General features: G+C 36.8%; 3 pseudogenes; all 3 read left to right on the top strand.

Annotated features, from left to right (window-relative positions):
• The first annotated feature begins 30,857 nt into the window (after positions 1-30,857).
• On the top strand, positions 30,858-31,781 carry LOC149233237 (calcium-binding protein PBP1 pseudogene; annotated as a pseudogene).
• Positions 31,782-45,054: 13,273 nt separating this feature from the next.
• On the top strand, positions 45,055-56,485 carry LOC149233236 (nucleobase-ascorbate transporter 6-like; annotated as a pseudogene).
• A 5,389-nt stretch (positions 56,486-61,874) lies between these two features.
• Positions 61,875-62,473, top strand: LOC149233235 (calcium-binding protein PBP1 pseudogene; annotated as a pseudogene).
• The last annotated feature ends 9,616 nt before the right edge of the window (positions 62,474-72,089 follow it).

Raw genomic sequence — 72,089 nt, 5'->3', positions numbered from 1 at the left:
TAGGCCTGTGGATACATGATAACCTCCTCTGACTGCATTTGAGGTGAATTTGGTTAGTGTTTGAGCTCGGTCCTGTTGACATGAGACACCTAACCTAGCACCATGGTGGTCGAATTAGTTTTTGTAACAAAAAACTTAATAAAAACCCAAAAATACATTGGATTAACCATAAAACAATAAATGGTTATTTAACGGCATGCTGGACAGTCGGTTGTCATGTGAACAGGCTCGCGGTCAAACCATGGACTGCCACAGTAACATATGCCCCCGGTGGTTCCAGTGACGATTGCACTAACTGCCGCATGTGACAGCTGCTCCATGGTTCCCGAAGACCTGGCAGTCACTGCTAACCCTGCGGTAACGTTAACTCCGCGGTTTAGCACTGGACTATTCACATGGCCTGGTTGCTCCACCACGGTGAGAACTCTGCAGTTCCGAAGACCCCGATGGTCTGTCACTGCAACATTCACATGTGACTGTTGCGGTTAGGACCTTCGACATGATTACAGTTGGTAGTTAAATCCAAGGCAACTGCGGTTCCAAGACCCCATGGTTATCCATAAACATGGTCACATGTTTTCTCCGACATGGTTAGACTACCCGCACGGTCAACTGTGTTTTACATTTAGTTTATAATTAAACATAGGCCGAGGGTTAATTAAAATGGTTTTATGTGTAGGATTTTAACACATAGAAATATGTGATAGGTTTTTAAGGTTTAGTTTGAATGTGGTAGGTATGGATTATGTAGGTTTAGTTACATGGTTTGTAATACATTGTCATGTATAGAGTTATGATATAACATGTTTGATACATGGATTTAGCTTATGACTTAGGTGTAGATTAGGGTTTACTACATAAAGTTCATCAACCCATTTATAATCATTCCGTCACTAAGAAAAAATAATCACTACATGACGATCCATGAACCAAAACATTGAATCGACACTGGACAACGATCATATCAACCCTTTGCCACGACGACAACCATGTTGACACCAATTTTGCAAAGACAAATGACAAAAACACATGTCGTCGACCACTCCTGGTGGAACTGTCGATGAAAATAAGTTGACAGCCAGGTACAAACACATACCAAATGAACACCATGAAAACTATGAAAATTACCTGAACAACCTAATCCCTAACCAACACTGTCGAAAAGTAGAAGCTGAACTGAAGCGACGACAACACTGAACACTGATGACGACACTTGAACACCTGTATAATTGAATCAACAGAATCCTCCTGGATCATTCCTCTCCACTTAAAATATTTCGGACAACAAAAGTTTGACTAAATAGTTAGTCAATGAGGGTAGAACTCCCTCTCCTTCCACCTTGACCTGACAATGTACCAATACATTCGATCAATCACCTAAAAGTGATGACCCTAATGATGCTGACCATGGCACATTTTAAATCGGTCACCTATTTCATCCATCTACAGCATACACAACTTGCGACGATGGGAAAAAAACCTGTTATCAAAATGGAAATTGAATTCTTTCCACGAAGAATCATGAGTTAGTGATTCACAATATTTGAAAACAATCTCTACTGGATGTTGTTTAATACCATCAACCTGTATAAACAATATATTTTGTGGAATAACAGAGACATTCAAAGATACTTTCGACATCAAACCAGCTACATGATTTAACATGCTTTCCTGCTTACTGATTACTAAGTGAACTTGTTGCACTGAACCTATCCAACTATAAGGTGAAATTTGTTGCAACTTAGTTTCATGCTAAAAGGATTGATTTAGCTGTTGATTTGTTTGAGTCACTTTTCCCTCATTCATTACATGATGTTTCTATTGATTAGCACTTTCCTCTGATGCATATGTTCCCATTAAACATTTTGACACTGCTTTAGAAAAGGCTTTGACATGAAAAAAAATGGGCTTCCTCTCCACTTAAAAAGAGGTTTCCCAACTATTCGAGACATGACATGGCGACACAATACAAGAGAAATTGAACACTGACTTTCCCCAATACTAACCTGTATCCTTGAAACTGAAAATAAACATAACATCTGAAACAAGTCTCTGATTAGACTCACATGTATCATTCCCTACAATACACTGTTGATGATGAAAGTTTCTAGAATTCAATTGAATGAATGAGTTAAGAGTCATTCTGTCTTTAAGAAGATGTTCATAGGACATGAAATGTATCTCATGTTGCTTATCATGTTTATGAATAAGATTTCTTGGAAAAGAATTAACCACCTTGACCAATTGATCTATAAACTAAATCTCGCATTCCGAACAATCATCCTTATGTTGTTCCTTAATAAACATGAATACATATTTACTTGAACTTATTAACTGCTTAACATGATTTGTAACAATTAAATCCCAGTTTACTTTGACTTTATGTGCCCTAACAATAAATTCAACCCCTTCTTTCTTTAGGTGATATTTATGTTCTTTTCTGTAAAACACTGCACCTCTATTATAAAGATAAGGACTTCCTAAGACAACTCTAAATATGTCTATTGGGACCACATCTAACTCCACTTCATCAATGTACTTATATGTAATTACAAATTTCAACCGACACTGCTTTGTAACATGTATCTGAGTTGATTTATTAATCCAACCTAAAGGGTATGGTCTTGGATGATTTTGTGTCTCCAATCCCAATTGATTAACTATATGTTCAGATATTAAATTTGCTTGCGATCCACTGTCAAATATTGTGTCAATCTTTGTATGCTTAGAATTTATCCTTATGTGGAAGAGTTCAACTCTTTTATCTTCATGTGAAGGATTTATGTTTGAAGAAGATACAATAGTTTCCAAACTTGAACCAGTTTCATAAGTTTTACCTATCGTAACCATAACAGTTATCCTACTTTCATCACCTGAATTTGAACCTAGATCTTGCTGGACTGCTGCAATGGCCTTCTTTTCATCCTTCGCCTTAAGGAACTTTTTGGGCTTAAGTTCTGGATGAAGTTTCCAGCACTTCGATTCATCATGACTGATTCTCTGGCAATGAGAACAAGTAGGTCTTTCCTTCTGAACGATCACTGATTTCTTTCTCTTTGAATTGTTCTTCCCCTTACTGTCACTGGAATCTTTGGTTTCCAACTCTTTGGATGACTACAATGAAAAATTGAATGGTCTACCACCTAATTCAATATGTATGGCCTAAACACACACCTCATCAAAATCATCAAGATTAAACATCAGTAAAGTATGCTACAAATATGAATGTAAATTGCCAATGTATTTTAACAAAGTTTCACGTGTATCTAATGAAATACCAAGCACCAATGCTTTCTTTCTGAACTACTGAGTAAACTCCTGAACACTCTGCCCTTTACCTTGCCTTAGATGCTTCTAGTCAATAACGTCTTGCTACATGTATCTTAAAGGATAGAATTGTTTCCTAAGAGCTTTTAAAAACTTAGACCATGAAGAGATGACTTTTCCTTTATGCTTTACATCTAGTTGAGTTTTACTTTCCCACCAGATTAAAGTTGTTCCCCCATTCTAAGTGTAGCTAAATGAATTTTACTTTTATCACTAGAAATATTCTAAATGCGACAATACACTTCTAATCGCTTTATCTAATTATCTAACTTTTTAGGATTCATTTCGCCATCATAAATAGGTAACTCAAATTTAACATCAAGTTTCAAAAGAGATGTTTTCTTAGGTTTCTTTTCCATTTAAGATTCTGCACTGGAAGAAGAAGAAGAAGAAGAGGATGATGGAGGTGAAGGATGTTTATCAGTCTTCCCTTTACCTTTGTCCTTATTCGATGATTTTGAAGAAGAAGCTGCATCTCTCACCGTCTTGTCTTCGTACAATTCTCCCAACATCTGCTACATGTTTAAGAACGCCTGCTGAAACTATTCTTCACTCATCTTAGTTTCAATGTTTTCACCTGCATCAAGTCCTGACATGGTCGATTTCCAATCTCTGGATTGATCTACTCAAGGATTCCTTCTCCTTGTTGAGACTTTAACCTAGTTAACATTCAATGGCAAATTTCTACAAACACAACCTACTCTGATACCAAATTATATGATCTAAAATTATCATAAACTAAATACTGATGTAGAATTGATTAACTATTAATGATTTGAATGTAAGTTGAAGCACACAAATCGAAGAAAAATTGTTTGAAAAGAACACTTTACAACAATTGATTAAACATAAAATCGATGCATAACAGAAGTGCAAACAGTAAAAACACAATGATACCAGACAACAAATTGATGACAGAGTTCGTCCCTGATGGACTACATCTCTGGGTCTGCTTTCAATATGGGTGACCATTTTTATTAGGAATGAGAAGGTGTTGATTACACAGAGAAAAGACTAGAATGGATGTGCACATGGGCACTTATGATCACTATCATCAAACAACCCTCTGAACTAGCTTTCCAACGCTGCTTACGGTTTCCAAAACTGAGCCCGGATGCTCCTGAAACACTGAAAACAAAATTGCCTATGTCCTCGAGAATCTACATACAAAAGTCAAAAACCACTCCTAATTTCCTCCATGGACAAAATTGCCTCTTATAGGCCTGTGGATACATGATAACCTCCTCTGAATGCATTTGAGGTGAATTTGGTTTGTGTTTGAGCTCGGTCCTATTGACATGAGACACCTAGGCTAGCACCATGATGGTCGAATTAATTTTTGTAACAAAAAACTTAATAAAAACCCAAAAATAAATTGGATTAACCATAAAATCGCAAATAGTTATTTAACGGTGCACTAGATAGTCGGTTGTCATGTGAACAGGTTCACGGTCAAACCATGGACTACCATGTTGCCCTTGGCGGTTCCGGAGACGATTGCGCTAACTACCACATGTGACAGCTGCTCTGCGATTCCCGAAGATGCCAAGTCACTGCTAACCCTTCGGTAACATTAACTCTGCGGTTTATCACTAAACTATTCACATGACCTGGTTACTCTGCCATGGTGAGAACTCTGCAGTTTTGAAGACCCTGACGGTCTATCACTGCAGCGTTCACATGTGACTATTGCGGTTAGGACCTCTGACGTGGTTACAGTTGGTAGTTAACTCCAAAGCTACTGCGGTTCCAAGACCCCACGGTTATCCACAAACCTGGTCATATGTTTTCTCCGATGCAGTTAGACTACCTGTGCGGTCAACTGTGTTTTACATTTAGTTTATAATTAAACATAGGCCGAGGGTTAATTAAAATGGTTTTATGTGTAGGATTTTAACACATAGAAATATGTGATAGGTTTTTAGGTTTAGTTTGAATGTGGTAGGTATGGATTAGGTAGGTTTAGTTACATGGTTTGTAATACATTTTCATGTATAGAGTTAGGATATAACTTGTTTGATACATGGATTTAGCTTAGGTTTATGACTTAGGTGTAGATTAGGGTTTACTACATAAAGTTCATCAACCCATTTACAATCATTCTGTCACTAAGCGACATTAATCATTACATGATGATCCATGAACCAAAACACTGAATCGACACTAGATGACGATCATATCAACCCTTTTACACGAAGACACACATGTTGACACCAATCCTGCAAAGATGAATGAAAAAAACACATGTCGTCAACCAATCCTAGTGGAACTATCGATGAACATAAGTCGATAGCCAGGTACAAACCCATACCAATTGAATGCCATGAAAACTATGAACATTACCTGAACAACTTGATCCCTAACAAACATTGTCGATCTGTCGAAGCTGAACTGAAGCGACGTCGACACTGAACACTCATGATGACACTTGAACACCTGTACAAATGAATCAACGGAATCCTCCTGGATCACTCAAGTTGATGGAATGAACATTATTCACGAGTCCATGTTTCCTTCTATACAAATTCCTTCTGACATTTCTTTCTTAGATACTTCAATATTTGTTGACCCCTTCAAAGTTTTTTCATGGCTTTTCGCCCAAATAATGGGATGAGAAACTACTGCAAATTTCTCTAGGTATGTTCTTTACACATTATATTATTTTTTTAAAAGGGATGTTCTTTTCTACTTAGTAGACCTCACCTCTACTGAATTTTCCTTACAACTCACCAATTCGTCCAAAAATCATAAAATTTTCATGATAACCTATTTTATCATAGCCCTAGTCTCATGTCATACGTTCAACGGTCTACCCCATAAGAACAATTTGAATCCAAACATGGAATCAACACAATTTTGTTATTTATTGCAATGGAAGCATAAGGCCCCATTTCATTTTTGTCATATACAAGAATTTTTTGTTGAAGAAGTTAGTTATACATTAACTAGGAAAGAGCCCAACACAATTTTAAATGAAGCACAAGCCTTCCTATGGGGGAAAGGGATACATGTAGAGAGAGAGAGGAAAACTCACTTGTTTGCATCTACAAAATCTAGGAGAAGCCCTGTTGCTTCCAAAGTTTGTATTGGATAGGTAGTTTGTTGTTGAAGTATGTAGACAGGATCATCTGTGGCTCATTTTGCTTGAAAGAAAGAAGAATAAGCATTTTTTTTATTTTCCTTTTACTGTAGCAGCAATTACTATAGAAAACATAGCTCACCTGGCGAAATTTTCTGAATCATTGAAAACTTTCAATTTAGCTAAAGTAGAAGTAATGCAAGGATTCAACCCAGAAGGAATTTTTTAAAGACACCTCGCCATAGTTAGATTTAATAATTTGATTGTGAGAATATTGAAGAAAGTGGAGAAATTCAAAATGGCCCATCAAAGGAGAGAGAAACACCTACACCTATTGAACAAATTGTTGAATAAACCAACATCACTTCGAGAGGGAAAAACAAAGAAAGGGGTAGAAAGCCTATAAATTCTCCTCCAACTTCAAGACCTCAGGTTCACCCAAGTTCATCTCAAGTCATGGAAAAAATGAATCCAATGTTTTTAGAAGAATGAGTAACGATAGTCACTCTAGTGGAGTAGATGGAGAGGAGCCAAAATTGAATCTAATAAAAATCACAACACATGCAAGAGAGGACCGACCTATAGAATAATTCAGTATAGAATGAATGGGAAACACATCAAACTTGCTCCATGTCACAACTTATGAGAGAAGGTGGTAACCATTTTTCCCTTAGTGGATACTTTAGATGATAACAATTATGCCATCATCACCCCTCTCATGTCCATGTTCACCCTATTCAAAGTGAAATGTTTTACAATTTAATGGCAGAAGTGTCCTTAGACACGTAATTTTATTAATCAGAAAAAGAAATTACATATTGATTTTGGCAAGAGTTTACACCCGAACAACAAAACACTCTTGCAATGAGCTATTTATAAGCTCAATATCCTAACTACCTCTAATTGTGGATCACTTATAAAATAACAAGTTTCCACTTACAATAAAAGCTATTCAAACAACTTACTACAATTCTCCTAAATTAGAGCCTAAGATACGACACATTTGTAGAGTCATATCTTGTTACAACAATATACTAATTCTAAATGTCTCCATTAAATAATTAGATATTCTAGATTTATAATTATTAATTTAATATCTTAAATTAATAATTATTTTATTCTAACTTGATAACCTATGATAATATTTATTTTGGATCATATAACATTCCCCCCTATGATCCAAAGATACATTACAACAGATACCAAGTTCATCCCTGAACTTAGTAAATTTTATTCTACCAAGAGGTTTCATGAAAATGTCGGAGATCTGATCTTCTGAAGGACAATAAATTGGCTTGAGGACATCTTTGGGAATGAGAGATCTGATATGATTATACTTGGTGTCCACATGCTTTTTCTTTGAATGAAAATTGGGTTCTTGGCAAGCTTGATGGCTGACTGGCTGTCAATGAATAATGATGTAGCTTCTGCCCAATATGTTGGACTTAACCTTTTGAAAGTTAACATAGATCTCATCATTCCTAACAAGGTGTGATTCATTCTTTCTACTACTCCATTTCGCTGTGGAGTGTAAATATTTGTAAGATGTCTTCTTATGCCATTATCACTGCAATAAGTTTTTAATTTATTTGAAGTGAATTCTCCCCCATTATCTGTCCTGAGAGTGCCTATCTTTTCTTTGACTTCATTTTCAAAAAGTTGGTGAAAAATTTTAAACTTTTCAAATGCTTCTAACTTTTTCTTTAAGAAATAAACCCAAGTCATTCTACTGAAATCATCAATGAATAGTAAGAAATATTTGCAACCATTGAATGAAGTTTGTAGTGGTCCACAAACATCACTATGAACTAGTTGCAGCAGCCTGTTTGCACGCCATGAGCTTGTTGGAAAACTTTCTTGACTTTGTTTTCCATAAATGCAAGCTTCACATTTTTCATTTTCCTTTTTAAAAGTTGGAAGTCCGTTAACCGTCCCTTGTTTCTACAATTGAGAAAGACTATCAAAATTTAAATGTCCATATCTTACATGCCATAATCTTATAGGTGAAATTCCTATAGCCACTAACCCTGCAAAGTCATAATTCCTTGGACTAACTGTCCCTTTCATCCTTAATAATTTCCCATCTTCATAACCTATCATCACAATTTGCAAGCTCTATTTGACTGAATTAATCTTAACTAGGCCATCTTCCATAATTACCTGATGTCCTACTTGTCGAATTATGACTAAAGATAATAATTTTTTCTTAAAGGTTGGTACATACCATACATTTGAAATCATTTTTTCTCCAATGTCAAGGAGAAAAACTTTAATTGCTCCTTTTCCATAAGGAGTATGTTTTGTATCATCTGCAAGAAAAATGGAATTAAGTTGGCAATCTTGAAAATTCCAGAAAAAGTCACGTTGACAAGTCATGTGCTGAGTTGCACCTGAATCCAAGATCCAAGCATCTTCATAATCACTTCTAAGATGGGATCAAAGTTGTAATGTCAACGAATAAGTAAAAACATATTCTGAGTTATCGTCTTCTTAATCATTTGCAAATTGTGCTGAGCGCTAATGAAACTTGGGAATTTTATTAAGAGATGTTCGATAATCTTCAGCATAATGTCCAACTTTGTTACATCTTCGACAAACAATTTGACTTAAGTCTCTTCCTCTTCCTGGAGATTGTCCTCTGCCTCTACTTTGACTTCTGTTTTGAGGTTGTCCTCTACCTTGATTATTATTTCCTCTTCCTTGAAAATAGCTCTTCCTTGATTGTTTCCTCTGCCTTGAAAATTACTCCTGCCTGAACTATTGCCACTGTTAAAGTTGTTTCCTCTGCTTTGGCTTCAACCTCGACTTTGTACATTATGTGCTGCTTGATTTTGATTGAAATTCCCTCTGCCTCTGTTTCTAGAACTGTCAGTTGATGATTTACTAGTGCTAGCCTCTGTGAAAAAGACATCTTCACCAACTTTCTTTTTCTTCCCAAAGGTTTTATCATGTTGGGTCAACATTTCGCAGAGCTCATCAAACTTTAGCTTCTCTAACTTTCCAGTTAATTGTAGAGTTTCCAAAAAATGTGTGTAGGAAGAAGGAAGTCCAAAAATTAAAATTGTGACCATAAAACTATCATCTACTACTTGAAAACCAACATTAATGATTTCCTGCTTTATATTCTTAAGTCTGGAGATGTATTCAAGAACATCACCTCCTTCAGTCAATTTTTGTTGCAACAATTTTAATTGTAGATCAACTTTCTTTGATTCAGGCTGAATATCAAAAAAGTCTTTGAAAATTCACAAAGCAGACCATGCATCTGTAGCATTTTCTATATGGACATACATTTCATCATTAACAGAAGATTTAATGAGAGCTAAGGCTTTGGCATTCTTAACTTCCCATTTTTCTAGTGCAACTGCATCTGTGGGTTTATTTGGCTTAATATCACCATCACATATATCATGTCATAGTTCATTATAAATAAGAGTGCTTTCGATGATGCGTCGCCATGTTTTGTAAGATTTTGTGCCTTCAAGTTTGTCAGAGTCAGAAAACAAATTAATCAACTTTGACATTGTAGTGTTGAAGCTTCACACCAAGAATCAGGCTCAAAAAAAATATTAGGATGGGAAACACAACATGCAACACACTACGCAAAATGAAAAAACAATCTATCTGGGCTGGGCCTTGACCCTCGTATAGTCGTTGAAACAGGAGAAAAATGACTGAGCTTTGCACTTGGCTCTAGTCAATTTCTCAAATATTTACAAGGTAACTTTCGAAATTTGACTTTTACAATGACGCTCTTACAAATCCTGGTAAACAAAAATGTTGCCCCCCTCAAAGTAGAATTACTTTGAGTTACAATGAGATGAACCCAAATTTACAAAAAAATAAAAAGTCACTTCTTTGAGAAATTATTCAATTCTCGTTATTTCTCCATTACAAAAAAGCTTTATTGCCCCATTACAAAAAAAGCTTTTCTCTCCATAAACTTTTCACAGAGGAGTGCGTTAGAGATTGTAAAGCCTATTTGGAGGAAGCCAATTTATCAACGAACATGTTGATGGAATGCAACACTTTTCATCGCAGATCTTGGCTATTCTTCCGGTCCCAATACTCTCTTCACTGGCGAAAATATAACGCAAGCCCGATTTGAAAAAGAATACAACAGATAATGTTAAGTGGTATGAGAAAATTCGTTACATACAGGATTATACAAAGAATTGGCCTTTCTCTGGAGGACACAGAAAACGTGCTGAAGATGTAGAGAGTGGGTTCAGTTCAGATATAGAATCGAAATACAAAAAGATATATGAAGATTACATAAACCCTTTTGTTGCGTTTTCAAAAAAGGAAAAAATAAGAGATAAAATTACGCTTACAAGTGGGTGTTTCCGTTTGTTGTGTTTTCAAAGAAAGAAAAAAGAGTGTAGACAGAATTACGCTTACAAATATGCTCGGACTTTGCAGGCCACACGTTTTGTGCTGCTGAAGTAGGAATACATATCGCGACTAGTACGGCAATAAGAACCAACAAAATCTTCACGAGATTGACCTCTTGGGGTGCAAGCACACTAGGCATGGGCCCTCTATCCATCACCAGAATTTGAACTCGTCCTACCGGGTTAGAAAACCAAATCCAACCATGCTAATTCATTTATAATGTTAAAAAAAATCAAAGAAATGCTAAATGCAAAGCTTTGGTATACTAATTGCTTGTAGTTTCTTACCATTCGAATGATGTTTGGAATATTAATCAGTATCTAATCTGGGCGAGTTTTAATTAATACACTAATTGCCTAGAATCGCAGCATGGACTGGAGAGGCATGTTTTCGAGTGCCTCTGCATTTTCGATATATGGGAAGGCCAACTACGAGACAAAAGATGAGTGCGAATTGGACAGATTATTGCGCGAATATGGTTTACATGTTAAGGGCGATCTCCAGCAGAAGTGTCACTTTGCAATGGGAGCTTTTCTTTGGCCTCACAAGATGCAACTCTGAAATCAACAACAATTTTCTTTACATGGAATTCGTCATCATTTCATCCTTTAGCAATTGCAACCCGCAGTTCCTTTATTTTTATTTATCTATTTTGGCCTGACTCAAACTCAAATTAATGGAGTTTTCCATGTGCTTGTACAGCTGGAATCTCCTCCTCACATCAGTTGCAACATTACTGGAGCTCTGATATCACAATAATGGCAGAAGTGTCCTCAGACACATAATTTTATTAATCAGAAAAAAGAAATTACATATTGATTTTGCCAAGAGTTTACAACCGAACAACAAAACACTCTTGCAATAAGCTATTTATAAGCTCAATGTCCTAACTACCTCTAATTGTGGATCATTTATAAAATAACAAGTGTCCACTTACAATAAAAGCTATTCAAACAACTTACTAACAATTCTCCTAAATTAGAACCTAAAATACTACACATTTGTAGAGTCATATCTTGTTACAACAATATATTAATTCTAAATATCTCCATTAAATAATTAAATATTCTAAATTATTAATTATTAATTTAATATCTTAAATTAATAATTACGCCGTAAGGCGTTCTTATGTGAAAACAACTCCTTTGCTGCCCTCGTGTCCTCTGTTTGCGCCGTTAGATTTCATGTTAGACGATTAGATTCTGATAGGCCGTTGATTTGAATTGCAAACCGCTTTAACTAAGTGGCAACGGATCGACCTTGGTTAGTGGGGCATGAATCCAACCGCCTTCATGCACAAAATTTCGTTATAGGTGGCCGCAGTATTCGACAACTGTTCCATTCTGCTGCGCTGCTGGCCACAGTTTTCGACAACTATTCAAAGAAGATTTATTTCAAGCGACAGGTTCCTTTTACAATTTATTTCAATCGACAGGTTCGTTTACAGTTGCCTGATCATATTTGTTAGTGTTTGGGGGATATCGATAATAAAGTTTGTTGGGGATAGATTTAACTCTCGAATTGTGAATGACTTCAGACTCAAATTTTTTAAATCTCAGGGTTGGATCAGTTCTGGTGTACACACAAGCAAACATTTCTCAACTGATTCCACTTAGTTAGGTTATATGCGTCATTGTTGCAGTTTAGATCTCGTTGTCACTGGTTCACCTGCTACATTGTATTGTTGATTCACTCTGTATTGGGCCCATTAATTTCCAAATTATTTAATGACAATAGAAGCCTGTGATAGGTGTGACAGGCAAGGCCTGGTTGGAATTCATGATATTCTCTGGCAAATAATGGAAGAAGTGCCGCTAGGCTCTATTCGAAAACTCTTCTCCCTTACAGAGCCTATTGGTAGAAATGTTGCAGCTTTCTTTGCTCCTGTTGAAATATTGAACCCCATTTCCATCACCAGTTACAGGTTGGGACAGTTCACCACGGCCAAGTGTGTTGTAGGGGACAGATTGGGTTGATGCCTTCAATATCAATGGTATTATAACTTTGCTCGAGGATGATAATAGTCTTGATGTTTGGTTGGCAATTTACAATGTCGATAATTTGTGTACGGAAATCGGAAAGGTTTACCCAAACAGAGCCAAGGTGTGCATCTCGGATACCTATTTTAAGCGTTCCTTGGACGGTGGCCTTGCCATCCGTGTCCACAACCCTAACAACATCCAGACGTTGACTAATCAGTAAGTTCACTTGTATTCCTATTTTGAATAATGAATCCTATTTTGAATAATGAATATTGAATGTGTTAACCATAAAGCTGTCGTATCATTAATCCCATTCATTTGTTAATTGTATCACCGTTCTAATGAGGTTTCTTCATTTTTGTTAATTCTGACAATTTTCCAGCGAGGGTTCGCTTATGCTCCGATCTGGGATGTCAACAGAAGCAAGTTTGTTGAATTTCCATTAAAATAATTTCATTACTGCTCAAACCAAACGCCCAGCTCGACATTCTCTCGCCCAGCTCCACTACATTCTCTCTGACTCCAAGTTTTCCTACTCAAATCTAAGCAGATCATGTCGTAATCTAACAACAGGTTTCCATGTTTTTTATATTTATTAATATGTTATTAATCTATAGAGGTATTTGAAGTTGAGAAAACAAATATGTTTTTTCCTATACAGGTATTTGAACTTGAGAAAAAAAAATATGTTTTTTCCTATTAAGTTATATGCAAGTTTAGTTCTTCCAAACTGATTACAAATTTAAAAATCATAACTGACCTTGAAAAGGGAAATGTATTTCCTATTAAGTTATGCGCAAGTTAAGTTCTGCGAAACTAATTACAAATTTTAAAATCATAATTGTATTTGAAAAAAGTATATGATTTTCCTATTAATTTATATGCAAGTTTAGGTCTGCGAAATAGATTACAAATGTCAAAATCAAAATTGACTTAGAAAAGGTGAGAATACAGAGTTACAAGCAGTGGGTACAGTTCTTTCAGAAGATGTGAAATGACATCGACGGGATTTCCTTTGAACACGAGAAAACAAGATCCTCTTTGTCTCAAACTACCATCAAGATCAGCAATGCATTGCAATAAAAACCGAATTCTATTGATACCCACATGGGCACAACCAGGAGAAGGTGCATTTGCGTCAGGTTCCAAGAACCATGGATCCAAAAGAAACACAGGAAGCACATGCTTGGCATTCTGGCATGCATATTCCAAAGATGTATTATCATGAATCCTCACACCTTTTCTGAACCATATTAGAGAATTCCCTTCCATTATTTTCTTGTTAGCAATGCTGGTAGCTTTGTAGAGGGCAACGGTATTTTGAAGACGTATTGTGACAATATCATCAAACGAACTTTTTATAACTATAGTTTTACAATATGTTTATTAAATGAGTTTTATTTAATTAAAATGTGTTTGTATGTGATTTTATATATGCATTGAATTTAGATTTTAGAAAATAAGCCTTTTCCATTTAGTTTAAATTAAAGAGTTTAAAACTAAGTAATTGTTTTTAAAAGTGTAAAGGTACACTAAAAGAATAAAAGATTTGGGAAAATTATCTTGCCACTCACTCCAATGCAAGAATTTTTTCTGAAGGCTCATGAGAAGAATGAATTAGGCTCCTATTAGGATGGAAGAAGACATTTTGGGTATTATGTCATTGTGAGTTCCTTCGGTTAGGCTTCTATTAGGATGGAACAAGACATTTTGGGTATTCAAAAAGATGTCATTGTCAGTTCCTTCGGTGCGGTCCACTGTTGGATCAAGAGGAATGGGAATGACAACATACAATTTTGAGCTTCTAGGTTCTAAGTTTTGTAAATACAGAACCGTGATAATATAAAAGCAATATAATTTCGTTTTCTCGTTAAGTTAATTTCTATGCCAATTTTGAGCTTCTAGGTTCTAAGTTTTGTAAATACAGAACCGTGATAATATAAAAGCAATATAATTTCGTTTTCTCGTTAAGTTAATTTCTATGCCAATTTTTCTATGCCAATTTTGAGCTTCTAGGTTCTAAGTTTTGTAAATACAGAACCGTGATAATATAAAAGTCCTTTTAGAAGAAAAATAAGAAATTTAAAACAAATGCGTAGCACATCTCACTTGTGGTGAATGCTATTACATAAAATTTTTTGGAATAGGAGTTATCTTCTAAAGTAGACAATCTTGAATTCACCAACCAATTTCTAGTTCGTGCCTTTCAAATTCTCATCACCATTGTGATTTCATTCTTGGGCTTGCGAATAAAAGTATTAATCCTTGAATGTTTCAAACTATTTCAGGCTTGGTCTTGCCTATAAAACTATCAATCCTTGAATGTTTCAAAACACCCTTGAATGTTTCAAATCACCGTGAAAGTCCCCATAATTTCCCATTTTGGAGTAAAAGCAACACTAATGACATTGATTTTTACCCATGTTTTGATATACACATCTAGTCCATGAGATTGATTAAAATAAGGCAACACAAAAGCAATATTACTCCATGATTAATATACAAGAATTAAATATTTCCTTATATTCAAGGTGAAGCTCCATCACATCTTTGGGTTTCTATTCTCTCTTTTAAAATATTATAATATAGTATAATCATAATAAAAAATACTTACATATTAATAATATATATTGAAATTTTACATAATAGATATTAATTTTTTTATTATAAATTCACTTTAAAACATCTAAATATAATATATATATATATATTATATATATAATTTTCTACTATTTTTATAGATTTATTTTTTAAAACTCAATAAAAATTATTTTTATAATAAATTAATTTAGAAGCCAATGATAAATAAAATTATCTCAAGATTTAAAGGCTAGAATCATTCTTTTTCCATTGAGGATTAGAATCTTTTTTTCACTGCACTTTCTAGCAAATTCCATGAAGTTGCAGTGTGCCACGTGTCAAAAATACTTATATATTAATAATATATATTAAAATCGTGTATAATAAATATCAATTTTTTATTATAAATTGATTTTAAAACATTTAAATATAAAAATATAAATTATTATTCTAATATTTTGATAATTTTATTTTTCGAAACTCAATAAAACTTAATTTTATGATAAATTTATTTAGAAACCAATGAAAAATCAAAATATCTCGAATTTTAGATATTAGAATCTTTATTCTTTCATCTAAAATAAAATTTATAAAACTTTAAAAAACAACACACTTCCTAACTAATTCTATGACAATTACCAATTCTATGACCATTACCGTGCCACAGGTTAATTTTTATTTAAAAAAAGAAAGACTAAAATACACCAACCTTATTGCTAAAATTTAACCAAACACCTCAATACAGTTCTACACGTTTATTGAATAGTATATCTTTACGCCGTAAGGCGTTCTTATGTGAAAACAACTCCTTTGCTGCCCTCGTGTCCTCTGTTTGCGCCGTTCGATTTCATGTTAGACGATTAGATTTTGATAGGCCGTTGATTTGAATTGCAAACCGCTTTAACTAAGTGGCAACGGATCGACCTTGGTTAGTGGGGCATGGCCGCAGTATTCGACAACTGTTCCATTCTGTTGCGCTGCTGGCCACAGTTTTCGACAACTATTCCATTCTGCTGCGCCGCTGTTAGCTTAAATCAAATTCTGGTGCGCCCCCGTTAGTTTAAATCATATTCTAGTGAGACGAATCCCATAACAACGAGCGATGGGATGGACCCTGCTCACTGAGCATGGTTGGTCTTCCAACACTGCAGAGTGGATGGAACCAAAGAATATACGAGGGATTTCAATTCCAATCCGGATGTTCACAGAGTGTGGCAGACTGTGGAAAATGTATCAAGAACAATATTATTGAATTCTTATTTTGGCAAACTCATCGAACCCCAGGGGTGATGCCTGCAACCGATCCTTTGCTTCCAACTGTGGTTCTAAATTCCTCCACAACCTTCCGTGCATATGACGGTCACCCATCGCAGCAAGAATGGCTCTTTTCTATGCCGAATATCAGAATTATGGACCAAGGGCCAAGTTCTCTCGAAAAGCTATTGGCACCCTGGGGAAGACATTCTCTGCTCTCGCTGTACAAAGGTAGTGAGAAAGAAGGCCTATGTTTTGTTGAATAATAATAGTTATTGTCAAAGCTTTTCTGTTTGTCTCCCCTTAACTGTTTTTAAGATTGGATAGATTACACAATTTTGGTAAAATAGCTATTTTAATTGGCTAAATTACTTCGCAACCTATAGTTATGGTTATTTATGAATTTAGTTTAGCATGGTAATTGTTTGAATTCCACCCTTCGCTGGAAAGTTCATTCGACAACTTTCATATTCTCTCTCCTTACTAGCATTGTAAACTGACTGCATGTGCATTGGCTTTGCCCTCGGTGGGCACTTTGTGGTTGACCCCTCTTGTGCTAATTTTCCTGCTCAAGAAGACCCCTTTCACCCCTTGCAGCCTGTTGTATGCAATTTTTCCTATCTATCTTGTGAAAGCATCACTTTTAAGGCAAAAAATGTTAATGCTGGCACGGTTGAGAAAGGGCAGTGCACAGGAAGGGGCTGTGCTGATAAACTTTGCTAGGTGCTAGGGATTGGCTTGACTCAACGACCTGCAAAATTTCTCCCATTAGCATTTAATAAACTGCTGTAACTTGTGGTAGACAGGCATTATGGTAATGAGCTTCCCTTCTTTGATTCTGTATAAACTCGTATTTTCAAGGATTTTCTTTTCTCCTGGTTAACGATAAATTAAACTCAGGTCAATGGAATTGTGGTTCAATGGGCAGGGAAGTGGCTTCTCCAGAAACCCACCAGGGTACCAGTTCGTCTATGCAAGCAGGTCACTATGAGGTTTGCCCCTCATCGCTTTCAGGAAGTTGAAAAAACCTGTTACTCACTGAGCTAGGATTTTTGTTTTTGAAAGTGTTTCTTAATCAAGAGAAGCATTACAATATGTCCAAAGAGGTTGGGCACCACAAACAGCAGCAACACAATCCTGAAGGGGTGAACCATTGAACGGAGGTTCATCTAAGCAGCTGCCACAAGGGGTATTCTTCTGGGAAAATCACCCAAGAATTGCACCTAGCCCTATCCCCTTATCCATTATCCATGCCTCCAGGGAAATGAAACCTTGATGGGTGACCTGACATGCCACCATCTTCGCCTTTACTGAACCATAACCTCATTGATAGGCCTGGACTTTTTGTCTGTTTTTTCATGGTAAAACATTTTGCTCAAGTATAGAAATATGATACAATACCCATACCTTAGCCTTATGTGGGGACTTTGGAATGATGTTATTCTTCTCAGTTCGATCAATTTCATCCAGCTTTTCTCCTATAACGAGATTCTCAAGGAGTTGTGACACCAAATCCCCTGCATGATCATGTCTTGCACCATCTGATAAAGAAATTTTTTCACCTTCCTCGTCCTTTTCCTTATCATCAGCAGATGGAGCCTTTGAACCCTGCTTGCTCTTCTCCTTATCAATAACACATAAAAACTTTACACATTCCTTGTCCTTTGCATCCTCAAGTCTTCCACCACTGGAAACGGGCTCTAGAAGATTAATCACAAAACCTGCACCTGTAATGTTGCCCTTACCATTCCGGCACGTTTTTCCCCTGGCTTTCTTCACTTTACCACCCTTTTTGATTGCACGTTTCTTCTCGAACCGTGGACTGATACACTTGATCTTGGGATTATTTTCAAGACCTGGCATGAATTCGTCCGGTCCCTGGAAAATCAGCTTAGCATCATGAGTGCCAGAACGTTTCATGTCAACCCTGGAGTTGACATTCAAACTAACATTTGCCGCTTTTGAGATAAGCCTGACAGACCTCCTTGGTGGCTCTTCTCTTCAAGAGAGACAAGACCATGCAAGACTTAATAACATATATAAAGTACTCTAGGTCTGATCCATAAGATTTCAAAAGATAATCCCTGCAAGTTATCAGAATCCCTTCCCCCAACTCACAAAAACATATACCTATTAGTTTATGTTCTTGTCACATATAATCTATGCTTGAGTTTATATTTCAAATCATTCTACACTTTTCGGTGTGGGTATTGGCCACCTCAAAATTTTTACAAAGGAATTTATTTAAACTATTTTATTTGTAGTTATTTACATACCTTATAACATGTCCTGGAAAAAAATTCAAACATAAACACGGTTTTCAATTTCATTTTGCATCAGTGATATACAATACATGCCTTCACCTCTTAGTTGGGGTTTAAGGTTCTTTAAGTTATTATGTTTTGGATACCAATCAATATTGAAGTCTTTCAAATTGTTTAATTAATAAGTTATCATGTTTGGATACCAATCAATGATTTTTTAACGCTTGGGATTTATGTACCCAAGTTTTGTTTAATTAATTAAGTTATTATATTTTGGATACCAATCAATCTTGAAATCTTTCAAATTGTTTAATTAATTATCATGTTTGAATACCAATCAATCTTGAAATCTTTCAAATCCGATCTTTCTTATTATTTCTACGCTACATTGTTTTTATAGTTTAGTTTTTACCAAAAGTATTCCTGTTTATCAAAAATTCAGTTGGATGTCATAGATTATTTTCAATGAACATAACACTTTGAATCCTCGTTGATTTTGGTAGGGACATGAATTCAAATTATTTATTAGGAAGTATTCGTCCATCTTTGAGTAATCTTACAAAACTCTACTGGTTCCACCCCCAGTTAAAATGCTTCAGTTGGATGTCATAGATTATTTTCAATGAACATAACACTTTGAATCCTCGTTGATTTTGGTAGGGACATGAATTCGTCCATCTTTGAGTAATCTTACAAAACTCTACTGGTTCCACCTCCAGTTAAAATGCCACTCAGTTCCTGCTGCGTTATCTCTTTTAAGTAATTCTCTTTCCTCTCCATTTTCAATTACAAGCCCACCTTCAATTGCATAAAACACTCATACTCTGTTAGTCAATGTACACCTGATTCAATAACCCACAACTTCAACCCCTTTCAGATCACCTTCAAAAACCTGGGTATTTCTCAGTTGATATATGCACAGCACAAAAACAACATTCTCAAGGATGTGGGTAAGCAAACTCTGTCAATGGCATCCATGCTCTTGTTCACCTTTCTGATTCAGCAAGTGCAGTTCACACCATCTTTAGCAATTACCCCAATCCTAAAGATTTCACAAGAGTTGCAGGCTTTGGAAGACAAGTCAGAGTGGAAAACGAGAATCCTTACAAGGTCTGGGCCATCCCCATCTCCTTCAGATAAATCCTTTAGGGACCTATGGTGCCTTGATGACAGGATTGTGACTATAGTAGAGGACATCTCTTCCCCAAACATCTTGAATTTTGGCATAGGATTAACAGTGGGTTCCAGGCTTCCTCGTCAACTCTTCGGTGGGCGGTAGTCCAGGTATGGGAATCAATTTTTTGTATCGAAAGAGGGCTATCAGGCAGCCCTTTTGAATACAATTGATGCCATCAAGCAATGCATTGTTAGGGAAGACGGATGCAATAACGTGCCTGGTTTGACAGATGACCTGTACTTTTTAACTCTTGCGACATCCATTGCTGGGGGTTGTGTGTTTAGGTTTGCTGCCCGGCTTAGCCCTCAGGGCAGAGTGGAGGGTTCATGGCAGTGGGTTGTTCTTCTTTCTCCTCTGTGGCTATTGTTATTTGCTTCGTTTGGGATACTTCCAATTGTACACCCATCTTTGGAAAATCACCTATTGAGAAAAAATGATTTAACTTTGATATAAAAGTCTGGGAATTTTTTATTTTGCAGAAGTTCAGGGCTCAAATGCAACTCATGTTTATTAGTATCCTCAGGAGGGTTGCAATGGCTTCTTATAATTTTTTTCAATGTAGCCTTATGTTAAGGGTTGTCCCTGTGGCTTAACCTGTCTCTCTTATATGGGACTATTAATCCACTGTTTTCATCGAAGGAAATGGGGATATAACACTGAGAGTGATCATGCAGGACTGCATCGATTAATGGGTCTCCTTCACATATCCACCATGCTTTGTACTGAGATGGAATTGGTTCTCATTGCTGTAATTGACTCTGTGTTTCTCTCGCCAAAACAATACTATAATTAGCTGTAAAGTTCCCAAGTCTGACATTATTTGTGCTCATTAACCTTGTTATTTTGTTATTCTGGTTTTAGTTACATTCAGCAGAGAATAAATTTCGTTTTGATTTGTGTAAAATAAACCTTTTATTGCAGGCATTATTGGAATAAAGAAAATAATTATTTTTGCATGAGATGCCAAGTGTCACTATTGAAAATTTCTATAAAAGAGGGAGAAAGTTAGTGAGAAAGGGACTTTTTGAACAACCTACTATTGGATTAATATCCTAATGACATTGTGTACTTAGGATAACTATCAATATTTGTGGTGATTTTAGTAAAAATGGACGTCATGTTCTTCTATTCATCTCCTCAATGGGTATTGAATTCCCTTCTTCATCATAATGTTTGTAAGATTTATTTCTTTCTTTCGTAGGCTTTGGCGTCCTACTTTTGTAAGATTTATTTCTTTCTTTTGTAGGCTTTTGCTTTTAATTCCTACCTTTCTGAGCTATGGTGCTTTAAAGGAAACTAGTCTTAGCCTTTTTCTCGATCTAGGTGGTTTGTAAGGAATAAAAATAAGATGTGACATACCCTAGTAGATGTTGTTACCTTTTTCTCCAGCTAGGCATACTTATATTTGTTCCTTAATGTTATTGCATCTAGGGTTAAATTAGGAAAAAACTTACTAATCTCTAAAATTTTAAATGCATATATTCCTTAATGTTATTGCATCTAGGGTTAAATTAGAAAAGAACTCACTAATCTCTAAAATTTTAAATGCATACAATTAAGGTTGTGAAAGCATAGTAGTCAAAAAGGGCTCCAGATACAAACATTAAGACCTTAAATTATTTACAAAATGTAGGCCACCATTATACCATTTAATGGGAGAATAATGAGTACCCATCAACATCATTACCATAGGTTTCTCCCATAAAATGGTTTTGGGGTCAATGTCAATAGTGAAAATATCATCTACATAATAGCCAACATTTTTTATATCCGTTTTTCGTGGGATTGAATTTGAAGAGCCACACTTGATTCTTCTTTACCTTCACTATGTTAAGACAATTTAAGTACATATAGGTTATAGTTTTAATGTTATAGTTAACGTGTTAGGTATTAAAGTTTATGTATCCTAACATTTTAGGAGTTACAATGTGTTTATGATGAGAGTGTCAACCCTGGAGTTGACATTCAAACTAACATTTGCCGCTTTTGAGATAAGCCTGGCAGACCTCCTTGGTGGCTCTTCTCTTCAAGAGAGACAAGACCATGCAAGACTTAATAACATATATAAAGTACTCTAGGTCTGATCCATAAGATTTCAAAAGATAATCCCTGCAAGTTATCAGAATCCCTTCCCCCAACTCACAAAAACAGATACCTATCGGCTTCTATTAGTTTATGTTCTTGTCACATATAATCTATGCTTGAGTTTATATTTCAAATCATTCTGCACTTTTCGTTGTGGGTATTGGCCACCTCAAAATTTTTACAAAGGAATTTATTTAAACTATTTTATTTGTAGTTATTTACATACCTTATAACATGTCCTGGAAAAAAATTCAAACATAAACACGGTTTTCAATTTCATTTTGCATCAGTGATATACAATACATGCCTTCACCTCTTAGTTGGGGTTTAAGGTTCTTTAAGTTATTATGTTTTGGATACCAATCAATATTGAAGTCTTTCAAATTGTTTAATTAATAAGTTATCATGTTTGGATACCAATCAATGATTTTTTAATGCTTGGGATTTATGTACCCAAGTTTTGTTTAAGTAATTAAGTTATTATATTTTGGATACCAATCAATCTTGAAATCTTTCGAATCCGATCTTTCTTATTATTTCTACGCTACATCGTTTTTATAGTTTAGTTTTTACCAAAAGTATTCCTGTTTATCAAAAATTCAGTTGGATGTCATAGATTATTTTCAATGAACATAACACTTTGAATCCTCGTTGATTTTGGTAGGGACATGAATTCAAATGATTTATCAGGAAGTATTCGTCCATCTTTGAGTAATCTTACAAAACTCTACTGGTTCCACCCCCAGTTAAAATGCTTCAGTTGGATGTCATACATTATTTTCAATGAACATAACACTTTGAATCCTCGTTGATTTTGGTAGGGACATGAATTCAAATGATTTATTAGGAGGTATTCGTCCATCTTTGAGTAATCTTACAAAACTCTACTGGTTCCACCTCCAGTTAAAATGCCACTCAGTTGCTGCTGCGTTATCTCTTTTAAGTCATTCTCTTTCCTCTCCATTTTCAATTACAAGCCCACCTTCAATTGCATAGAACACTCATACTCTATTAGTCAATGTACCCCTGATTCAATAACCCACAACTTCAACCCCTTTCAGATCACCTTCAAAAACCTGGGTATTTCTCAGTTGATATATGCATAGCACAAAAATAACATTCTCAAGGATGTGGGTAAGGAAACTCTGTCAATGGCATCCATGCTCTTGTTCACCTTTCTGATTCAGCAAGTGCAGTTCACACCATCTTTAGCAATTACCCCAATCCTAAAGATTTCACAAGAGTTGCAGGCTTTGGAAGACAAGTCAGAGTGGAAGACAAGTCAGAGTTGAAAACGAGAATCCTTACAAGGTCTGGGCCATCCCCATCTCCTTCAGATAAATCCTTTAGGGACCTATGGTGCCTTGATGACAGGATTGTGACTATAGTAGAGGACATCTCTTCCCCAAACATCTTGAATTTTGGCATAGGATTAACAGTGGGTTCCAGGCTTCCTCGTCAACTCTTCGGTGGGCGGCAGTCCAGGTATGGGAATCAATTTTTTGTATCGAAAGAGGGCTATCAGGTAGCCCTTTTGAATATAATTGATGCCATCAAGCAATGCATTGTTAGGGAAGACGGATGCAATAACATGCCTGGTTTGACAGATGACCTGTACTTTTTAACTCTTGCGACATCCATTGTTGGGGGTTGTGTGTTTAGGTTTGCTGCCCGGCTTAGCCCTCAGGGCAGAGTGGAGGGTTCATGGCAGTGGGTTGTTCTTCTTTCTCCTCTGTGGCTATTGTTATTTGCTTCGTTTGGGATACTTCCAATTGTACACCCATCTTTGGAAAATCACCTATTGAGAAAAAATGATTTAACTTTGATATAAAAGTCTGGGAATTTTTTATTTTGCAGAAGTTCAGGGCTCAAATGCAACTCATGTTTATTAGTATCCTCAGGAGGGTTGCAATGGCTTCTTATAATTTTTTTCAATGTAGCCTTATGTTAAGGGTTGTCCATGTGGCTTAACCTGTCTCTCTTATATGGGACTATTACTCCATTGTTTTCATCGAAGGAAATGGGGATATAACACTGAGAGTGATCATGCAGGACTGCATCGATTAATGGGTCTCCTTCACATATCCACCATGATTTTTACTGAGATGGAATTGGTTCTCATTGCTGTAATTGACTCTGTGTTTCTCTCGCCAAAACAATACTATAATTAGCTGTAAAGTTCCCAAGTCTGACATTATCTGTGCTCAACAACCCTATTATTTTGTTATTCTGGTTTTAGTTACATTCAGCAGAGAATAAATTTCGTTTTGATTTGTGTAAAATAAACCTTTTATTGCAGGCATTATTGGAATAAAGAAAATAATTATTTTTGCATGAGATGCCAAGTGTCACTATTGAAAATTTCTATAAAAGAGGGAGAAAGTTAGTGAGAAAGGGACTTTTTGAACAGCCTACTATTGGATTAATATCCTAATGACATTGTGTACTTAGGATAACTATAAATATTTGTGGTGATTTTAGTAAAAATGGACATCATGTTCTTCTATTCATCTCCTCAATGGGTATTGAATTCCCTTCTTCATCATATTGTTTGTAAGATTTATTTCTTTGTTTCGTAGGCTTTGGCGTCCTACTTTTGCAAGATTTATTTCTTTCTTTTGTAGGCTTTTACTTTTAATTCCTACCTTTCTGAGCTATGGTGCTTTAAAGGAAACTAGTCTTAGCCTTTTTCTCGATCTAGGTGGTTTGTAAGGAATAAAAATAAGATGTGACATACCCTAGTAGATGTTGTTACCTTTTTCTCCAGCTAGGCATACTTATATTTGTTCCTTAATGTTATTGCATCTAGGGTTAAATTAGGAAAAAACTTACTAATCTCTAAAATTTTAAATGCATATATTCCTTAATGTTATTGCATCTAGGGTTAAATTAGAAAAGAATTCACTAATCTCTAAAATTTTAAATGCATACAATTAAGGTTGTGAAAGCATAGTAGTTAAAAAGGGCTCCAGATACAAACATTAAGACCTTAAATTATTTACAAAATGTAGGCCACCATTATACCATTTAATGGGAGAATAATGAGTACCCATCAACATCATTACCATAGGTTTCTCCCATAAAATGTTTTTGGGGTCAATGTCAATAGTGAAAATATCATCTACATAATAGCCAACATTTTTTATATCCGTTTTTCGTGGGATTGAATTTGAAGAGCCACACTTGATTCTTCTTTACCTTCACTATGTTAAGACAATTTAAGTACATATAGGTTATAGTTTTAAAGTTTATGTATCCTAACATTTTAGGAGTTACAATGTGTTTATGATGAGAGTGTCAACCCTAGAGTTGACATTCAAACTAACATTTGCCGCTTTTGAGATAAGCCTGGCAGGCCTCCTTGGTGGCTCTTCTCTTCAAGAGAGACAAGACCATGCAAGACTTAATAACATATATAAAGTACTCTAGGTCTGATTCATAAGATTTCAAAAGATAATCCCTGCAAGTTATCAGAATCCCTTCCCCCAACTCACAAAAACAGATAACTATCGACTTCTATTAGTTTATGTTCTTGTCACATATAATCTATGCTTGAGTTTATATTTCAAATCATTCTGCACTTTTCGGTGTGGGTATTGGCCACCTCAAAATTTTTACAAAGGAATTTATTTAAACTATTTTATTTGTAGTTATTTACATACCTTATAACATGTCTTGGAAAGAAATTCAAACATAAACACGGTTTTCAATTTCATTTTGCATCAGTGATATACAATACATGCCTTCACCTCTTAGTTGGGGTTTAAGGTTCTTTAAGCTATTATGTTTTGGATACCAATCAATATTGAAGTCTTTCAAATTGTTTAATTAATAAGTTATCATGTTTGGATACCAATCAATGATTTTTTAACGCTTGGGATTTATGTACCCAAGTTTTGTTTAATTAATTAAGTTATTATATTTTGGATACCAATCAATCTTGAAATCTTTCAAATTGTTTAATTAATTATCATGTTTGAATACCAATCAATCTTGAAATCTTTCGAATCCGATCTTTCTTATTATTTTTACGCTACATCGTTTTTATAGTTTAGTTTTATATGATTGCGAAATTTAGCTCAATATGGTGCGGACTATTAAACATTTTACATTTTAAACTTTCATGAAATAGTGAACATTTTAAATTTTAAACTTTCATGAAATAGTGAATGGCTTTTTGCAGGTGGGGGTACCTGAGTACATTTTTGTGATAAGTTGACACATTCTTATGTTTAAATGATGAATGGAGTAAGATTGACATGTAATGCTCTGGTAAATAATTGATTATTTTACCTTAATTACATTATGGAGGTGGTTATCATTAAAGAGAATTAGTTTAGAAATTTAATACTTTGGTAAATAATTGATTATTTTACCTTAATCACATTATGGAGGTGGTTAACATTAAAGAGAATTAGTACAATTGATTATTTTACCTTAATTACATTATGGAGGGGTTATCATTAAAGAGAATTAGTTTAGAAATTTAATACTTTGGTAAATAATTGATTATTTTACCTTAATCACATTATGGAGGTGGTTAACATTAAAGAGAATTAGTACATTATTTACAAAGAGTCTCTCTCTCCCAACAAAAGACGAAGAATTTAATTTTGATTATCAGCCTAATCACATTAAGAAAATAGTTTTCCCTTCAGAATGTCAACTTAATAGTTTAGTTTTCCCTTCAGAATGTCAATTGTTTTGATCCTGGGTAACAGCGTGTATAAAAATTCTCTTTTCTATTAAAATTCAAACACCATCGCACTCTATAAAATCCCACCAAAAATATTCCTGTTTATCAAAAATTCAGTTGGATGTCATAGATTATTTTCAATGAACATAACACTTTGAATCCTCATTGATTTTGGTAGGGACATGAATTCAAATGATTTATCAGGAAGTATTTGTCCATCTTTGAGTAATCTTACAAAACTCTACTGGTTCCACCCCCAGTTAAAATGCTTCAGTTGGATGTCATACATTATTTTCAATGAACATAACACTTTGAATCCTCGTTGATTTTGGTAGGGACATGAATTCAAATGATTTATTAGGAGGTATTCATCCATCTTTGAGTAATCTTACAAAACTCTACTGGTTCCACCCCCAGTTAAAATGCCACTCAGTTCCTGTTGCGTTATCTCTTTTAAGTCATTCTCTTTCCTCTCCATTTTCAATTACAAGCCCACCTTCAATCGCATAAAACACTCATACTCTGTTAGTCAATGTACACCTGATTCAATAACCCACAACTTCAACCCCTTTCAGATCACCTTCAAAAACCTGGGTATTTCTTAGTTGATATATGCATAGCACAAAAACAACATTCTCAAGGATGTCAATAAGCAAACTCTGTCAATGGCATCCATGCTCTTGTTCACCTTTCTGATTCAGCAAGTGCAGTTCACACCATCTTTAGCAATTACCCCAATACTAAAGATTTCACAAGAGTTGCAGGCTTTGGAAGACAAGTCAGAGTGGAAGACAAGTCAGAGTTGAAAACGAGAATCCTTACAAGGTCTGGGCCATCCCCATCTCCTTCAGATAAATCCTTCAGGGACCTATGGTGCCTTGATGACAGGATTGTGACTATAGTAGAGGACATCTCTTCCCCAAACATCTTGAATTTTGGCATAGGATTAATAGTGGGTTCCAGGCTTCCTCGTCAATTCTTCGGTGGGCGGCAGTCCAGGTATGGGAATCAGTTTTTTGTATCGAAAGAGGGCTATAAGGTAGCCCTTTTGAATACAATTGATGCCATCGGGCAATGCATTGTTAGGGAAGACAGATGCAATAACGTGCCTGGTTTGACAGATGACCTGTACTTTTTAACTCTTGCGACATCCATTGCTGGGGGTTGTGTGTTTAGGTTTGCTGCCCGGCTTAGCCCTCAGGGCAGAGTGGAGGGTTCATGGCAGTGGGTTGTTCTTCTTTCTCCTCTGTGGCTATTGTTATTTGCTTCGTTTGGGATACTTCCAATTGTACACCCATCTTTGGAAAATCACCTATTGAGAAAAAATGATTTAACTTTGATATAAAAGTCTGGGAATTTTTTATTTTGCAGAAGTTCAGGGCTCAAATGCAACTCATGTTTATTAGTATCCTCAAGAGGGTTGCAATTGTTGCTTATAATTTTTTTCAATGTAGCCTTATGTTAAGTGTTGTCCCTGTGGCTTAACCTGTCTCTCTTATATGGGACTATTAATCCACTGTTTTCATCGAAGGAAATGGGGATATAACACTGAGAGTGATCATGCAGGACTGCATCGATTAATGGGTCTCCTTCACATATCCACCATGCTTTGTAGTGAGATGGAATTGGTTCTCATTGTTGTAATTGACTCTATGTTTCTCTCGCCAAAACAATACTATAATTAGCTGTAAAGTTCCCAAGTCTGACATTATCTGTGCTCAGCAACCCTGTTATTTTGTTATTCTGGTTTTAGTTACATTCAGCAGAGAATAAATTTCGTTTTGATTTGTGTAAAATAAACCTTTTATTGCAGGCATTATTGGAATAAAGAAAATAATTATTTTTGCATGAGATGCCAAGTGTCACTATTGAAAATTTCTATAAAAGAGGGAGAAAGTTAGTGAGAAAGGGACTTTTTGAATAGCCTACTATTGGATTAATATCCTAATGACATTGTGTACTTAGGATAACTATCAATATTTGTGGTGATTTTAGTAAAAATGGACGTCATGTTCTTCTGTTCATCTCCTCAATGGGTATTGAATTCCCTTCTTCATCATAATGTTTGTAAGATTTATTTCTTTCTTTCGTAGGCTTTGGCGTCCTACTTTTGTAAGAATTATTTCTTTCTTTTGTAGACTTTTGCTTTTAATTCCTACCTTTCTGAGCTATGGTGCTTTAAAGGAAACTAGTCTTAGCCTTTTTCTCGATCTAGGTGGTTTGTAAGGAATAAAAATAAGATGTGACATACCCTATTAGATGTTGTTACCTTTTTCTCCAGCTAGGCATACTTATATTTGTTCCTTAATGTTATTGCATCTAGGGTTAAATTAGAAAAAAACTTACTAATCTCTAAAATTTTAAATGCATATATTCCTTAATGTTATTGCATTTAGGGTTAAATTAGAAGAGAACTCACTAATCTCTAAAATTCTAAATGCATACAATTAAAGTTGTGAAAGCATAGTAGTCAAAAAGGGCTCCAGATACAAACATTAAGACCTTAAATTATTTACAAAATGTAGGCCACCATTATACCATTTAATGGGAGAATAATGAGTACCCATCAACATCATTACCATAGGTTTCTCCCATAAAATGGTTTTGGGGTCAATGTCAATAGTGAAAATATCATCTACATAATAGTCAACATTTTTTATATTCGTTTTTCATGGGATTGAATTTGAAGAGCCACACTTGATTCTTCTTTACCTTCACTATGTTAAGACAATTTAAGTACATATAAGTTATGGTTTTAATGTTATAGTTAACGTGTTAGGTATTAAAGTTTATGTATCCTAACATTTTAGGAGTTACAATGTGTTTATGATGAGAGTGTACTAGGGGTCATAATTTTTAGAATTCATTGTGTTAAAAATCATATTGCACTATGGTTTACTTAATAATAGAGTTATTCCCTTAAGGATTATAAGGTAATAAATGCCACTTTTTCTTAATGGTAATAGTGGCTAGAAGTTGCATTTTGGAAGGGTTTGTAATTCTAAAAGAGTGATCAAAGTATATTATGGTTTATATGGGATATGAGACATATAAGTATTTTGACTTTCATAATGGTTTTTAGTTAAGAGACACATATTGTATTTGATATTCTAGTGACCATAGTGGTGAAAGGTTACATTAAGAAAGGGAAACAATTAGTGGGGCTAATATATAGTGCAATATATAGGAATATCTAATAATAAATTCATTATAAGTATTTTTATTCTTTATGAAAGTATTTTTTTGTTGTATTTGCGTTCTTCAATTTATGCCTTACGACGTTTCCTTTGCAACATTTGGTGCAAATGCTAGTTATTTTATTCTAATTTAATAACCTCGATCATCTAATACAATTTAATAATAAAAATAAAATAAAATAAGCATAAATTTATCTTAATTAATTCTTAACTTATAAAATTTCGAAAAAATTCCAATCATTTTTCAAAAATAAAACTAAATTAAAAAAGTTCAATCCCATTCAACACATCTAAAATTAATATGAATATTTTCAACCTAAATTAACAAATATATCATAATTATATATTCAAATGGAAATGAAATCCGCCGCTATTTCAACCCGGGAAGAAGTAAACCTATTCTACATGGACATGTTTTTGGATTTTTAATCCCCAATCAGTTTTAATTACATAATGGTATGTTTCTATTTGTGGATTTCGAATAGAATAAAGCAAATGGAAGCTTCGCTTTGATGAAATATAAGAAGCTCATTCTATTTAATCTGTGTTTTTTCAATAAATTTAGAGAATTAATCACGCAACGATATTTTCAATTAAAATACCAAGTTTAAATTGTCTTCCTCTTCTCGTGGGTTTCAAGTTCTGGACGCATCTGAGTTAACTTACTTTACAAATTCAGGGCACGTGGCTGTGTAGGAACTTGGGGAGTGCGTCTCACCGTCTATCATTCCCTTCCGGGAAGCTTCCGTGCCTTCCCTCTGCACCTTCTGGGAATATCACCTCAATCTCTTCCTTTATCTTTCGACTTCATCGCTGAATATATATCGACACCTTCATTCCTTTCGCTGCATCCTTTCTTCATCGGAGATACTGAAATCTGCCATGGCCGAGAAAACAGGGTTGCATGCCCAAATGCCAAAGGGAATTAAGGAGCAACCCACTGCCGGGTTTCAGTTTGAGGACTATCTGCCCATGATGGCGGAGAAATTGGGGGAGGAGGGGTTCATGGAGGAGCTCTGCAATGGCTTCCGTCTCCTGGCAGATCCAGAGAAAGGTGTTATCACCTTCAATAGTCTCAAGAGGAACGCCGCGCTCCTGGGAATTGGAATGGGAATCGATTATATAAATGATGAGGAGCTTCAGGCGATGATCGAAGAAGGTGACTTGGACGGCGACGGAGCCCTCGACGAAAGGGAATTCTGTATTGTAATGGTCAGGTTGAGCCCCTCGTTCCTGGCGGAGGAGGCCCGCAAGGCGGCCATGAATGATGCCACCCATGATTTGCAGAAGACTGTACAAGAGAAAACAAACGGCTTGGAAAAGTGATAGCTTAGCTCTCCTGCACATATAGATTATGTATATATACCATGACACTTCCCTTTATGGAAATAAAAAGCTACGGACGGCGATGGAGCCCTCGACGAAAGGGACTTCTGTGTTTTAATGGTCAGATTGAGCCCCTCGTTCCTGGAGGAAGAGGCCCGCAAGGCGGCCATTGATGATTTGCAGAAGTCTGTACAAGAGAAAACTAACGGCTTGGAAAAATGATCCTGCACATATAGATTATGTATGAATTCCAGGAGACTTCCCTTCATAGAAATAAAAAGGTACAGACTCTTTTATTTTGAAATATGTTAATTCCTGTATCTGCTTAAAATGAAGAGTTGTAGTTTTTGGCCTCGCTGATGGTTGATATGAACCAGATGATTGGGCGTTTATTGCAGAAAGCGTTAGGTTCCAAACTAATATTTGGAATTATTTTGTACTTTTTAATGATATATTTGTTGAATTTGGTAATGATTTAATTGATTATAATTATATAAAAATTTAACAAATAAGATAATTAATTGTGTTTTCTTACTCCATGTGAAACCCAACCCCATAATTCATGATAAACCTTCAGAAATATAAGCACTCAAGTCTCGAAGCGTCAATTAGTTGATATTGTATTTCCCATCAAATGTCTTTGAAATTTGCTTTTGTGATTCGATTTATTAATGCTATGAATTAAGAGTAAAGTGAAATCAACAATTTTATTTTATGATTTTATTTTTTTCCCATCCAATTTATAAGTGATATATTGGAAGCTATTTTTTATTTAAATAATATTTTTTTTAAGTTAAATTTTTCAATAATTTTTTAATTCAAATATAAATTTTAATTATATTTAAATTTAAAAAATAAAATAAATTTTTTTATATTTATAAAATCTAAATTCATAATAAATTTAAGTAAAATATAATAAGTCTTAAAAATGTTAATATTAATGTCTTAAGAGACTCTCTACATAATAGTAGAAATGTTGTAATGTAAAGTGAGTAGGCTATTAAGATATTTAAATTCTTGAACTCTTAATTTTTACTTTGTTGACTTTTTTTAGTGTGTTAGTTTGTTAAGTTGCATTGAGTTTTAATAAATTTAAAAAAAAAATATTTGCATCACTCGATGTTACCCACCAATTTCCTAGGGATTTGAGATTATTCCAATTCCAATATGTCTATATTCTAATTAGATGGGGAAATTAATATATAAGTAAATTTTATTTAGCAAAATGATCCATTTTACAATAAGATGTGTAATTCCTTTTTTTTCTCAAGTTAAATTAGACATGGCTTCCGCCCACCAATTTCTTGGGGATTTGAGATTATTCCAATTCTAATTAGTTCATATTCTAATTAGATGGGGAAATTAATATATAAGAAAATTTTATAAGTGGCTTCCACCCACCAATTTCTTGGGGATTTGTGATTATTCCAATTCTAATAAGTTCATATTATAATTAGATGGAGAAATTAATGTATAACCAAATTTTATTTAACAAAATGACCCATTTTACAATAAGATGTGTAATTCTTTTTTTTTTTTTCAAGTTAAAGTTGACCCATAATCTTTTTTATACTTTTTAATGTGGTTGTACTAGTTATGATATTGTTGATACATTATTGTTTAGTTATGATATTGTTGATAGACTATTGCTTATTTATAGATTTTTGATCCCATTTATTGTGCCAAGAGGCACTCTACAACCCACTATAGAGTAGATGTGTAAGTGTAATGTATGTAAACAATTTGGCTTGATTAATAACAAAAAGTTAAAGTAATAAAAATAATAGAATTCAATTTATTGTATTTTGATTTTGTTATTAACTTGTGAATAGGATTTGTTACCATACCATGAGCTAATACCATGGCTTATCAATACCACATTGCCCAAAAACCATAACTTATTTCACAACAAAAATATTCTATAACAATATGACAAAATTCTTAATCATGCTTATTCACCCCCACTTTACGGTGGATATTATTAACTTGTAAAAATTAGGCTTTGTTACAATACCATGAGTCAATACCATGGCTTATCAATACCACATGCCCAAAAAACATAATTTATTTCACAATCAAAATATTTTATAACAATACGAAAATATTCTTAACCATGGATATTCATCCCCACCTTACCATGGATATTATTAACTTGTAAAGAGGTTGTGTTACAATACCATGGGCCAATACCATGGCTTATCAATACCACATGCCCAAAAAAAAATAACTTATTTCACAATCAAAATATTTTATAACAATATGACAAGATTCTTAATCATGGATATTCACTTCCACTTTGCCATTGATATTATGAACTTGTGAATAGGCTTTGTTACAATAGCATGGGCTAATACCATGGCTTATCAATACCACATGCCAAAAAATCATAACTTATTTCACAATCAAAATATTTTATAACAATATGACAAGATTTTTAACCATTGTTACTCACCCCCACTTGACCATGAATATTATTAAATTGTAAATAGGATTTGTTAAAATACCATGGGCCAATACGAAGGCTTATCAATACCACATGCCCAAAAACCATAACTTATTTCACAATAAAAATATTTTATTTTAATTTAATTTTATAACAATTTTTTAATTGAAGCTAATAGGAAAATGTTTATAATTAGTTTTGAGATATATCTAAAACCTATTTCCTCAAGAATACTAAAAATATTCCCATAGAAATTAAATTAAGGTTTTAATAAAATTAAAAATTAGAATACTTTTATATTTAAAGATGTGAAATTTATATAATACAAATAGTATTAGTAAGAACCAACATAGATCCATCTTAACTAAGGATCCAAGCGATGACAACAAGCAAAGTGAAGGGAAGAGAGGGGGAGGGGGAGAGAGGGAGGCAGATAGTGACAAAGTTGGAGGGCAAAGAGAGAGAGAGAAAGAGAAAGAGAGTGATGGGGGGAGACAGAAAGAGGGAGGTGGGAGAGAGAGGAAGGGAGAGAGAGGAGATGAGAGAGAGATAGATGGATTTGGAGTGGGGGAGAGAGGGAGGAAAGAACACAAACATAGAGAGATATAGGTGGAGATAGAGAGAATGTGTGACAAGGGAGAGATGGAGAGAGATTGAAGGAGAGAGGAGAGGAGGAAAGAGAGAGAAGAGGAAGGGAAGAGATAGGGAGGGAAGGGTAAGAGAAAGAGAGGGAGGCACAAAGATGGAAAGGAGAAAGAGAAGGGGAGAGGGAGCGAGACAATGATAGAGTTGGAGAGAGGGAGAGAGAGAGAGAAGAGAAGGGGAAAGGGAGCGAGCTAATGATAGAGTTGTTGAGAGGGAGAGAGAGAGATGGGGGAGTGAGAGATGAGGGGGAGAGACAGAGGAACGTGGGAAAGAAAGAGAGAGAGAGAGGACTCCAGAGAGAGGAGAGAGAGATGGAGTTGGAGGGGGGGAGAGAGGGAAGGAAGAATAAAGACATATAGGGAGAATGTAGAGGGAGAGAAAGAGGGAGTGACAAGGGAGCGATGGAGAGAGAGTGAGAGAGAGAGGAGAGCAGGAGGGAAGAGAGAGAGTCAGACAAGAGGAGGGAGGGAGAGAGACATAGATAGATATGGAGAGAGTGTGCGTATGTTTGGAGGATGAGATAGATAGAGGGAATAAGAAAGAGACACATAGATACAAATATAGATATTATATAGTATTATATAACCAGCCTATATCCATCTTAACCCAGATCCATCAAGTGTCGAGAGGGTTCAAATCTCTCGAGGTGCAAGCCTTTCCTCAATTTTTGCACTCAAAAAAGAGATTTGCACCTTGAGAGATTGGATTGCTCTCGATGCTTGATAGATCCGGGTTAAGATGGATCTAGGCTGGTTATATGTTATCAGGAAAAAGTTATATTACCATATCTATATTTTACAAATTATTTTTATTATTATATTTTTTCAATATTAATTTCTCTTCTATTTTCTTGTTTCAATAATGTTGTTTCTTTCCATATGCTTTTTCAAGTGGGATGGTATAGGATTATGTTAAATGTAGTAAAACTCTTTTTTAAAAGCCAAAAAATTATTTAGAAACAAAAAAAAACAACAACAAAATAAAGTTATGTCTATTGTGGTTTTTCATTTGGGAAACCAGACCAGATACATAATTTAAGTTTGAGTATCAATCCAACAATGTATCTGTTGAGATAAAACTGTTTGACAAACAGAAAAACAAATTGAAGAGTTTTGCATCTAGGGTTGTCAATAGATTGAACAAATAGAACTAAAGAAATATATTATAACAATAACTATCATAGAAATTGTCACTTGGACTTATCATATTCAAAGGCCTCCATTGGAATAGGTTCCTTGTTGCCACCAAGGGAGCATACAATATTTAGGGGTATGCCAAGCTGAGCCTCCACGTGGTTGAGCCTATAATCCAAAGACTCCATTGTAAGTTTCACCTCATTAAGCATTAGAATAATCTCATCATTTTCCTCATTCTAATCCAGCAAATTTATACCTAACAATAACTTCAACTGTCAGAATATGTACACCATGTACATGTACTAGTTGTAGTGCTCACAAGTGTGACCAGCATATGGCATCTAATCAACTGCCTTAGCTAAAAATTTAGTCTTTGTTAAACAATGTGTTTCGTTTATGATGTCTCATACCACTTGCATTATTTCTTCCTAAATAAGCTATGGGGTATTCTCTCAATAATGAAAATAATTTGTCAACCCATTAGTGTGCTTCAGATCCTCCTTTCTCTTTATAATACGATGTCCCTTGCTGAATTTTTGCTTGTTAATAAGGCATGGTGAACCAAAACCAATGGACACACTACTTTCCCTAGGAGTTGACCAAGAGGGGGTCAAGAGAATGTTGAGTGTTGCTAATGGGGGAAGAGATAGGATCCCAATAGAAAATTGGGTGATAGAGAATTAATTTATCTTCACTAACAAGGAGGGGAGGCCTAGGAACCAGGTAAGAGGCTAGAGTATGGGGGACTGAGGGAGAAGCCACAATGAAGATGGAATACCCAACTAGAGCTACATGATAGGCACCATGAAGAGAGAACAACTTAGAATTTTTGAGCTTCCTATCTTCCCCCAACTAAGTCAAGGCAAAGTTAAAGTGAGAAATATATGTAAAGGCATCGATGAGCCAAGAGATAAGCTGGGGAAAACCCCAAAAAATGAGGGATTTAAATAGAAAGAGCAAAAAATTATGAGAATATGATGAACCAACGATGTAGGATTGAATAAGGAAATCATGTTGCATGATTTGGCCTTCAAATCATTCATAATCATCGTGGGAAGCAAATCCTCATGCTAATTTATGGTACTAAGCATCATGAAGGAATACTCTAACTAGCAAGGATGGTGGCCCAAGGGGGGACTAGACTGGAGTGGGTCGAGCAACAACTTAGTACCAACCAACGTTTAGGATTGTAGATTGTTGAGACAAAAGATGAAATTTTCCATTAAAATTGTATATGATCACACCACAAAGCTTGTCATCAAACATTAACTTATATCACCTACAATGTGAAGGTGCATGCCAGCATAGGTTTTAAAGGGGGACACATTGCCACCTCCTCGCCCCTTAAATATTAGTAGGACAACAACAATGCAAACCTCCACTTGTCGCCATTAGACATCCCATCTCGGGAAATAGGAGTAAAACTTGAATCATATTACCTTTATCATTTTTTATAAAAGTTTTTATTTCAATTTTATTGTTATTATTTTCCTTTATGATTTTACAAACAAGATAACATAAGAGAGTGTTTAAAGAAAAAGAGTAACTGAAATCATATTTACTTTGTTTGCCCATTTTTTATAAGAGTTTATATCATTGATTTAATATATCTCACTTTTAAATCTTTTATGTTATTGTAAAGTAAATTTCTTAAGATTAATCTTGGATGCTAATGTTAGGTATACAATGTCTCGTCTTGCAGACTGTTAGCCTCCTACTGCAGCAGGTTAATCATCTTTTATGATCGACATTTTTACATGCCAAATATGTAGTTCTATGCATGTTGCAATGCTCCATATTTTCTACAGATGGCCGAAGAACTGTCCATGAAAGCGTGCTAGTCTAAATGCCACTGTTGTGTTCCAATTTTTGGTAAGCAATTCATTTTTAGTTTGAGGAAGTTTTTTTAGTTGGAGGATTTCAAGCGAGGCATGTCTAACTTCCCCTTCTTCCTCTTTTCCCAAATCTCTCACTAACTTCCCTAAAAGAGGTCAAGATCTGCTTGATACCTCTTAGTTTCATCATTCTCCATATCATTTTCCTTGGTGAAGATCTGCTTCACTCAAGGAATGTACACACTTCTTCTATCAGTCATTTTCCCCCATTGATAGCCTAAGACATCATTCTTAGCGCTTTTTCTCATCATTGTCATATTAACTATTAACTTTACTATGTAGCTCCCTATTTATTTCCCCTTCCCCTACTAAAACTATGTATATTACTCCCCTATATACTTATCCCCTCCCCCTAGTTGAAAGATAACCATATACATCCTTGGGAATTGCTAAGTTTATCTGAAACTTAGCAAGAACCCTCATTGCCCCTCTCAAACACATCACATGCCTCCTTAATGCCTTTGGAATCCTTCCAAGGCATGAAAATTCCCAAAAAACCATGCAAAAATCATTAAAAACCTTCAAAAAATGAGAAAATCCTTCCTTTTGGGCCATCAGACCCCTTTCGATGGCTCACAAACCATTCATAAGCATAAAGGCCACCCCTCCGAATTCATTTTTCTTTGCATTGTAATAAAATGCATGCTCCGAAGAGAAAAGGCTCTTTTTGGTCCCCCTCCGATGCGATATCGCTATCGGGAGGGGGCAGTGGCATATTATTAACATATATGGCAGCTCTTCGAAGGCAGGTGCCCTCCCTCCGACGCGATATCGCTGTCGGAGGTCGGGCGATCCCATACATATGCGTTGTTTGCATTGCGAAAGGCTCTGAAATGACGGACCCGACATAACAATAAAGCAGAGCTCAATGGTGTATCGGGTCCGCAAGCCCATTTTTTATAAAACCTCTGATATGAATCGCCGACGGGCCGGACCTGATTTAAATAAAGAAGTGGCCTATAAACAGTTCGGGTCCGTGGCCTTTATCGCATCGGGGTTCCGATGGTTGTACCGCTCCGAATGGCCAGAGCCGAAATAAATTGAAGCACAGTTTTGAAAGCATTTCGGGTCCGTAAGGTCCCTGGGCGCAGCGAAAAGGAGTTCTCCGATATTCCAGAGCCGATAATTTATAAAGGGCAGTTGAAAGGGTTTTCGGGTCCGATGACCCATTTTCATTCAAATCCACCGATAAGAGCTCGCCGATGGGCCAGACCCGATCTCAATAAAGAAAGAGCCTATAATGCATTTCGGGTCCGCGGGGTTCATCGCTCATCGGAGGCATTATGGTTTGGGATTCGCCGATCGCCAATTTAGCGCCAGTCGTTGGATATGCCTTCTCGCGATCCAACGGCCATGATTTATTAGAATGCACAGTGTTGCGGTAGTGCGAATTTTGAATGAAAAATCATGTTTTTTAAGCATTCGCGCGTTATAAGGAAAGGGGCATTTGTTAAAGTTTTGTTTATACAGTGCTCCCGCCCGCCACAACTGCAAAGGAACGATGCTTTCCTTGGCTATTTTGAAATCGCTTCATGCCCATAATACATCCAAATGCATGGTTTTGCCTCAACAATCTATTAGCATGCATTTCTCCTCCATTTCACAGCATTTTTTGAAGATTTAAGCATCATTTTTTATCGGCCAAGCGCCGATAGCATCCCAAAGGCCACGGAAGCATTTGTAGCAGTTATTCTTGCATTAAATTGGCAGATAAAGGGGCGATTAGACAGTTAAAGAGTATCAGAGAGAGAAAGTGGCCTGATTCAGTGTCAAAGTGTATCAGAGGAAGCGGCAAAGAGTATCAGATCAAAATATCAGCAACCCAAACCAGCAGAACATTAAAGAGGCCCCCATCAAAGTCAATAAAGCAGCTCAGAGCCATCAAAGCCCACCAGATCACAGTTATGAGCATTAAAGCCACTCTACAGCAGCAGAAACGCCTAGAGGGGCAATTCAAGTGTTTGAAGCCCAGATTTTGCAGAGACAATGTACAAAGACACATATGAGCAGCGCAGCAAGTCCCAAGGCACAGTTATTGCAGAAGTGCCAGCGCATTGCTCAAAAGACCAATAATTTATTCATTCTTATGGCTGCAGTCCCTGCGCAGCTGGTAGATAGGCATTCTTTCATTCATTTGCAATAAATGTTAGGTTAGAAGCATTCATTTCTCCAGATCTGCTATCAGATATGCTGTTGTAGATATTTTGTAGATATTTTCTCTATTTATACCACCCTCTGGATAGTGTAAAGGGTTGGTTGGTTGTATTTCTCATTCCAGACTTGCGCTATAAGCTTAAGAACTTCTGTAATCAAAGATTGCTGGAATATTTGCATCTGAACTGGCTGGTTGTGCTTTCAATGGCTGAAGAGCTTTGATGTGGAATTCATGTGCTTGCTCATGGTTCAATAAGTCTTTCCTCCCTCTGTTTATCAGTTTATATGTATCTGTATCATCTGTATATCATAATCTAAGTTGCAGGAAGAAGGAATAGTTCAGAGCTGGCTTTCATGCCCTCGGTGCTCAATTCTTGTAACTTTTCTATGTTTTCCTCTGAATTAGTGATAAATATGCATACTTAATTGATCATGTTTAAGTTATTTCTCATTTCTGAATGTTGTTTAGGAATACTTCATTGCTCCTATATAGTCTTCATCCACTTTCCCTCTTTGGCTGGATGAGAGATCCTTAATTGCCTCTCATCCCCTAACCTCCATTTCATCCTTGTTCCAGCATTTTATCATTGTGCCATGCGTAGCTATCCTGCTCCATATTCCCCTCTTCTGCCAAGGAAAATGCACCCTTCAGTTCACATTCATTGACTCCATGCCCAATGGTTTGAACTTCTTACACTTTGTATGCCAACTCTGCTTGAATAGATCAACCATCCCACCAAACTCAAACAAAACCCATGTGCATCATATCTAGCCTAAAATCATCCCTTAAACAAAGCTAAATCCTAAAGAGAGAGCCGTCTCTGACTGCTGGTAGGCTAGGACCTGCAGTCCAAAGACTGGTTTGTGGTTACCTCGGCCATATTCCCTTGGGAGTCAAAGGGAACAACCTGAGTGTTAACACAGACAAGACAGTATCTCCCTAGATTTAATGGTTGAATCTAGTAACAAACAAACAAATTAGTAAATCTTCCCCCAGGTTCATTTCTATGGAATCATAAGCAAGGGTACTGAAATATGAAATCCATACCTTTCCAATGAAATGCCTAATGAAGATCCTCACTATGGTTTGATGCATCTTTGTAATGCTCATAATCCATACTTGAAAATGCAATAACAACAAAGGATCAAAGGCATATGATAGATAAATGGCTCAATAAAACCCATACTAGTGATCAAGGAGATTAGTGCCTAGGAAAAATGGAAGTAAACACACAATACATCAACTCCATTGAACAATATAGTGGGAAAGAAATACTCTTTTTTATTATAAATGAATGAAAAGGAGAAATACAACCTAATCCTTGATGTTGAAAACCTCCTTCCAATAGTCTCCAATCCTCCTTTAAAACACAAGCTTCCAACCTCAATTGTGCTAGCATAAGTTTACATTCAAAAAGTTCTCGTTTACCCTCTAGTCTATGTTGAATTTATAGGCCAAGAGGAGGAGGTTTGAGATCCTCTTCTCAAGGGATGAGATCCATAAAGAGATGGATTAGGGTTCCACATAGAGGGAGTTTTATCCATGAACCAAGGGATGAGGCCCAAGTAATAACAGCCTTGAGGCCTTAAGTTAGGAAATATTCTTGCAAAAAATCTTCTAGAAATAGTTTTTTATTTTTTTACCTACATTAATAGGTTTTCGCACCTTTCAATGGAGAATAGATCATAGGATTGCGCAGAAGTGCGCAAGTGCTTGAAAATAGGTGTTTTAGCAATGTAATCTAGGATTCTTGTTATCTTTGGGATTTTTTTGCTTCCAACAATGTAGGGGACTGCTTTGGAACACTTCATCAGATAGCAAGAGATCCTAATTGGCGGTCATATTCCTAATGGTGACAAAATGATGTGTAACGAATTGCCCCGTAAAGTGCAAAGTCAGAAAATATGTTGGAGGAATGAAGTGATTTATCATGCAAAAGTTCAAACTAGAGACCAATTGGTTAGACACTTGAAACAAAAAATGAAGGATTACAATACAACATCTTCATATAATCATCACTGAGGTAGGAATTCCCATACTCATAATATAAGTATCTCAAAGAACAAGTTTGGAAATGTGCAAAGATCCATGTCAATAGCAGACACAATATGGATGCAACCATCAGATATGGATCCATATATACAATCATGAATATTTAAAACTCCATGTAGCCTGGATGGATAAAACTAGATCTAGGGTCTTGGTCTCCATCGCTATCGATCCATAGTATGAATATGACCATGTGAGTGAATGGATCGAAGTAGAACATGGTAGAAACCACCTGATTACTAGTTAATGATGTGAACCATTAATAATTTTGAGAGAAACCACCAATAATGGCAATGGCTCTCAAGGTACTCTAGTACAATTTATGGAGTGTGAAACGATTTCTTGAAGTCAAACACTCATAGAATATTCCAATCGAAGTTCAATGATGAGAACCTGTCGTTGAAAGATAGAAACCTGAAATTAAGGCATGCAGGCTCCAAGGTACTAAAACAGGTTAATAGATCAACTTCCTAGATAATGAGCTGAAGTCAATAGGAAGCGATCCATCGTAAGAGGGTCTACGACACAAAACTCATGCCAAATTTTGAAAAAAAATGGAGTGATTAAGGACTAACTCAAGGATTGATCCAGGTGGATATTGGTGGCCATCTGCCTATTCCACCTAGACCCCCCAATCAGTTTCATCTGTTTCATTGTTCATTTCATCTTTTAGTATTTTTAGTAGTTTTTTCAGGTCTTGAACTTCCGAAGCAGTTTTGACCCCATAAACGGAATTTTTTTGGGGTCCATGGTAGGCCTAAAGCCATGGTTAAGGGCTTGCGGTGAAACCTAGAGTAATTAAAGAGACCTTTCCAACAAGGTATCGTATGCGCCAAATGGATATAATATGACCATGTTACGACCCCGTGAATTTTGATGCCCAACTAACCCCAACAGGGCCCATAAGCGCTTGGTGTTACATCTCCTGGGGTTAGGGTTTTGGTTGTTTAGGGTTTTCTCATGTTTTCCAATAATAAATAGGCCCTTGAGCCTCATTGTAACACAATTCAGAGGGATGTAGCCACCACATCTCTACTCAGAGATAATCTACCATCACCCAATCTATTATAGTTGTTGAAACATGAGAAAAATGACTGAGCTTTGCACTTGGCTCTAGTCAATTTCTCAAATATTTACAAGGTAACTTTTGAAATTTGGCTTTTACAATGATGCTCTTGCAAATCTGGTAAACAAAAATGTTGCCCCCCCCCAAAGTAGAATTACTTTGAGTTACAATGAGATGAACCCAAATTTACAGAAAAATAAAAAACCACTTCTTTGAGAAATTATCCAATTCTCCTTATTTCTCCATTACAAAAAAAATTTATTGCCCCATTACAAAAAAAGCTTTTCTCTCCATAAACTTTTCACAGAGGAGTGTGTTAGAGATTGTAAAGCCTATTTGGAGGAAGCCAATTTATCAATGAACATGATGATGGAATGCAACACTTTTCATCGCAGACCTTGGCTGTTCGTCCAGTCCCAATACTCTCTTCACCGCCGAAAATATAACGCAGGCCCTTGTAGCAGATTTGAAAAAGAGTACAGCAGATAATGTTAAGTGGTATGAGAAAATTCGTTACATACAAGATTATACAAAGAATTGGCCTCTCTCTCGAGGACAGAGAAAGCATGCTGAAGATGTAGAGAGTGGGTTCAGTTCAGATATAGAATCGAAATACAAGAAGATATATGAAGATTACATAAACCCTTTTGCTGTGTTTTCAAAGAAGGAAAAAATAAGAGATAAAATTACGCTTACAAGTGGGTTTTTTCGTTTGCTGTGTTTTCAAAGAAAGAAAAAAGAGCATAGACAGAATTACGGTTACAAATATGCTCAGACTTTGCAGGCCACACGTTTTGAGCTACTAAAGCAAGGAATACGTATCACTACCAGTACGGCAATAAGAACCAACAAAAACTGCACGAGATTGATCTCTTGGGGTGCAAGCGCACCAAGCACGGGCCCTCTATCCATCACCAAAATTCGAACTCATCCTACCGAGTTAGAAAACCAAATCCAAACCGCGCTAATTCATTTATAATGTTAAAAAAAATCAAAGAAATGTTGAATGCAAAGAGTTAGAAATAATGGAGAAATGGTTATGTGGTTGTAACGCATCTTCTTAGTTTAGGAGTTGTTCCTAGAATTTAGGAGGTTGTTTACAACTACCTATTTTTTAGTGATGTATTTAATATGTAATATTCATTCATGTAAGGTAGAGTGAATGTGAGCAAGAGTCTCCTCCTTGTTTGTTGAGTGCAGTCTCCAGGTGGTGTTCTCACCTGTGAGCTGCAACTCCTTCTGATTAATTCAAAGTTTAATTATTTTTAGCTTGGTATCAGAGCTTAGGGTAGAGGTAGCCTTAACTTTGTTCTTTTGGAAATGTATCATTAGTTACACATCTGTATTGGTAGGAGTACATGTAGAGATAGTTGTGTGATCAGGTGGAGCTGCAGTAACACCTGAAGCGAAGAGGCATCAGATGACTGATCATCACTGAGCCGAAGGAAGGGTTGGAGCGGAGATTCGGAGCGGAATTTTTTTTGAGAAGATTGCAGCAATTAGCGCGTTTTTTGGAGGAACAGTCGCGCCATTGGCGCGGTTTTGGAGCTGATAAACGCGCCAGAGAAAACAACGACAAAATTGGCGCTGATCCGTGGCTGAGAAACGCGCCAAAATTCCTGCACATCAAGAATTTTCATTTTCCGCAATTAGCGCGGATTCGGCGTTGATTAGAGCGCCAGCCCTTTCTTTCTGTAAATCTGCAATCTTTGTTGCAGATCGGAGTTGCCCGGTGGAGGCACGTGAAGGTTTCTGCTTGGTAGTAGCAGATTTGATTTGCCCGTTGGTGGCGAATTAAGGATCCTTGATCAGCTCGGAGGTAGCAGATCGGATCTGCCCGGTGGTGGTGAAGTGAGGTTCCGTGATCCGCTCGGTGGTAGCAGAACGGACCTGCCCGGTGGTGGCAAATCAGAGCTCTGTGATCTGTTCAGTAGTAACATATCGGTTTTGCCCGGTGGTGGCATAGTGAAGTCCCTGATCTGTTTGGAGACAGCAGATTGGACTTGCCCGGTGGTGGCACAGAGAAGTTCCTGATCTGTTCGGTGGTAGCAGATCGGACTTGCCCGGTGGTGGCCGATTCGAGTGTTCAGTAGTGCGAAAATGAACAACAGTCTGGAATCATACCTCCACGAGTCCAGCAAGCTCGATGGAACGAATTTTTCCAACTGGAAGTTCAAAATGCAAACCTGCTGGAGAGTGCGAACGCATGGTCGATCGTCTTGGGAAATGAGCAGAGATCCGGAAATACAACCCAAGAACAGGATTGGGATAAAAGAGAAACAAAGGCAAAATTCATACTGAAGATGTCTGTCAAAGACAACATTATCCCTCATATTCGAGATTGCAAGTTGGCCGCAGATATTTGGAGCACGATCAAGGGTCTGTATGAGACACAGAACACAAATCGTGTTCTCGCACTCAAAGGAAAATTGTATGCACTAAAATTGAATGAGAATGAATCTGTTGATGGATTCACAGCCAGAATCAAGGATCTGAAAGACAAATTGGGATCCATTGGAGAAAAGGTATCAGACTCAGATCTGGTTACCCTCACACTGAACAGGATGACCGATGAATATCAGACATTCATCTCAGGGTTGTCAGCGAGGGAGAAAGCCCCCTCTTTTGATGAGCTGACAGCAATTCTGCTCCAGGAGGAGGAGCGAAAACAAAACTTGAAGACCCAGAGCAATGACCTTGCTCTGATGGCAAAGAAAAGACAGCACAGAGGAAAGCAACGCCAACACCAACATCAGCTCCAGCAACCGCAGCAGCAGCAGAAAGGGGTCAACTCCTTTCAAAGGAAACCATCTAGAGGTATGAATGATAACTTTGCTAAGAGATGTTTTTACTGTGGAAAGCCTGGTCACCAGATCAGAGAGTGTTATAAGAATCAAACAGATGAAAGGAGAGGCAAACAGAAGAAGCATCAGGGCTGTTTTGCTGAGGAAGAGGAAGACCACAGCTATGATCTTCGGCTATTTACAGTCGACTGTGCACTTTCAGCATCAAGAGGAGATGAGGACAATACATGGTATGTCGATTCAGGCGCATCCTCGTACATGACTGGTAAGAGAGAATATTTTGAGTTTCTTGAAGATTCTACATGTGGATCCAAAATTTATTTGGGTGATGATAGTGGGTATGAGATCAAAGGTTGTGGGGATATTCCTGTGAAGCTACCTAGCGGCGATATCAAACATCTCAAAAATGTTCTATATGTTCCAGGAATTAAAAAGAATTTGATCTTTGTCTCTATGATAACAGACCAGGACATGCAGGTACAATTCTTCAAGAATGGATGTGTCATTCAGGATAGCAAATTGGAGACAGTTGCAACAGGAGTACGCGTGGGGAATTTGTATAAACTGGATGCAAGGAGCATGCCACGACAGGCGATGGTTGCAGCAACATCAACAGCTGAGAATCTCTGGCATCAAAGATTTGGACATATCAATCTACAAGATCTCATCTTGCTTAAAAATAAAGGTATGGTCGATGGACTTCCTGCTTTACATAATATCAAACTGGAATGTGATGGATGTGCATTAGGGAAGATGCATAGAGATGAATTCCCTGTGCATGTCAACAGAAAACAAAGAGACATCCTAGAACTAGTGCATACAGATATCTGTGGACCTATGAAGACTAGGTCTTTAGGAGGTGCATACTACTTTCTACTGTTTATAGATGATTGCACTAGGTTCTCTTGGGTGTATTTTTTAAGCAAAAAGAGTCAAGCTTTCCAATATTTTAAAGAATTCAAATCTATGATAGAGAACCAAACAGGAAAGAAGATAAAGGTTCTCCGCTCGGATCAAGGGGGGGAATACAGATTAAATGAGTTCATGAACTTCTGCAATCAGCATGGGATTATACAACAATTTACAGTGCCACACACTCCACAGCAGAATGGAGTAGCAGAACGCAAGAACAGGACCCTTGTGGAGTGCGCGAGAAGTATGCTTCAAGGTAAGGGCATTTCCAATGGTCTTTGGGCAGAAGCCATTAATACTGCTGTTTATTTAAAGAATAGGAGTCCCACCAAATGTCTAGGCTCCAAAACCCCCTTTGAAGCATTGTTTGGACTCAAACCAGCAGTTGGTCATCTGAAAATATTTGGATCTAAAGCTTTTGCTCATGTACCGAAAGCAGATAGGAAAAAGCTAGATCCCAAAGCCTTGAAATGCATATTTGTAGGATATGGCACAGAATATAAAGCATACAAATTATATAATCCTGTGACTCACAAAGTGTTTGCAAGCAGAGATGTCATTTTTCATGAACAGATAGGAGATGGAAAGGAAGACTCTAACAGTGACAGCCACATTCCATTTCTGATAGAACTGAACAGTGATGAAGAAGAAGAAGAAATGGAGCAGGAGCAGAAAGAGGAAGAAGTAGCAGCAGATAGCTCAATAAGTGAGGATGCAAGCCCAGACAGTGGTGAAACAGGAAGAGTTGAGGTGAGTCCTTTACCGAGAAGATCAAGTAGAAAGACTAGACTACCTGCAAAATTCAGAGACTATGCTTTAATGTCCAAAATTTTAAATATTGTAGAACCCTCAAATTATGAAGAAGCAAGTAGATCAGATGAATGGAGGGCTGCAATGCATGAAGAAATGGAATCCATATATAGAAACCATACTTGGGACTTAGTTGAGTTGCCAGAAGGAAGAACCCCTATAGGTTGTAAGTGGCTGTATAAACCTAAGATAAATGCAGAGGGTACTGTAGAAAAATTCAAAGCAAGACTGGTAGCAAAGGGTTATTCACAACAGGAAGGAATTGATTTTGATGACACCTTTGCCCCTGTAGCTAAACTTAATACAATTAGAATGCTAATCTGTTTAGCAACAAAGCATAAATGGAAGCTACACCAGTTAGATGTTAAATCTGCATTTCTGAATGGAGAATTAAAAGAAGAAATATATTTAGTACAGCCTCCTGGTTTTGTGAAAAAGGGGAAGGAACATTTAGTGTGTAAACTGCATAAGGCACTTTATGGATTGAAACAAGCACCCAGGTCATGGTATGACAAAATTGATTCATTTTTTGTTCAGCATAGTTTCCATAGGAGCCTCAACGATCCAAATCTGTACACCAAGATAAATAAACAGAGGCAAATAATTTTGATTTCTTTGTATGTGGATGACATGATAATAACAGGGAATGCAAATAGTTTAATCAAAGAAATCAAGCAGCAAATGTCACAGAAATTTGAAATGAAAGATCTTGGTGATCTTCATTATTGCCTAGGACTAGAAGTGTGGAAAGATTCTGGTCAAACTTTTCTAACTCAAGGAAAGTATGCCAGAAACCTGTTGGAACGATTCAGAATGGAACAGTGTAGAATAGCAGCAACACCATTGCAACATAATCTCAAGTTAAGCAGTGACGATGGCACGAAACAGGTGGATGCCACTTTGTATAGACAGCTAGTGGGAAGTCTGATATATCTTACGACAACTAGGCCTGATTTGGCATACTCTGTTAGTGTGCTGAGCCAGTTTATGTCCAGACCACTTGACAGTGACTGGAGTACAGCAAAATGTGTGTTGAGGTACCTTAGTGGTACTTGTAATTATGGTATTTTATACATTGACATTTCTTATGTTACTTTAGCAGGTTATTCAGATTCTGATTGGGCAGGCAACCTGGATGGTCGTAGATCTATCACAGGTTATGCATTTAGCATTGGATCCGGGGTTATTTCATGGAGTAGCAAAAAGCAAAGCACTGTAGCATTATCGTCATGTGAAGCAGAGTACCAGGCGTTGTGTGCAGCTACATGTGAAGCCATTTGGTTGAGGAGATTGCTTAGTGATGCAGGCGAAGGACAAAAAGCAGCAACCAGCATCAAAACTGACAATCAAAGCACAATAAAGCTTGCATACAATCCAGTTTTCCATAAGAATACTAAACACATTGATACTCAGTTTCACTTTGTACGAGAAAAGATACAGTCTAAGGAAATTTGTGTGGATTATTGTAATACTTGTGATAATATAGCTGACATTTTTACTAAGCCTCTAGGGCGAGTAAAGTTTGAGTTATTTAGAGGGATGTTAGGTGTGCAAAATAGCCCTTTCTCCATTAAGGGGGGGAGTTAGAAATAATGGAGAATTGGTTATGTGGTTGTAACGCATCTTCTTAGTTTAGGAGTTGTTCCTAGAATTTAGGAGGTTGTTTACAACTACCTATTTTTCAGTGATGTATTTAACATGTAATATTCATTCATGTAAGGTAGAGTGAATGTGAGCGAGAGTCTCCTCCTTGTTTGTTGAGTGCAATCTCCAGGTGGTGTTCTCACCTGTGAGTTGCAACTCCTTCTGATTAATTCAAAGTTTAATTATTTTTAGCTCTTTGGTATACTGATTGCTCGTAGTTTTTTTACCATTCGAATGATGTTTGGATTCTCAATCAGTATCTAATCTGGGTGAGTTGTAATTAATACACTAATGTCCTGGAATTGCAACATGGACTGGAGAGGCATGTTTTCGAGTGCCTCTCCATTTTTGATATATGGGAAGGCCGACTACGAGACAAATGCTGAGTGCGAATTGGACAGATTACTACGCGAATATGGTTTACCTGTTAAGGGCGATCTCCAGCAAAAGCATCGCTTTGCAATGGGAGCTTTTCTCTGGCCTCAAAAGATGCAACTCTGAAATCAACAACAATTTTCTTTACATGGAATTCGTCATCATTTCATCCTTTAGCAATTGCAACCCACAGTTCCTTTCTTTTTATTTATCTGTTTTGGCCTGACTCAAATTCAAAATGATGGAGTTTTCCATGTGCCTGTAGAGCTGGGATTTCCTCTTCACATCAGTTGCAACATTGTTGGAGCTCTGATACCACAATAATGGTAGAAGTGTCCTCAGACACGTAATTTTATTAATCAGGAAAAAAAAATTACATATTGATTTTGGTAAGAGTTTACACCTAAACAACATACTCTTGCAATAAGCTATTTATAAGCTCAATGTCCTAACCACCTCTAATTGTGGATCACTTATAAAATAACAAGTGTCCACTTACAATAAAATCTATTCAAACAACTTACTAACAATTCTCCTAAATTAGAGCCTAAGATACCACACATTTGTAGAGTCATATCTTGTTACAACAATATATTAATTCTAAATATCTCAATTAAATAATTAAATATTCTAAATTATTAATTATTAATTTAATATCTTAAATTAATAATTATTTTATTCTAACTTGATAACCTATGATAATATTTATTTTGGATCATCTAACACAATTTAATAATAAAAATAAAATAAAATAAGCATAAATTTATCTTAATTAATTCTTAACCTATAAAATTTCGAAAAAATTCAAATCATTTTTCAAAAATAAAACTAAATTAAAAAAGTTCAATCCCATTCAACACATCTAAAATTAATATAAATATTTTCGACCTAAATTAACAAATATATCATAATTATCTTTTCAGAGAAAAAAGCATCATAGATTATATTAAGACAATATAAAAAACATCATAAGATACAAAAGGGTGGCATCTGACAGCCACGATCCGAGACATCTCGAGGAAAAGCAAATGTCAGAGGTCCGAAAAGGCACCATGTACAGAAAGACAAATATATCATAATTATATCATATATCATATAACAAATATATCATAATTATATATTCAAATGGAAATGAAATCCGCAACTATTTCAACTCGGGAAGAACTAAACCTATCCTACATGGACATGTTTTTGGATTTTTACGCTGTAAGGCGTTTCCCTCTGAAATCAACTCCCCCAACTACCTTTCTGTCATAATCCTGATCGTCAAATAGATTGTTAGACGATTAAATGTTTTTCGACCATTAGATGTTACTAACCGTCAAGTACACTAAATCTTGATTTGTAGTAGTCTCATTTACAATTCTTTCGGTTCGATGGCTCTGCTGGATGCAACAAATCGATTCGATGGCTCTGCTGGGTGCATACAAAGTGGTGGCCGTGGGCCGACTCCGTGATCAGAAAGGCGATATAGTGGAAATATATGATTCCACTTACAGGTCATGGCGTATTGCAGGAACCATGCCCAAGGATTTGTGAGTAGTGCGGCCACATATGGGAATGACTTTGCATTTTTATGATGGTACTTTCTTTTGTTTGATCATCAGTGGCATCAGTGGTTGGTGGTGGGTCATAATGGGTTTCAATCAGAAATGGGACTTCGATTTCTGCACCCTTGCCAAAGTTGGCCAGGAAAAAACACATGTTCCCTTACCAGCTCACCTGTGGGTCGCAGGTTCTAGTTACAGGTGGGAAGGTGAAAGATGGAGAGGGGCTTTTGCACGAGGTTATTTTATGGGATTTTCAAAAGGTGAAGGCAGACTCCTCTGTTTCTTCATCCTCATGCTGGAAATAGGTAGCCAGAATGCCTCTGTTTCTTCATCCTCATGCTGGAAAGAGGTCGCTAGAATGCCTCCATCCTTGTGTGAGGATGTTAACAGGACATTGTATAATATTCACAACAAGTATCTGCTTCAAATGCTACAACAGAAAAAACAGGTAATCCAAATATTTATGAAGATTAAAGGCCTCCAACTCAATCCTCATTGCCCAAAATGCCCTGTGTTTCAACTACTGGACTAGGCCCAAATGGGAAAACAATCAGTGGATTCTTGTACAATTATAGCAGAGATGAGGTTAGTATAGTTTGTGTGTGCCATGGCACATTCTTGTCACCTGCAAAGTTTGTGCAGCATTCAGGTCGTACAAACCTTTCACATCCTGAAAGGCACATTGTTTTCAATCCATGCCCATCTTCAAATGAAGATGCATCAACCCTACAATGAAAAGTTATCCAAATAAAATCTTGGATGTATACCTAAAAAAACGTTTCCCTGAAGGATTATCTCTATGTCACTTGCCACAGAAAAGGTTTTTGAAATTGAGTGACTAGACATCCAATTTGGAAGCACTCCTTTTCTGCTCACAGAGCAGAATTTCGCTTCTAGACCTAGCAATCCCAAGATTAGGATTCCAATCTCTCTATGGTTTGACCCCTCCTGTGTGACATGATTTCCATTTCCATTCTCTCCATGCTCTGCCCTATCTGTATAGCATGCAGTTCAATTCAATTACCTTTATGGACGAGTTTCATTTCCAATTTCTTTGTGGTTTGCTCCACTGGTATGGTATGAGTTTCAATTGCAATTTTCTATGGTTTGCTTCACCTGTATGGCATGCGTTTCAATTTGAGTTTATTTGTGGTTCGTCTCAATGTGTGACACAACTTTCAATTCAAATCTCTTTCTGGGTTGCCGCAGTTGGTCTGCTCCACCTCTACGGCTTAATTTTTAATTCCAATCACTCTATGGTTTGGTCCATCTGCATGGCACAAGTTTCAATTCAAGTCTCTTTTTAGGCTTCCCCTTCTGTATGGGATACGTTTAAATTCCAATTTCTCTTTTGTTTGCCCCATTCTTATAGCATAATTTTCAATTTGAGTTTCTCTGTGGTCAGCTTCACCTTTATGGCACGAGTTTCGATTCCAATCCCACTGTAGTTTAGTGTTTTCTCCACCTCTATGGAATTAGTTTTAATTTGGGTCTCTTTATGATCTACCCGACCCATATGGTATGAGTTTCCATTCCAATCTCACTATGGGTTGTCCTACTTGTATAGCACATGTTTATCAAAATTATCTCTTTACTGCGTACCCATTCTACTCTTATTTTAGTAGATGGGCTCCCTGAAATCTATGCAACCTCTTGCAAACACTCAATTTTATGATAGAAGTATTCATACATATGATAACAAAAGTAGAAGTCGATCAAATTTAAGTAGATCCAATCTTGGTTCAAGAAGTCGAAACACTGCAAATCATCCTGGGATTCAATGGTCTGTGGGCTGTTGTTTTAAGGTTGGTTTGATCTCTATGCATTTTCTCAAGTAATTTCATTCAAATTTTCTACAATGTACTAAGGATTTACAGTCTGTAGATCCTGATTTTGTTGTCTTGATGGCATGGTGCGTGTCAGGTATCTGAGTCCTCTTTCAGCAGTTCCGCTAGTAACTCTTGTTGCTCTTGGGCCCTATGAACTTGGGTTCCCGGGGGTAAGTGGACATTGAGCACCATTTCTATTATGTTCACTTGGCCTAAACAAATTCTATTTCAGAAGCTGATCTCTATTGCACTCACTCGGTATTAAACAAATTTTCTATTTGCTTGAATAGAATTCATATGCATCAAGTTTCAATGAATTCCATAATTGCATTTGAGTTATATGGGTATAGAATTCCTAAGCTTGAGTGCCCTAGTCCAGCATTTTTGTTAGTTAATATGGAAAGCTGCAGGGTACTCAAAATTACAGTATAATACAACTAGTTTGGAACAAAAGGACCTGCTCAAGTATGCTAGCTAACTTGACTAGCACCCATATTGCTTGGATAATTACGGGCTTGATGACGATTTCTATTAAACAAGGTCCATCTGTTGGACTTTCATTTATCTTGAAGCAATAGATATTTTGATTTGATATCTGCAGACTCTTCTTTTGAATGGAGGCAGTGTGTGCTTTTCTGCATCGTAGGTGATTTCTAGACAGATAGTTTGGTTGGAACTTAACACCTGCTTTTACACAGATACTCAGGATGAAATATATTACATAAACTAGATGAAACAGAAAATGTTTTTGGGAAATGTATTATGAACAAAAAATGTTTCAGAAATGTTTGACTTAGATTAGTCCTGATTTACTCCTAATTATATCGTCTAATATATATTTAAGGTTTAAACTTTTAACACAATAGCATATTATGTACGATCTTTATTAATATTAATCACATTAGTAATAAGCAGTGTTCGGAGTTGGACTGTTTCACAAGTGGATAATGGTAAGTTATGAAAAGAATTATTTCTAGTTTGTTTTGAAACTTCTCTTGTGAAAATTTAAGCTATAATGACTAAATGACATAGCTACTGAATCTTTTTGAATCCAGTGGATTCAATTTTACTTGCGCTGATACACTTTCTAGCTTGAGTAGCTAGCATAGATGAAGTCCTTTCATTTGGTTCAAATGTATTTCAGAAATATTTGCATGCAGTAAAAGTATTAGTGACTAGCATAAGAATGACCTGACTCAAGTGTTGTCAATTTAATGAACTTTAACTCACTAAAATTGACCTGATATGTCTTCAACCAAATCATGTCAGTTTATTCAGCTATTAGTTAATAGCCCAACTCTTAGTTTTTATTTTAACTTTCAACCAGTTAAACTTGCATTTACAATAATAAGTTTTGGGTCCTATCGAAACCAGTTTTGCAATTTTCAATAGATTGATAGGTTTTTCGCGTCAAACTTGGAATTTCTTCTGTTCACCAAACACCCATACGTTTGGATATCCATATTACCTGCCTTCAAATTTATGTTTGGATGTATATTTTGTAATATCTATTCTATTTGAATTTCTGTTTTGTTTGAAAATATATCGTCTCTTTTTTGAAAAAAAGTCAAATGAAGTGTTGTACTCTGATGTTATTTACAGGTGGGGAAATGTGTTGAAATAGGGCTTCCACAACTTATTGCACTGGTATTCTTTTCACAGGTAAGGAATTAACCAATTACCATTATGTGTAAACTTCTTGAGTGTATCTCTCTAGATATATATCATATATCCTGTTCCTAGTCTTTCCATGCTTTTTTAAATCTGTTGTATTAAATGATTTGTAATTGGAAATATTGTGGCACTAATTTGTTGCAGGATGAAACTAACTGATTAAACTCTTTTGTCCTCCCTTTCAGTATGGTAGACATATCAAGACTCATAAGAAGCCTTTATTTGAGCATTTTGCCATCATAATTGCAGTTGCTATTGTGTGGGCATATGCCCATATTCTCACTGTAGGTGGAGCATACAAGCATACCCCTCGAAGGACCCAAGCCCATTGCCGAACAGACCATTCTAGACTAGTTAGTGGTGCCAAATGGTATGCATTCTTACAAGAAGCATGCATACTAATTGTCATGTCACTTCATACAGTACGTTCTCATGCAAAGCCTCAACATGGTCTTTATTATTCTGCATGATAAGTGTTCCATATCCATTTCAATGGGGAGGACCTGTTTTTGATGGAGGACAGTCTTTTGCAATGATGGTTGCAGCATTTGTGTCTCTTGTTGAGGTCTGCCTGCTTGCCATATATCAGATATACTTTCTTCTCTTTTATTTTCTTTATCCCGTTGACATTTCTAATAGTTATCTATGGGTTTCTATTTAAAAACAAAATTGGGTATTGATTACTATATTTTTTTTCTTTCATAAATTTGCAGTCTACTGGTGCATTCTATGTTGTTTCAAGGTTTGCAAGTGCCACACCTCCCCCTCAATCTATCATCAGCCGTGGTATAGGCTGGCAGGTAAGGAAATGGATTCGTTGCTTTCACCCTTATGGCTTCAGGTAATTGGAAGATTGTATCATTATCGTTGATGGAATGTAATGGTCCTCTCTACAGGGAATTGGAATTTTATTGGATGGGATGTTTGGAACTGGAAATGGGTCCACAGTATCAGTGTAAGAACTAGGCAACTTGACCCATTTCTGGCAACTTTAGCTGCAACTTGACCCATTTCTGGCAATACTAGCTCTGAAATTTGTCTTATCTTGGGAATTTGCAGTGAGAATGCTGGTCTTTTGGGGTTGACATGAGTTGGGAGTTGCAGGGTGCTCCAGATATCAGTAGGATTTATGATATTCTTCTCTGTTCTTGGTGATAATCAACTCAAGTTGGGATATTGTTCTCATTTTGGGGTTTATTCCCTAGTCTAGGATTTTGCATTGCTAATTTCATGTTAATGTGTTCCAGGCAAATTTGGAGCAATCTTTGCTTCTATTCCAGCACCCATTGTCGCTGTCGTGTACTGTCTCCTCTTTGGTTATGTTGGTATGTATACGGTGTACACAAATCCTATGTGCTGAGCTGCAAAGTCAGTCAACTAGTAGTATCTTAGCTGTTGCCATAATGTATAATGGATGTATGCATAAAACCTTAAGGTTAACTCATATTGGCAGACACTTAGTTTGTACAATGCAATTTCAACATATTAGGGTAAAACAACAATTCATTGGGTACCTATATTGGCAGACAGTTTGTACGATGCAGCTTTAAAATTGTAGGGTAGAACAACAATTCTTTGGGTTTTGCCTCATGTCTGAAATTTTTTGTATTCTTGATGAGCAGCTGGTGGGGGTCTCAGTTTCCTTCAATTTTGCAATCTAAATAGTTTCAGGACGAAGTTCATCTTGGGCTTCTCTCTGTTTTTGGGATTATCAGTACCACAGTACTTCAATGAATTTACAGTTTCTTCTGGTCATGGTCCAGTCCACACTCATGGACGATGGGTAGGGTTCTTACAACTTCTTTCAGGGACTAAATTGAAATTTTTTGGCTAGCAGTTCATTGTGGCAACATTCCCTTCATTCTTCAAATTTCAATGTTTTTAACTTTAAACATTTTTGAATGGCTCTTTTAACAGTTCAATGACATTATCAATGTGAGTTTCTCGTCATCACCTTTAGTTTCTGGCAGCGTAGCATTGTTTTTGGATAACACTCTACATATGGGGGAGAGTTCAACAAGGAAAGACAGAGGCCATCATTGGTGGGATAAGTTTCGTTCATTCAAAACTGATCCTAGAAGTGAAGAGTTTTATGCTCTCCCTTTCAACCTGACCAGGTTTCTCCCATCTGTCTAAGGATGAAACTCTATTTTAGAGGTGGGGTCTCTGTTTTATCAATAGCCTTGGTGCATTTGGAGAATAATTAGAGTGTCTTCAATTCAGAAAGAGACAACTTCACAGTGTGAAATATAAGATGTGTATATTTTATATCTATCACTTTGATAGGGAATTGCTTTCATGAATTATCTTAAATGGATGCCTCTGTGCCCTGGTCAATCATTTTCAGAGCACTTGAAGATCACCGCTCTTGGCAAGCAGCAAAAGGAGAATAATGAAAAGAAAAGTACATTTCAGACTCTCAGAGTGGTCAATATGCTATCTTGACTCCAATTCAAAAGAGGCATGTTGTGCATAGAGTAGTTTATTTTTGTAAGTACTTTTGAAGATGCAACAGAAGTTTTTGTTGTTGGTGCTTCAAATTGAGCCAATGAGCATTTATCTGGAACTCGAGAGTCATATAGAGTCATTTTATAGTAATGATATCTTAAGCTCCCTTGCAAAGGAATTAGTAGGAACTAGCAGTACAATTGCCTTTTGATATTCTCCACGCATAATGCGAGAATTATTAGTTATTCATAGCACATGTTTAAAATATAATTTTTTTGGTAAACGTTGTTTTCCTTTGAAATAAAGGCTTCAACTCTTGTTGACAGGGCACTTTAGGCTTACCATTAACTTTAGCTTAATGATTTTCTTCCAAAATGACTGCATGGAAATTATTGCAGCAAAAATGAAATGACATTGGAAAAGTAACGAAAAATATAGTACGGCTTTTCAAATGGCATTCCATGCAATGTATCACAGATTTCTTTTGGGCATTGTCATCTATTCTTTTGTACTTTTTATTATGTTCTACATATGGGGGATTTTTTTCTTATGCATTTTATGCATCATGATTAGATATGCTTACTATTGTTAGCTTCATCCTAGGTATATACTTTTCAGTTTTTCATGACAGAATCATTTGTAGTTCTCCTGGGGGTAGGTAGCATTCACACATGTTGCCACCAATATAACAGGGGCTGCTAGAGTTGCAAGATCATCCCCATGTTGTAAACTTTATCTGATAACATAACAACAAAGGGAAATTCTGAACATCCATTGCATCTACCTTGTTTTTTAAGAAAGTTCTGAGCATTCTTGGATTGAATGTTTGCTTTGGAGATTGTACATGTTGGTGGAAGAGAGTAAAAGGAAGGTCATCTTCTCTCTGTATTGTTATCTCTAGGCCATCACATGTAGAATATTTCTACACCTTTCTAACCAAGTATAAGTTATGTAGTAGTATTAGAACCTGAAAATGTTAGATCCTTGTGTACCTTCAATTGATGCAATGATGCTTCAGCCATATTGGTCGATTCCAAAAAAAAAGGGTTCAATAGTTAGTATATCATCTGAATAGATACCCTCCACATGTGGGTGCCTTGAACCAATAACATGGAGATGTGTGCAAGGGAACCTAATAACATGGAGATGTGTGCAAGGGAACCTATTCAAATGGAGATACATCAATAGGTGGAGCACTCCAATGAAACAAATTCCATAATAAGTTGACTGGTTTACTTCTTAAGGAAGATGCTTGTTCTTTTAAATATAGGCTGGAAAAGGTTAGTCCCTTGGTTTACTTGTTTGCTCAATTGCCTTCTTAAGGAAGATGCTTGTTCTTTTAAATATAGGTTGGAAAAGGTCAGTCCCTTGGTTTACTTGTTTGCTCAATTGCTGGGGGAATGTACCATTTGGAGGAAGATGCAAGTATTTGGAATGGCCTACGAAGGTTGGAGTACCCACTTTGGGGCCCCACACATATTTGAAAGTGTTTCTTGCAGAAGTATTTACCCTTGAAGTGCCTTTGGAAGATGGATGTTAAGCATTGAAGCCCTTTGTTTCCAATGTTTATGGAGGTATTCCTCTCTTTGGGGGCTATTTGGTGTAGAGTATTGTACATGTGGCATAAAAAAAACTCAATTTTTATATACAAATCTGTGGAATAAGTTCTCCCTCTGGCAACTGTTTTTTTAACCCATTACAGCCCTAGAGTCAGTCCTCCAACAACAATGCATCTTTCCACTTCAAAAATACTATTATTTTTTATTGCAACTACACATATAACATAAAACTTAAAAGGTAATTGGAACAAACCTAATAGTATATAATATATATTGTCAAACAAAACATACCATAAACCTCAAACTTCGGTATATAGGAACAAAGCAACCCTACCAATAATTAATCTTCTACAAGACTTGGACATATATAAATTTTTTATCCATTATTATTTGCTTGATTTTGAAAACCAAAGTAATCTTTTTTATCAAAATTCTACGAGGCTTATTTGTTATTCAGGTAGCTGATCTATTTCATTATGTACTCTACAATGCTTGATGACAAACTATGAAAGGTTCGTAACTTTGCTATCACGAATGTGTTTTTTTTTTTCCTTTTTCTTGATTTTGTCAACGATTCGGAATTACGGGGGTGTTGATTATAGTTTTAGTTGTAGCCTTTCAACTTTTTGGGCTTATTTTCTTATATCAAACATTTGCGCAGGGTTTCAACGAAATAACATTTCATTGAGTATGTATTTACAAATAAGTGATTTTGGGATCAAATCCCATAAAGTAATTTTATATTTGCTCTTCAAATTCTTTCAAGTTTTTGAAAGTAAAACCAATGAATTATTAATATAATTTTACCATAATAAAAAACAATTAGAAAGACTTTAACCAGCTCAAATTGCTCATCTCTATCTCTTCTAGAAAACTTCCCATATAAAAATATTGGGAGTATCCAAAAAGAAAACTTTTAATTAAGTAGGAATTTATACAAAAATTATTATTTTAATCAAATTAAAACTTTTCCAATTCAACAATTCCGATTTAATAATCTTATCGGCCTCCCTTTGTACCTTTTGGGACAATTGCTAGTATATACACCAACCATGTACTAGATTGATAGCTTGATTTTAAAGTGTACAGGGCAATTGTAACAAAATGACATGAGAGCCTTTCAAAAAACACATAGTAAATAAATATACATAATAACCACATAGTAAATAGATATACATAATAGACGAATATATCTTTTATTTAATGATTATATTTTCGAACAACGGCACTCAAAACCACATAGTAAATAAATATACATAATAGAGGAATATATGTTTTTCTTATGACTATTATGTATTTTGAGTATTGATTGGTCTATATTAGTCAATTTTAATGGACTACCCTTCCTAGAAGTCACCATACATAAGTGTATAAAGACTTCTTAAGAAAAGGAACACATCATTATTGCTCCAAAATTCTTTGTAGAGCCAACTTTTCATTTTCGTCATCAATTGAGAGTACCTATTTCTTGAGTCTCTGGTGTCTTCTATAGACATAGTCTTCACCTCCATTTTATTGGATTCCCTAAGTTCTCTTAAATCTTCCATTATTAGGGAACTACAACCATAGATTTTTATTATTTGAAGTGTTTTCAAATTGAAATAACTCTTTGGAAATACCTTCAACGCTGATCATTCTACTATGATGAACGTTTCAAGTACTGGCATTGCTCCTTACTTTACGATTGGAAACTCTTCTAATTCATGTAACCCAACAATTGAAAATATCTTCAATAAAGAAAATGCCTCCTTGTCACTGAATTCCTGAGGAAACCTCTTTAATCTAGAGCATTCAATTATTTCCAATCGCTGCAGATTGTTGAGCTTATGCAGATGTGAAAGTTCTTCCAACATATTACACTTGTATAATATAAGACTAGTCATATTATGAAAAGCACAAAAACTATTTTCCATTCTAACCAAGTCAGGACACTCCATTTACAGTTTTCTCATATACAGTTTTCTCAGCTTTGACATATTATTCATGTCACTCAGCTGAGATCTCACCTTTGTGAGCTCTAACACGAGGGTGTTCATTTCAATCATATTCCCTAATGTGCCTTCCCTAATAACGCCCCCATTGTTTGTTAAATGGAGCCTGGTGAGTTGCTTTAAGTTGGCCAGATGTTAATGCTGGCCACTTTTTTCCATTTCTTGGGCTCACCTTTTTCCCATAGATTGGTGCATCCATACATTGTCAAACCCTGCAAAGAGGTGAGCCTTGAGATGCTGCAAGGTAGATACTGCAAATGACCACATTTATCCATGGCTAGATGCCTTAAAGATTTCAAATAATGAAGGGCAGACGGTAATTCCGTGATTCTAGAGCGGCTTAGATCAAGGATCTCCAGGTTTCCAAGATTTGTAAGAGATGTAGGTAGAAAGTTGATGGGCATCCCTGATAAAAAGAGGCATCTTAGTTGTTTCAAACACCCCACACTCTCCGGTAATGACTACACTGACGTCCCACTCAAATCCAGAACCTTAAGAGAGACCATTCTCCCAATAACCCTTTTGGAATTTTTGTTAGACATTTGTTACCATCTATTAACAATGAACATAGTTTCGGAACTCTCGTTGACTCAGGGACCGAACACAGTTCGTTATTACTAAACAAAATCTAACTGCATCTGGAACATTCATTTTCATTCAACGTGCTCAAATCCTGACCCACATGGCAAAAGAAAGTTTCTTCGGCCTCGGCAACACGGATTCCCAAATCGCGCAGGAAGTTGTGTATCCTGAAGAAGACTGCACCCGTCAATGCTTCTCACAACGGGTTCAATCAAACAATGATCTGCCAAAAGGTTGAGATAAACCCCTCCCACTGCAAATGGGTTGTAGCTAAGTTGATTGCGATATTTTCGTGCCAGCGGCCCTTCTCCCACCCACAGTGAAATCACATGGTTGGCATGAATAATTTGGTCTTCTGTGAATGTTGCAGCCATGTATAGAAAGCATAATTGCAAATGAATATCACATTTAACTCATGGAATATAGATGTAAGTGTCCAATCTATGCTTTATCGTCCACTTTTGCATGCAATTTTCTTTATTGATTCTTATTTTCAATGACCATTTACATTTATGCCTTAGGGCGTTTCTTTTGTAACATCGGCTGCAAATACTAATTTAATCCCCAATTAGTTTTAATTACATAATGGTATTTGTGAATTTCCAATAGAATAAAGCAAATGGAAGTTTTGATTTAATGAAATATAAAAAGCTCATTCTGTTTAATTTGTGTTTTTTCAATAAATTTAGAGAATTAACCACGCCAAGATATTTTTAATTAAAATACCAAGTTTAAATCGTCTTCCTCTTCTCGTGGGTTTCAAGTTCTGGACGCATCTGAGTTGACTTTACAAATTCAGGGAACGTGGCTGTGTAGGAACTTGGGAAGTGCATCTCACCGTCTCTCATTCCATTCCGGGAAGCTTCCGTGCCTTCCCTCTGCACCTTCTGGGAATATCACCTCAATCTCTTCCTTTATCTTTCGACTTCATCGCTGAATATATATCGACACCTTCATTCCTTTCGCTGCATCCTTTCTTCTTCATCGGAGGTACTGAAATTTGCCATGGCCGAGAAAACAGGGTTGCATGCCCAAATGCCAAAGGGAATTAAGGAGCAACCCACTGCCGGGTTTCAGTTTGAGGACTATCTGCCCATGATGGCGGAGAAATTGGGGGAGGAGGGGTTCATGGAGGAGCTCTGCAATGGCTTCCGTCTCCTGGCAGATCCAGAGAAAGGTGTTATCACCTTCAATAGTCTCAAGAGGAACGCCGCGCTCCTGGGAATGGGAATGGGAATCGATTATATAAATGATGAGGAGCTTCAGGCGATGATCGAAGAAGGTGACTTGGACGGCGACGGAGCCCTCGACGAAAGGGAATTCTGTATTGTAATGGTCAGGTTGAGCCCCTCGTTCCTGGCGGGGGAGGCCCGCAAGGCGGCCATGGATGATGCCACCCATGATTTACAGAAGACTGTACAAGAGAAAACAGACGGCTTGGAAAAATGATAGCTTAGCTCTCCTGCACATATAGATTATGTATGAATTCCAAGAGACTTCCCTTTATAGAAATACAAAAAGGTACAGACTCTTTTATTTTGAAATATGTTAATTCCTGTATCTGCTTAAAATGAAGAGTTGTAGTTTTTGGCCTCGCTGATGGTTGATATGAACCAGATGATTGGGCGTTTATTGCAGAAAGCGTTAGGTTCCAAACTAATATTTGGAATTATTTTGTACTTTTTAATGATATATTTGTTGAATTTGGTAATGATTTAATTGATTATAATTATATAAAAAATTAACAAATAAGATAATTAATAGTGTTTCCCATCAAATATCTTTGAAATTTGCTTTTGTGATTCGATTTATTAACTTTTAATTTTTACATTATAATATTTGTTGATTTTTTTTAGTGTGTTAGTTTGTTAAGTTGCATTGAGTTTTAATATATTTAAAAAAAGTATATTTGCTTCATTAGTTCTTACCCACCAATTTCTTAGGGATTTGAGATTATTCCAATTCCAATATGTCTATATTCTAATTAGATGGGGAAATTAATATACAAGCAAATTTTATTTAGAAAAATGGTTCATTTTACAATAAGATGTGTAATTCCTTTAAGTTAAATTAGACATGGCTTCCGCCCACCAATTTCTTGGGGATTTGAGATTATTCCAATTCTAATAAGTTCATAGATGGGGAAATTAATATATAAGCAAATTTTATAAGTGGCTCCCGCCCACCAATTTCTTGGGGATTTGTGATTATTCCAATTCTAATAAGTTCATATTATAATTAGATGGGGAAATTAATGCATAAGCAAATTTTATTTAACAAAATGACCCATTTTACAATAAGATGTGTAATTCTTTTTTCTTTTTTTTGTCAAGTTAAAGTTGACCCATAATCTTTTTATACTTTTTAATGTGGTCGTACTAGTTATGATATTGTTGATACATTATTGTTTAGTTATGATATTGTTGATAGATTATTGCTTATTTATAGATTTTTGATCCTATCCTTATATGTTTCATGTTTTATATATGTTTCAATAAGCATTTATTGTGCCGAGAAGCACTCTACAACCCAGTATAGAGTAGATGTGTAAGTGTAATGTATGTAAACAATTTGGCTTAATTAAAAAAAAAGGGTTAAAAATGGTCGAGGGATGAGTGCTCAATTAATAACAAAAAGTTAAAGTAATAAAAATAATAGAATTCAATTTATTGTATATTGATTTTGTTATTAACTTGTGAATAGGATTTGTTACAATACCATGAACTAATACCATGGCTTATCAATATCACATTGCCCAAAAACCATAATTTATTTCACAACCAAAATATTTTATAACAATATGACAAAATTCTTAATCATGCTTATTCACCCCCACTTTACGGTGGATATTATTAACTTGTAAAAATTAGGCTTTGTTACAATACCATGGGTCAATACCAAGGCTTATCAATACCACATGCCCAAAGAACATAATTTATTTCACAATCAAAATATTTTATAACAATACGAAAATATTCTTAACCATGGATATTCATCCCCACCTTACCATGGATATTATTAACTAGCAAAGAGGTTGTGTTACAATACCATGGGCCAATACCATGGCTTATCAATACCACATGCCCAAAAAAAATAACTTATTTCACAATCAAAATATTTTATAACAATATGACAAGATTCTTAATCATGGATATTCACCTCCACTTTGCCATTGATATTATGAACTTGTGAATAGGCTTTGTTACAATAGCATGGGCTAATACCATGGCTTATCAATACCACATGCCAAAAAATCATAACTTATTTCACAATCAAAATATTTTATAACAATATGACAAGATTCTTAACCATTGTTACTCACCCCCACTTGACCATGAATATTATTAATTTGTAAATAGGATTTGTTATAATACCATGGGCCAATACCATGGCTTATCAATACCACATGCCCAAAAACCATAACTTATTTCACAATAAAAATATTTTATTTTAATTTAATTTTATAACAATTTTTTAATTGAAGCTAATAGGAAAAAGGTTATAATTAGTTTTGAGATATATCTAAACCCTCTATCCTCACGACTACTAAAAATATTCCCATAGAAATTAAATTAAGGTTTTAATAAAATTAAAAATGAGAATACTTTTATATTTAAAGATGTGAAATTTATATAATACAAATAGTATTAGTAAGAACCAACATAGATCCATCTTAACTAAGGATCCAAGCGATGACAACAAGCAAAGTGAAGGGAAGAGAGGGGGAGGGGGAGAGAGGGAGGCATATAGTGACAAAGTTGGAGGGAAAAGAGAGAGAAAAAGAGAAAGAGAGTGATGGGGGGAGACAGAAAGAGGGAGGTGGGAGAGAGAGGAAGGGAGAGAGAGGAGGGGAGAGAGAGATAGATGGATTTGGAGTAGGGGAGAGAGGGAGGAATGAACACAAACATAGAGAGATATAGGTGGAGATAGAGAGAGTGTGTGACAAGGGAGAGATGGAGAGAGAGTGAAGGAGAGAGGAGAGGAGGAAAGAGAGCAAAGAGGAGGGGAAGAGATAGGGAGGGAAGGGTAAGAGAAAGAGAGGGAGGCACAAAGATGGAGAGGAGAAAGAGAAGGGGAGAGGGAGCGAGACAATGATAGAGTTGGGGAGAGGGGGAGAGAGAGAGATGGGGGAGTGAGAGATGAGGGGGAGAGACAGAGGAGCGTGGGAAAGAAAGAGAGAGAGAGGACTCCAGAGAGGAGAGAGAGATGGAGTTGGAGGGGGGAGAGAGGGAAGGAAGAATAAAGACATATAGGGAGAAATGTAGAGAGAGAAAGAGGGAGTGACAAGGGAGTGATGGAGAGAGAGTGAGGGAGAGAGGAGAGTAGGAGGGAAGAGAGAGAGTCAGAGAAGAGGAGGGAAGGAGAGAGACATAGATAGATATCGAGAGAGTGTGTGTATGTTTGGAGGATGAGATAGATAGAGGGAATAAGAAAGAGACACATAGATACAAATATAGATATTATATAGTATTACATAACCAGCCTATATCCGTCTTAACCCGGATCCATCAAGTGTCGAGAGGGTTCAAATCTCTCGAGGTGCAAACCTTGTTACCGGGAAAAGTGTCTATTTAGAACGACTCTATCCCACTAAGGTGTGACAGTTACCTTAGAAACAAACAGAGAAAACTACTTTTGTATTTCCTTTATGAATTAAAGATAGAGGGGGATAGAAAGAACCGACTTGTGTCTTGCGCTAATCCTTTGATCCAATCCCTCTCTTCTTTGACAGCTTCCAGCTACCTGCTTCCTTACTTGCCCGGCTTCACCAAGTTCCTGTAAGATCACAGAAGAAGAAAACTACACAAAGGAATGGATCTATATTCATAAAAAGCTTAGGATCAGATTTAAGCTAAACATACAAATGTAACAAGCATCAATGATACACAAGCATGTAGGAGAAACTCAAATAGTTTTATTGATATAACAAGAAGATCCAGGAGGAGTTACAACCGATGATTCCTGATCCAGCATCAACCTCCCAGCAAAGAAGCCCCTCTTCACCTCCAACAAAGCATAAATCACCCAATACTCTGATATCTATCTCAAAACCAACAACAATTCTTTGCAATGTACAAAATTCCAGCCTCTGGATCTCTGGGATGAGGGATCCATATATAGATGTATGCAAGGTGGATGAGTCAGCTTATGATTTGACTAGTGTCTTCTCTCTGTCAGTTCTTGCTTCCACTTGGAGACTGAGAGCCTCTTACTCATCCTTGGTCGAACTCAGTGAGGCAAGTGTCATTGGAGAAGATTCTGGAAGCTTCCATTGTCTTTCCACCTCGCGGAATGGCACTGCCATTTGTCATTTCCCTCTCAACGCACCGTGATAGTGCATTTAGGTGCGTTGCAACGCACCTAGCTAGTGTATTTAGGTGCTATGCAACGCAGCTAGCCAGTGGAGCAACTAAAATGATCCTGATTTGACTGATTCTGAGCAGTTTCTGGTGGAGAACTTCTGGGAGAAGCTGTAATTTGTTGACCTTGTTCCTTTAGGGGTCGGAACAACACTTTTAGGGACTTAGGATCCCTTGGTTTATGGACATTTCATGCTTGGAGCTGAAAGGCACAAAAATGTCTATAACAGTTGCCCCCTAAAGTATGAGGCCGTTAATCGGGTGAAATGCTTTATTATGAGGATCCGAAGTTCTTTCAATGCTGGGACGAGACTTGTAATAAGATACAATACAATACATTATCTTCATACTGTTTTTCATGATCTAGCTGAGGCGGGCATTCCCATGCTCAGCTTTATAAATTCATTTTAATGTACATAGGACAGACAATCGTTTGAGTGTAGACTGATGATTCTGATAGATCCATCATGCTTTTGGTAGGATGATTATCTGTGCTGCAATGCTGTACATTTAATGTCTTTATTTTCTTGAATATATATCGCAGCCCGGATGGATGAAACTAGATCCGGGGTCTTCAATCTCGTCCAATTTTCACTCGAAGTACAAGTCGATCCATGTGAGAAATGTTTTGAAGTCGAACATGGAAAGACATCGCTTGATTACCAGTCAATGATGTAAACTGTTAACAAGCGCGAGAGGAATCACCGATAATGATAATGACCCTCAAGGTACTACAGTACAATTCACGTGGTGTGAATAAAGGACTTGGCGTCGAACACCACGCAAAATCTTTCGGTCGAAGGCCATTGACGTAAACCTGTCGCCGGAAGTGAGAAACCTGCCATTGAGGCATGCAAGCTTCAAAGTACTGAACGGGGTGTTCCTAGACCAACTTCTTGGATAATGAGCTGATGTCGACAAGAAGCGATCCGTCAAAGGAGGGCCTTAATGAATCCCACATCAATGACACGGAACGGAGCAAATGATTTTGATGGAGGTGAAAACAATCTGATGATATACGGTTGAGGATGGCGATCATGAAAGAATGAAGTATGATGTATGGTAGTGGATGGGACACAGGTGACTTCTCTGGATGACTTCTCTTGAACATGTCGACGACACTTATGTGATGGATTGGTAGCATTTACCCCAAATGTGGATGGTATGGCGTGACCATGGCGATGTGACCGGTGAATGAAACAACCCAACCCGACTTGGACACGGAGTGGAAGTGTCATGTTCAAGAGCGACTTGCTACCAATAAAGATTCTTTGAGTTTTCTTCCTAATTTTTCCCCAGTCATTGCTGACCAGTACCTCTTTATTTTTTATCAAGCTTGAGGAGGATAACATATGCTTGTTCTATAATTTTCCCTTCGGGCAAACCCATCGCTATGTTTTAACGAGCCTAGCGATAGTGAAACTCGTTCTCGTCTAAAGACAAGTTTGTCGCTATTAATCTTTTTAACGAGTTTAACGACAAAGATAACTCAGTCCTTTTAATTTTTAGAGAGTCTGAAAAGGTACGTAAAGGTAACTCCAAAATTCGTTTTTCGTCATCTAATCCCTTAAGTCTGAAAAAGTATAAAACAATACAGAAGGGATGAATTTTCGATAGTTTTAACGAGCCGAACAAAACAAGCGCTCGATCTTTTTGGGCAATAATCCCTCAGGTCCAAAAAGATTAAAATCTAGAGGAGGGATAGCACTTCCTGTCCCTTTAACGAGCTGGAAGGCCAAGGACTCGACAATCTTTTCATATTTTACGAGTCAGTTGAAAAGAGCTTAAAGAAGACTCGTCTTTTGAGGAACGAGTGATAAAATGGGTAGCAGCTGATTCAAGGTAAGGTTTGGAATTTTCCAATCACGGCAGTGTCACAAGGATGGCTAGTGAAATCACTCTTCGTAGCTGTTCCTCAAAATGGGTAAACAATCAAATGGAGGTGAATGATTGGCCAATGGAAAAGTGGAGGTGACGGTGCAAACATGACCAAGGCTTTAATGGTTGAAGTACTACATTCACGGTGGTTATTTACCGGGGAATAGTTCATTTTTTAACGAGCTTAAACGCGGGTGGAAACACTTGCTCGGTCCGGGTTTATTTTTTAACGAGCTTGAACCTCGCGGTAAACACTACTCGATTGGATGGTCTTGTTCTGATTTTACCATAAATAGCTTTGTTCTTTCAAAGATCGTACTGTATTTTCAACTGCTTCATCAAACTAGTCAGAAATGAACAATATTTGCTTGAAAAATGAGTTAAACTGCTAATATTTTACTTTGAACTACGTAAAAGTAATTAAAAAGTGCTTTTTACCTCTCATTTTACCATTTCATTTGAACTTGGTTTGTTGAAGCTTTGGAGGTGCTTTTCCCCCTCGATTTTCACCAGTTGATTTCGGGAGATTCTGTGGACGATTCTCGGCGCCATCTGGACCAGGTAGGAGCTAAACCTGAGCTCTTTCATTTCATGGTTTCCATTTTGCATTTTGAGCTTGATTCCTAGCTTTTCTGAGCCCCTGGGGTTTGAGGAACTCGTTCTGCCATCAACGCACCCTCAGTGTATCGAAACCTGCGCTGAATGTTGGCCTATCTAAAGGCTATCTGGCATTCAACGCACCTAGAACACTGCTGCAGCTGCGTTGGGCGCAGAAAGGGAATTTGATGCACAATTTTTGATGGAATTTTTTGCCTGTTTCTCACCAAAATCAGGACCTAACTCCTCTCTTGTTTGTTTTTCAGAGGTCTTTGGAGTAAGATGACCCTTACATGGCGAGAACGTGAGCATGAAGAAGAGGACATGGTTGCCCTACATGATCCAGTTACAGTGAACGCGCTGCGGAATTGTGGCTTGTTGAAGTTCTTCCGCATTTCTAGCATGAGACAACAGATCAACTTACTGCAGTATTTGCTCGATGCTTGGGATCCTACCAATCAGGTTTTTCAGATCAGGGGCAAATCTATCCCCTTGACTGCAGTAGACATTTACTTCTTGACCGGCTTGTCGAGGCGGGGTGCCCCCATCTCTTTGTCAGGTTCGGCCCGAGGAGGCGATTCTGTGAGAGATTATGTCCGCCGGTATTGCAGAGAAGGATCTCAGCCGAGTAAAGACGACAAGATCATCATCCGTGATGTCACTGACAGGTCCCTTAGGACTATTCTGTTTACTTTTGGTAGGATGGCCGGTAGTGCGTCTCTTCATGTAGCCAATCGATCTTATATGCAGCATGCCTTGGAATGCCTCCAACCGAAGGTGTTCAACTGGTGCGACGCAGTACTTCTTGTGATGAAAGAACAGTTGACCAAGATAAAGAACGGGAGGTTGAAGAACTTTGGGTATGGTTCTATTTTGACCGCCTTTGCCTTGGAGAAGATACCACTGATGCAGCCGCAGTACATTGCACTCGATTTACCTTCTCCTACTAAACCACGTATGCAGAGATGGGTTGACCATATGTCTAGGCATGCTGGCCAGTCTCAGATTTCATTTTATGATACCTTCTTCAGGTGGTTTGATCGTCAGGAGATGGTTTATTCTGAGTATCCATATGCTGGCATGGACTTCCGGGGTGATCCAGATTTAGTATTGCCGGATGGCGAGCAGTGGGGCGCCATTGGTAAAATCTTTGACCATATTGTTGTTTATCGTTTTTTGCTTATAATTTCCTTGTGCTTTATTCTATCAAGACTTTAATCAAACTCATGTGTACATGCAGATGTTGGTCCCGTTCATCTAGTAGTTCGCCTGAGAGTACCAGCTGCTGCCCCAGCAGGAGAGGCCGTCGGAAGAGCTGTTCTTCGTGACCTCGATGTGGCCGAGACTCTCACAGCTTTGCAGGAGCAGGTTGAGGGCCTCACTCTCGGTATTCCAGATGTGAGGACCGATGAGCTACCTTTGCGGTTACAGCGGCATACTACTGGTGTGCCCAGATGATGGACTTGTCTCTTACGCATGATCGCACAGGCTGTGACTTGCTATCACGAGCATCATTAGACTAGGGTGCCCTCTAGAATTTTGAGTTTTGGGTCATTTGACCGATTTTGTCTTGGTTACAGAACATTATGTGTAAACCATAAACAGTTATATGTATTTTTGATTTTCGGAGTTTTATTTTGGTTGAGATACACGATCCACATGTAAAACATTGATGATATGTTTCTTTTTATAAATGTTGCAAATGTCTATATAACACATAGTTTGCTAATGAGTCAGTTAATGTGTTTAAGTTTCCGGAAATATGTTGATATTGAATAAGATCAAATTGTCTTTCCAAAATCTTAACCCTTAGGAACATGCGATAAATAGCTGGGTTTCGGACGGAATATATACCATTGAGTTGTAGTATTACGAGTTGTGAGTCTAGCCTGACAATTAGTCGGCGTATACCATGAGTGATGGCATCAGAGAGAAGTTCTATCAACGCGCTATACTCAGCGATGTTATTCGTTGATCGACCAATACATACACCTCTGAAACTTACTAACTCGCCGCTTGGATAAAAAATGGCCCAGGCTGCGGAGGACAGGTTCCGCGAACTACGACTCGCTCTGTCGGCATATCCAACACATGGCTCCAATAGGTTTGACATCTGCAACAAATGTAAAAAGTGGATTACTCGACCAAAACAAACACTTTAGCGAAAACAAAAACATAACAAAAGCATGTTGGTTACCATTACGCATAGTAATGCTTGAGATACAACCCATTACAGGGTTGTGCCAGTGGAATTCCGTCATAATCCATTAACTCGTAGGATCCTTTCGCTAACACTCGTTTAACAATATAGGGGCCCATCCATAAAGACTTAAATTTACCTGCTCCCAATTTATCGGATTCTTGGTCGTAAAGCAAGACCAAGTCACCTTCTGAGAAGACATGGGGTTTGACATTTTTGTCGAACTGTGCCTTGACTCATTTCTTATGGGCTTCGTTAGCCAAAGCGGCGTCACGACGGGTTTCATCCAATTGGATTAATTCCAAGAAACGAGCCTCTTCTTCTGAACTTCCGGGGAGGAGATCAATTGCGAGTTTGAGAGACGAGATTTCACACTGGATTGGTAAGACTGCTTCCAGGCCATATACTAGTTGGAAGAGTGTGAACCCGGTTGCATTCCTTACCGATGTTCGGTAAGCCCACAAGGCTGAGTATAGGATTAGGTGCCATCTTCTTTTGTGAACTCCGATCATCTTTTGCAGCATGCGTTTCAGGACCTCGTTGATCGCTTCAACTTGTCCGTTGGCTTGCGATAATACGGAGTAGAGCTGTCGTGAGACAACCCTAGTTTGGCAGCTAATTCGACCATCATGTGATTGCGAAAATGCGATCCATGATCTGTGACTATAGCCTGTGGTACGCCGTATCTGGCGACTACATGATTGAAAAAGAAGAGGGTAGTTGTTTCACCAGTATTCTCTAATGTAGGCATCGCCTCGGCCCATTTGGTAAAATAGTCAACTGCGACTATGATATACCCATGCCCCCCGGTCGAGGTGGGGTTACATGTCATGAAATCGATGCCCCATTTGGCGAATGGCCCAACAGCAACTATTGGTTGTAGAGGTGCGGGTGGTCTTTTGGTTTTGCTATCAAAAATTTGACAAGCATGGCAACTTCTGACTGCGGTTATGCAATCTTTGAACATTGTTGGCCAAAAGTATCCTGCTCGTAAAAATTTTTGTGCTGTAGCATATCCAGATTGATGCCCCCCACATGCGCCTGAATGACACTCATTCAGGACTTTTTCGGCCTCCTCATGGGTGAGGCACCTTCTCAAAACTGTATTGATACCATGACGGTAAA

This window comes from Pinus tabuliformis, chromosome J (genome assembly GCF_031772625.1).
Source record: "Pinus tabuliformis cultivar Carrire ecotype Pingquan chromosome J, CPIR1, whole genome shotgun sequence".
In the NCBI taxonomy this organism is placed as follows: domain Eukaryota; kingdom Viridiplantae; phylum Streptophyta; class Pinopsida; order Pinales; family Pinaceae; genus Pinus; species Pinus tabuliformis.
Note: the sequence above shows the minus strand (reverse complement) of the source record. Positions and strands in the feature narration are given on the sequence as shown.